This window comes from Callorhinchus milii, unplaced genomic scaffold (genome assembly GCF_018977255.1).
Source record: "Callorhinchus milii isolate IMCB2004 unplaced genomic scaffold, IMCB_Cmil_1.0 Scaffold247, whole genome shotgun sequence".
NCBI classification, from domain to species: Eukaryota; Metazoa; Chordata; class Chondrichthyes; order Chimaeriformes; family Callorhinchidae; genus Callorhinchus; species Callorhinchus milii.
Genome location: NW_024704988.1, coordinates 10,812 through 82,900, shown reverse-complemented (window position 1 = coordinate 82,900; position 72,089 = coordinate 10,812). Strand labels below are relative to the sequence as shown.

The 72,089-nt window shown below is 45.5% G+C and overlaps 2 protein-coding genes across 2 annotated transcripts; both read left to right on the top strand.

Moving 5' to 3' along the window:
• The first annotated feature begins 3,639 nt into the window (after positions 1 to 3,639).
• On the top strand, positions 3,640 to 12,994 carry LOC121851957 (amiloride-sensitive amine oxidase [copper-containing]-like). Its single transcript, XM_042346023.1, has 7 exons — positions 3,640 to 3,765; positions 4,175 to 4,392; positions 5,432 to 5,967; positions 8,069 to 8,345; positions 9,440 to 9,581; positions 12,409 to 12,539; positions 12,784 to 12,994. The coding sequence occupies exons 1-7, from the start codon at positions 3,640 to 3,642 to the stop codon at positions 12,992 to 12,994; spliced, it is 1,641 nt and encodes a 546-aa protein (XP_042201957.1).
• Positions 12,995 to 41,677: 28,683 nt separating this feature from the next.
• Positions 41,678 to 58,617, top strand: LOC121851956 (amiloride-sensitive amine oxidase [copper-containing]-like). Its single transcript, XM_042346022.1, is given in 11 exon segments — positions 41,678 to 43,292; positions 44,778 to 45,063; positions 46,907 to 46,980; positions 46,983 to 47,038; positions 48,342 to 48,375; positions 48,378 to 48,624; positions 55,559 to 55,685; positions 55,855 to 55,970; positions 56,440 to 56,611; positions 56,867 to 56,923; positions 58,438 to 58,617. Coding segments are annotated over 11 exon segments (2,964 nt in total).
• The last annotated feature ends 13,472 nt before the right edge of the window (positions 58,618 to 72,089 follow it).

Below are 72,089 nucleotides of genomic sequence, written 5' to 3'. Positions count from 1 at the left end.
GCAACATTGTTTAAACTTGTCTATATTTTTTTATTAAACAAGAGCCCAATTGTTTGTACTGATATATTTTATTGTCTACTTTATTAATCCCATGTTTGCCTTGCAAAATTTGTTTTTGTTTCAATGGGGGCTGCTACCTGGTTAAACTGTACACTGAAATTTTGTTAATGTTGGACGATATTTACGACAAAGTGCCCCTCTCCCTCCTCGCCTTCCACAACAGATGGGACTGACGAACGACCAGATGAAGATAACCCATAAACACTCTCAATCCCTTCGTTGGAAAGCATTAAAATATATGAAGTCGATTATGGATAAATCTAATATTATTATTAAGCCATTGGTGTATAAAAGCATGGTGAAATTTTTGGGTGTAATTGATTGTTATATTTACCAATCCTTTTTTGTTTGAATGGTCGCATGTTACTTTGTGCTTTCAATACGTCCAACTACCTGACCTCGAGTCACCTTCACTTTGCTCCTCAGGACCTGGTGGCCTGGGTGACGGTGGGCTTCGTGCACATCCCCCACTCCGAGGACGTCCCCAACACGGCCACGTCGGGAAATGCTGTGGGCTTCTTCTTCCGGCCGTTCAACTTCTACGACGAGGACCCATCTGTGGCCTCGCGGGACGTCGTGATCCTGCGGCCAGGGCCCCACAGCTCTGGAAAGCCTGTCGTGTCCTGGTGGACGGAGCAGAGCCCCACTGAGCCCAGCGTCTGCCTGCCCGACATTCAGCCACTAGCTTACAATGGGACGCGCACTCCCGTGTAAATGGCGCAAACACGGACACCACAAGTCTATCTTGCTCATCTAGAGAAACGAGGGTTGTTCTGGAGGAAAAAACTTTATAACCCACACGCATATATTCCAAACTAAATATAATGAATACTATTTTAAATGAAACACTTTACAACCTCTATAGTTCAGAAGGATATACTCTCACAAGATGATAGCTGGTGTTTCAATACGTGTAAACAAAAACCTTACATTCAAAGTTAAAATTCTTACAATGTCAGCATTTTCAAATGTACTGTATTAGTGTTACTGTAACCATGATGCATGTTCTATTCACACGTGTGGACCGGATTAAAAAAAACGTCACAAGACAACTAAAAGTTAACTAGAGTGCTTTTTGGCGTCATCTGGTCCAACCCATATGAGACTAGGCTCGAAGGAAAGCTGTCTCGGGTGTGGACCAATCAACTTCAGGGACAGTGCACATTATCATAGTTATGTTCTTTTGTTTGTATTATGACTGCAGGTATTGCGGTCTATGCAAACATGACTCCTTGCAAAAAGGTGTCAGTTTTGTTGCCAGATAGAAGGGTAAAGAACCAATTATCATATTTTACTGGCAAATGAGGTCCCCATAGTAGTAGAGTGCTTTCAGCTGTAAGAAAATTAAGCAGTATTCACATTAATATTTAACTAATATGTTCAACCTGTCCCGTGCACAAACCAAACGATTATATGTGTCAGATATGCATCGTGTTCAATAAATTGTGCTTTTAACTGCCATTTAACTGTTCTACACTACTAACCATGTGTTGAATGTAGAGTACTTCATTTGATTGCATGTACTTTATGGAATATTAATAAAAGCAAATGTTACCGAATGCTTTTCGTCTGATGTGGCATTGCTATTGTTTACATAAGTGTGTATGTACACAACGTCACACATTGCAGTCCCTTCACATCCAGTATAAGGTATTGTGTGCAACTCACTGCTTTTGGTCAATTAGACTTAAACTTTTTTTCCCACAATTTGTTTTAGTTTATATTTGAGCATGAATATGTCGACTATGTACTTTTTTATATATTCCTCCATTTTGATAAAAAAATATAGAATCTTAACAAGTTTGCATTAAATAATGTGATTATGTTTTGGGCATATTGTAAGTCAAGCTAGCTGTTGATGCCGACAAGTACTGTATTCAAACGTGATTTGATTATGAATATTCATTCCAAGTGGCAGATCTAGTAGGAGGGTTTGGGGTTTCAAGCCTTGCAAAAGTATAAACTAAACAAAAAATCCCACCCATTGATCAATTGGTGCTCCAACATCACAAGGTTATTTACCACCAGTGCCATGACCGCAATTACTGTATAAATGCCACCACAATCATCATCAGTGATTAATTGAATGACCAACCCCATAGACATGACAATATAGAGCAAACGCAGTGTTTCCGTGCTCAAGGTAGCGGCGATGAGGGTTACAATCCAGTGCATGAAATTTCACATTACTATACTGAGGGTGAGTCTTCCTCTCTCCTGCTAAAACCGACTATATTTCCATTTACATTGTTTAAACCTGACCAGATCAAACCAGAACTTAAAACCCATACACCGCAGGAGAGATTGTCGTGGATGATGGCTGATAATTATGAAGAATGCATCGCAAACACTGCGTTTGAGCTAGAAGAGGGTCAAAAAGTCAACAATTATATTCACATATTAATAATTAAATGTTCGATTAAAATATACGCAATACTATTGTAGTGGGTTCTATTCAGACAAACGTCAAGACTTGGAGGCAACACGTTTATGTCTTGAACAACACAACTTCCACTGGATAACTACTTAGGGTGTTGACCACCATGAGCTAACACATAACCACTCATATACGGCGGTAACCACCACAGGTAACTTCGTAACCACTGACGGGATAACTATATTCGGCGGGGACCACCACGGCTATTTCACAGCCACTCGATGGGACGTCTACCCGCTCGGATCCAGACAGCCACGTGCTGTCAGGTCCATGCTGAAGCCCAGAGATCGTAGACGTAGCCCGCTAAATCCATTCCCCGAGATGAGCCCTGAACATATGCGTGACTCGCCTTTTATCGGCCCTGGCGTAGACAGGCTCCCCCTTTGGCCACGCCCCCTTTCCAGATCTTTCTGGTAGAGTCGGGGCTCTGGTCACGCAGCCCGTCACATGCCCCCTGGCCCCCGTTATCCCTCGTCCGGTCACGTACCCTGCTCGAGTTCACCTGGAGTACCATGTCCTCACACGGCCTCTCCCCACTAGTACTCAGACCATGCCCCGAGGGTCCCAACCCCTCACTTATACACGCCAGTGCTCCGGAGTGGTCCCGCACCTGCAGTACCTCCTTTCCGCCAGTGCAACGCTGTAAACACACTATGTACACCACTACATCAACCCCCCCCCCCCCCCATTTGTAGAACTCAGCCATCCGAGCTGACAAAACACATGAGAACCAACGTGCGTGTGCCTCAACAGGAAAAAAAACAGAGAAAATATACAGTGCACGAGCAAGGCACCGCGATAAATACACAATTTCAATAATTTACAGATTTAACCGACATGAAGAGGAAGGTGAAGAGAGGAGAACAAAGAACAGTGAGAAATGTACAATGGCCGGCTCCCACTTTCCCTTCCATCAGCACCCTGAATATCCCGTGCTGTGTGTCACCATGCACGAGCACAAGATGGGCCAGGTTCAGCCAATAGCCCAACTGACCCCTGCGTGTGAGCACTTCACAGCCGGAGCAGGAAAAGGGAGCTGGATGAGGGCTATGTGAAATGCAAAGTCTTTGAACGAGTTCTCGTTGCCAGCCCTTCCAGAGCTTTGGGCTTTGACTCCATGAATAAACTGGGGGAATTAGAAGATGGCCAAAAGGGCGCCCCCCACCCTCCCCCCCTCCGAGGAACGGCAGCACCTGGAGCAGGGCGGGCAGGCGATGGCTGCCTCGCACCTCGCGATCCGCCTGGAGTCGGCGCGGCTGGTGACGCTGGTGATGTCAGGCGCTCCGGTCCTGTGGATGGCACGACGGAACTTCCCTGAGGCAGGACGTCATCGGATGTACACCCCGGCTTGCCGGCACACCTGACACTTAGCCCATAGGTGGTGGAGATGAGGGAACATCGTGAGGCAATATGCACGGCTTAATACACGATGGATGAACGAACCAACACTGGTGACCAAACTGAATTTGTACACACTGTGGTCAATTAGCTTGTACCAATTCGACCGGACCTCGCCACGGCTTGTGCAATTTGGGGGACGTGCCAACTGGAACCTGCGGGCAATGCAGCCAAGCTCTATTGCATGGTGCCCATTTCTTCCCCGACACCCGTTGGCCGACTGCCGCGCAGCCGAATTCTGTTTTGAAGCTTCTCTAAGCATCGAAGAACTAATCACAGATAAAGCTGAGTGAAAGCAGTAGAGAATCATCGGGATATAATCGTCACGGAGCCTTCAGAGCAGACACATCTTTGACAGGACCACGGCAGTACGAGCCCGTGGGCCACCGGTACCGGGTTTACGGGAACTTTGTGCAGTACATGCCCTGGACGTTCGCTTTCAGAATCTCTTACATGGGGTTTCAGATATTTGAGATCAATCTTGATTTGAAGCTTTCGTGACTGCAGGAATCCATACTTTTGGTTCTTTCAGTAAAGTCATGTAGGTATAAAATTAAATAAATCACGACGTTTTGTGCGCAACACAAGCATCCGTCATCAGGTGGGAAAGCATGGTCTGCTACTGAGGCAGACTGTTTATAAAGGTTTGAAATGGGTGTAGCCCAAGAGTCATAAAGAAGTGGCCGGGCTAGTGATGTTAATGTTAGAAATTAGCATGTACTGTAACTGTAAGATAGGAGAGCAGCCTCCTCGACAAGGGCACAGAAGTGGCTATGTTAATGTGAGAGATTAGCATGTTAATGTGAACTCGAAAAGTGGTGCAATCCAAATCAGCCTCCCAGACGAGGGCACGGAAGTGGCTATGTTAATGTGAGAGATTAACATGTTAATGTAAAATCGAAGAGTGGTGCAAACCAAAGGCATGAGTGCAACCCAATAGGTGCAATTCAAAGGGCATGTGAGTATGAGAGTGCAATCCAAAGGACATGTGAGCATGAGAGTGCAATCCAAAGGCATGAGAGTGCAAATGCAAAGGACATGTGAGCATGAGAGATCTAAGATAGAGGCATAGAGAGAGAGACACAGAGAGTCGGAAATAACAGCTGACATAGGCAGGTAAGATGGAATCAAAGTCAGCTAAGACTATACCTGGTTAATAACGTCCTTCCAATGATTGTCCCTATCCTCTCGGATGAAGTTGTGTCTGTGTTTATATATCTGGATGTCTTCATGAAAAATCTCTGAAAATAGCCGGTAGGTTTGCAGAGTACCTCCGTCTTGGAAAAATCTATTTCGTGAGCCCACAGCATTAAAACAATGATTGGCAACAGCAGAGGTATTGGTTCTACCGTGTTTCAGATCTGCCTTGTGTTCACGAACGCGGTCCGAGACATGTCGTTTCATTTGCCCAATGTAACTGCTGCCGCAACCAGAACTCAGTTTGTAGACACCAGGGTATTGCATGTCAGGATTCACATCCTTTACAGATGGAATTAAATCACGGATTTTGTGTACTGTGTTAAAATGAACCTGGAGAATTGTCTATGAGATGGGCCTCCAAGATGTCGTCTCATACTATACTGGCAACGATCCGATCAGGAGCATATTTATAGCCATGGACTCAGGTTGGCACTTTGGTGCCGACAATTTTGAGCTTGTGAAGGGGATCAACTGCCCGCACACTGCCACATACCTGGACACGTACCACTTTGTGAAATCGGAGAAGCCGCTGAAAAATCCGAACTCCATCTGCATTTTCCAGTACAACACAGGAGTGCCATTGCGTCGACACTTGGAGGATGAACACCGGAGAGGCTTCTCGTTCTGTGGTTGCTTGGTCAACTATGTACTCGTGATTAGGAGTGTCAACACAGTGTACAACTACAATTACGTCGTGAACTATATTTTCTACCAGAATGGATTAATTGAAGCAAAGATTCACTCCACTGGGTACCTCGTGGTGACGTATTTCCTTGGGGATGGACTCAAGTATGACAACAAAATATTTGACCACGTCCTTGGCAATGTGCACACGCACATGATCAACTACAAACTGGACATGGATATAGTGGGTGAGTTTATTTTCATCAATATTATCCATGCATGTATTTTTTTACAAAACTGCTCGCGAAGCTTTAATCCATGAATATGTTCATATGTTGAAAGTGATTAAAGGGAATTTACGATAGAACAGCATTGCATTGTATTGTCACTTGTTGTTCTGAACAAATATTCTATTTTCTATAGAGTACTTTAAAATGAGCGGACGCATAATGTAGATAGAGTAAATCTTATCTGCAACCCTCTTATCCGCAAATCCTATTATCAGCAGCCCAACATTAAATTCACACAAACTACTTTTGTACGTCGGTCAACTCTTTAATTTATCTGAACATTTGTACGGAAAATAGGATCTACCCATTAGAGGTTGTGATAAGAAATAATTTCATTATATTCCTGTATTTTCTTTTTTTCAATGGATAAGAGGAACGTGAAAGTGGTTGCTGGCAGGTGCTAAACACATCCTAATATCTACGATGTCCTATGGATGAGAGAATAATGATGATGATGTAAATGCCAACAATGATGACGATTATTTTCATGGTGTTCTAGATGATGATGGATAGTAGGGCATGAAACAAAGCAGTCCAAAATCAAAGTTTGCCAGCAGTTCATGATGTTGCCCATGCACTGTTATCCAACGTGTTTGAAGGCAGTGAAAATGTGTAGGTATTCGAGGAATGTCTGCAGTTGAGGAAGTAATGTGCATAATACAGGGGTTGTGATAAGGGGGTCAATTAATGTGTAATAAAGGACTTTGACGACACACAGCTTGGTCTCTGTCTCTGTCTTTATTCTTGTTATGCCGCTCACACTCCGCCGGTCCCGACCGTGGACCGGCTGTTCCACTGGCACGCCCCGCGCACTCTTTTCGTCAGTTGCACTCCCGCACACCGTTGGCTGACGGTGTGCTTGGAGCCGCCACGTGGCCGATGGCGCTGGAGACCTTCCACGGCTCGACGTGGTCCCACTTCGAGTCTATGCCAACTCCCTCGAGCCTCTTCCGGATCCCCCTTATATTCCCCTCTCTCGTCATCCCGTCTCCACCTTCCACCACGCCCTTTCCGAACCTTCCAGATCACGCCCTTCATTTAGCGCCCCCCCCCGGCTCCACCTAGGCTCCGCCCCTGATCATCCAGGCATCAGTTTGGACCGGAGGTGGGTGGCAGACTTCCCATACGCCCACCTTACTGGGCCCCGCCCCCAATACTCCGGGTCGTCCGATTGGCCCAGAGCTGAGCGGCGAAACCTCGCTTACGCTCGCATTACACGTGTTAACAGGGCAAATGGCAGTATTTATGTATTTTACAAAATTTCAGTATTTATGGATTTCACAAAGCACTTTGGGTGAGTAGTGAGCTTAATTTAATTTAATTATTGCAAGAAAGGTGCTTAAAGCAAAAGTAATGGCTTTTTTACGGTACAAGTCATAGAGATGGACTTCAACTAATTGCAAAACAAGTGATAGCATTAGCCATGGTGATCTCTCGCTCTCTTTCTTGATGTAGTTCGATCTTGTTTCCCCCCAAATGTTTCTAAATTTGCTTTCATATCATGAGATGAAGAATCCATTATCCAATTCTGCAGACGCAGTGGACCCGGTATATTAGAGAGTTGCTAAGAGATTTAGTTTTACAGGCCTTCTCCAAAAAATATATTTCAAGGGCCCTTGTTACCCTTTACGCAGTAGGGGTCGCACTTTCTCATAATCCTGCTATGCCTTTGTCGCCTCAAAGTTAAACTGATCATTTAAATTCTCAGAACTAGAAACGAACTAAATTTCAACTCAGGATCTCAGCAGTGTTGATTCAGTACTTAGTTTTCTGAGCCACCTCAAATGTTATTCTATCCTGAATGCATGTAGTATTTTTTTTAAATAAAAAATATATTTTACCTTTTACACTTACACCTAGTTTCCTCCCAATATATATTAGTCTTCTGTAAAAAACAAATATATTAAGTGGTGAATATTGAACAATAGCACCATGGGTATACATTAACTTAACTTCAGAGTACACGGTATCGCCTCTTCAAACTTAAAAAAGAGATCACCATCACACGTCACTGTTAATACAGTATACTGTATATAGAAGCTTACCGTTTGCACCACAGGCACAAGCAAAAGCTTTAAGACTGTGAACCTGCAGCTCGAAAACACGACCGTCGTTTGGAGCCCAGAGCACACCAAGGTCATGCCCAGCGTGAAGCACGACCTCAAGGAGACAGAGTCGGAGGCAGCCTTCAAGTTCGACGTCAGACTTCCATACCTGGTGTTCGTGAACGAGAACTCCAGAAACAAGTGGTGCGCCCAGCGTGTTTATCGCGTGCAGCTCACGAGCCACGAAAACCCCCTGATGCCAGTGGAGGAGAATCGCGTTGCGTGGAGCAGGTGTAGATATAATAAGTATAACCAGTACAAACAAAGTTTTTCACTATAAATCCTTTATATGCGTGGCGGCTAGAGTCCTCTCGTCCTCTGGCTTGAGATGGCTGCCACCTATGGGTCAGATGATTGTCTGCCAGTATTAAGCAATTTGTAATTAAATATTTAATTTGTTTTCCCTAAACAGTGTAAAATTTTGAAATTTTTTTCACAAGCATTAATTGTTTCGCACAACGAGTCTGTGTGCAAAATGTCAGCTCGATTGGATCATGGAAGTGGGTTAAAAACGACCGAAAGATTTGCACGGTCGTAAGCAAGCAAGCACGCAAGCAAGCAAGCGAACTTAATATAAAGGATTTAAAAAGCAAAGCACAGTTGAGTTATCGTGATCATCAGCCATGACCAATCGACCGCCGAGGTGAAACCCCTATACAGTTTTAGCACTGGTAGATTGCGCACTGCGCAGACAATAGCGGCACTACGGTAACGCCATTGCCTCCTGGCAACAAAGCCATTGGAAGTTTGCAACAAAGCTCATGGTCGCGACTGTATACCGGTAGTGCTCAGCCAATAGTAGCGGCTTAAGGGACTCAGCAATTATGATTCCGCTTCTGGTAGACGCTTGTTAAGGCCCTTCCCATTGTGCAATCCATAGCCTCAGCTGAAACTTTCGCACCTCCTTACAGCCACTGAAAGTATTACGGTAAACAAAGTGCTCCCACTTCAAACATTGTCGTTTCATTGTACTAAAATTCGAATAATTTAAAACGTGATAACATGTGCAATTTTAGTGTGAGTGGTTTATTTTGCAGTGCTTTAGTCAAAGGTAAGTGTTGCATAGTGGATAGTCCTACCATGAAAAAATTAAACGAGTTATGACATGTCACGTGTAAAATATTTTTGAGATAGCCCGCACCTCCATATACCCCGTAGGGTCTTGTTTTGTTTGTAAAAATGATATATGCGGGAAAATACGGTACTCAGATCCGGTGACAATGCATGCCTGTATGAAAATCGGCATCAATTAATCAATTAATTGCCTCCTTTCAAGCAATTACAATTTTTTATGGACGGCTTATTCATTTTATATTTTTGTGTAGGTCAGAAACGCCGAGGTCCCTAAACTGTGGAATCGGCTCACACAAAAAGCAGGCGCCGCGTGTCTCAGGCGCCATTGATGTACTTCTCGACCACGAGTTAAACGAAGTTATTAATAAACCGTTCATCTTCTTGTTTCTTTCGGTAAAGTCACGTAGAAGGGAAGTAATAAATAATAAAAATAAACATAATAAAACAATTCTCACGACGTTTCGGCTACAACGCAAGCAGCCGTCTTCAGGTTAAATCGAAATAAAACCGTTGTTTTAAAAAAAACTTATTTTAAGGAATTTATTTAAGAACAGTTGACTAGAAAGTGATGAAAAGTATACCAAAACCCATTATTAATTTCTCACCTTCTTATGGCAACTTCTATTCTTGGTGACAGTATATTAGTGGAATGGAAGATAAGTACATAAATGAAATTACATGTAATAGCGAGATATAGATAATAAAATATATGTTTGATTATCCCAAATATAATAAAAGCGTAGCAGATTTGTAAAACATGATTTCGAAGGTATTTGTCAAGTCTTTGTAATTGTACATATTTTCTGTATCATTTATGTTTTTATTTCCATATAATCAAGTGGACATGTGCGTTTCAATTGTTTCAAATACGTATTACTTATGTTGTTAAGTTTAAACTTTTGATAAATACAATTGGTCGTCAAGATTTTAAGATGAATGGTGAACTTTGTATTATAATTTCATACTAGGCTTTTTATTATTTATACGTGATATTCCATATCACGCATATTCTAGATTGCCTAGGACCTTACAGCTTACCTTGTTATTGTCAGATAGCACTCCCTTCAATATGTGAGACTTCAGTTGACAAAAGGAACGCCAGAAGCTTTTCATATTATATTTTGTTCCAAATCTTTACAACCTAAATACTAGAATTTTAGCATGTAATAGGTTAGATGATTCCAAACGTGCTACTAACACATGAAGACATCACAAGCAACTAAGTAGCATCATGCCATTCTAAACGCAAATAGAGAAAAATGCGCGCTATATTATTAGAAATGTTATAGTATTTTGTTATGCTATTGAGTAACATTTGTTGATAACTTTCTTTACCTATTCTTGGTCATCGATGAAGATATAAGTGATATTAAAGGAGCGCCCCATGGTTTTATGTTTTAGTTACATATGTTCAAACATATTCTGATCAGCTGGTGACGGCTTAAAGAAAATTATGTTACTTTTTAGTGCACTTTAACATAAAACCGTTGTCTTTAAAAAATAAGATTTTAAGGAGTTTATTTCAAAGTCAGTGATGTGATTGAACACTCTGGTTCCTGTACATAAGCTGATTTCATCACTCCATTTCTGCAGTGAATGTACTATTACAGTCCAGTATATTCGTGTAAGAAGAAATCCTTTTATCTACATCCTTATCTGCAACCGCAATTTTCTCACACATGGTTACCAGAACCTTCCGAGAATCCATGACAATCACGAATAAGGAGGGTCAAGAGCAGTCTAGAGAACAGATTTATAAATGTGTTGTGCCGTAGAACCACGCGGAGATGAGGAATACTATGAGGGCTGTTGCCGTTTATTAAAAACTGTTGCACTCAACACTTTAAACTCACACCAGAGGTAGGTACTCTCTATCTGGGTCCTTCACCCCGGACACTGAACAACATCTGGTCCTGCCCTCGGCTATCCGTTAGGGCTCTCTCACTCGTCTGCCCAGAGCGGGGGTTCATCCAACACCGTCCAGCGATGAGAGAAACCCTCTCTCGGCCGATCCTTATTGAATGCTCGGGACCCAACTCTCGGCGAATCCCTTGGCTCTCCCACTTGTCTGTCCTCTTCCAGCCGCTTCTCACTCTGGCTCCCTACAACTACCACGCCTTCGTCACGGGATCCCCTTAAGTACCCCATTTGGTAGCTCCTCCCTCTAGCTCGGACTCGCCTTTGTTCCAAAGGTACCTCTTACACCTCCCGTGACATTGTCATCCTTGACTGTGAACCCGCTCGCACCTCCTCTATTCACCCCTCACTGGTTACTCAATACTCCTCTACACATGTGTAGTGTGTTGTACGGAGGCACACACTGGAGTTTGAGGCAACATGTTTATTACAACACCCCAACAGGGTTGCTACATAAACGTATACTGGTTCCACATCGAGGTGATAACTAGACGGTTAACTAGACCATAACAAAGGGTAACTACATAACCGGGTCAGGCAGTGTGTTAGTGTTTTACTGACTGAGCCACGATGCCGAGCATAACATCGAAGACCGAAGACCAAGGACCGAGGATTGAAGAGACAGCACCGACGGTTCCATTTCAACAGAGTGCCAAAACCCTCTTGGGACTGCCCCTTTATGCTCCTGAGCGTGGCCTGGCTCCGCCCTCAGCCATGGCCCCTTCTAGATCCTACTAGATTCCTCTGGCCCATATCATGTCTCCCTCGAGCCCCCTTTCAGGCCCCCTTGCTACCCTGCCCGGTCACGTGCCCTATCGGGTTCACACAGAGTATCACGTCCTCACTTGCTCTCTCTCCAAACATCACCAGAACTATGCTCCCTAGGGCCCGCTTCCATGCCATATCCACTCTGGTGCCAGTCTCAAGACGTACAATTCCACTCTTGTGACAGTAGCTAGCGCTAAACACCATAGTGACTCCATATAAGTCACTACACATGCATCAGATGATGTGTTTAAGTATATGTTTAACACTCATATATTGTGTCATCAGCAAATCAGAGGTCTGGTTAATCTTATCACCATTTAAATGTATGCCTATGTTTCTCTGATGAAATAAGCTCATGTACAGGAGCTACAGTAGATGGGTTATCCCATCGCGAGAACATAAGAGAGTGGGTAGATGGGGGCTGATTATGGTAGTTGACGTGTAAGGTATGTCCGTAGAGGCTGTGACTACTGATGTTCCTTCAACGTTGCTCCTGTAATCACCATTGTTTGCATACCTCTCATTTCTGACAAAGGTATCAGGTAGCGGTGCAAAATGGAAGGAGACAGAGCTGCACTGCAGCAGTATCTACAATCAACATGACTCGTTGGATCCTGCCGTTTACTTTCAGGACTTCATAAATGCCAATGAGAACATTGTCAATCAGTTTGCTTCTATTAGATTTAGATTCTTATTTAAATTACCTTCACAAACACATCTCATTTTCATTGGCAGCTTGTACCCACCCACACTTTACACCACCACACGTGAACTGCTGCTGATCGATTGTGTTTTTCCCATTTATACGTCTGGGCGGACAGATTCGGGGTTTTAAGAAAGGTGAAACATGACCAAAAAATGTCACGTAAAACTGAAATGTAGCAATGCAATGGAGACTTTGTGCAATCAGCTCGGATTGGCTTTGTACAGCGCGAAAGAAGTTCAAGTCTATAGAGTTGTGCTATGGCTGTGGCTGTGCCGCTGGGCAGGACCTGGTGGCCTGGGTGACGGTGGGCTTCGTGCACATCCCCCACTCGGAGGACGTCCCCAACACAGCCACCGCCTGCAACGGCGCGGGCTTCTTCTTCCGACCATTCAACTTCTACGATGAGGACCCATGAGTGGCCTCGCGGGACGTCGTGATCCTGCGGCCAGGGCCCCCCGGCTCGGGAGAGACACGCGTGTCCTGGTGGACGGAGCAGAGCCCCATTGAGCCCAGCATCTGCTTGCCCGACATTCAGCCACTCGCCTACAACATGACGCTCGGTCCCGTGTAGAGCGCACAGCAACTCTGCGGTGATTCGCAGATGGTTTCTATAACAACAAAAACTGTTCATTAGAAAACATGAATCTGCAGTGTCGATGAAAGAGCAGATTATTGTGAAATAAAAACGAGGTATCTTCAAGCTCAAAAAAACTAAATGTTTCTGAGCAGCCATCGTATCCTTTGGCAGCCCTAGTGCCAGATGTGGAAATTGTGAACTGACATCGTTTGAGTTGAGTCCACTCACCACAGTGCCATCTACTGGGAAAAAGAGGTGTTGGTGATGAGTTAATTCATTTTAGAGATCTAATAGTACAGTTTTTGATGCCCACTCCGCCTGGATTCACGTTATGCTCGAGCGTGCAGACCCGGAAGACTCCTGCAAAGGTCGAGTCTATAAGTGTAATAAAAGACTTCCATGGCGATGCTCGTTCGAGTGATTCTTTTATTAACGGTAGTACAGCACGGCTTCGCTCCTTCCCCCTCCGGTATTTTTCCTCTTCCAACCCCGTAGACGAGGCGTCCCTCCCCAAGCTCCCACGAGGCTCACTCCACTCTCCCGACCTCGCCGCTGGCTGACGGCGCGCTGGGAGTGGAGGTGAGCTCCGAGGGAGGATCCGCCACGTGGCCCATGGCGAGGAGGAGATGGGCAGCGACGCGGTCCGGAATCCAGGCTCCCCACACCGACCTCGAGTTCTTCCCCGATTTCCCTTATATCCTACTCGGCGGAGCTAAGCCCCGTCTCTGGCCACGCCCCCTCGGGGAACCTCGATAGTTCTCAAACCTCTCTCAGCAACCCCGCCCGCTAAGACACCTATTAGCAACATCAGTAAAGATGAGCGCTTTGAGCTTTCTCAATGAAAAAAGAGAGATGACATCATCATCCTCTCAGCCAACAAGGGCAATGCCACAGTCATCATGGACAAAACCACATACAATAACACAATTCAGGACCTACTTAATGATGGTAGCTATACCAAAATTAAAAGAGATCCACCAACCGCCTCGTTACAAAAACCAACAATATCATCACTGATTCGACATCTTTGATTGAACAAACCAAGCGGTTTTCCTTAAAAACATCTGCTGCTAGACCACCCAGATTGAATGGCTTGCCAAAAATCCGTAAATAAGGGACACCCCTTCTTCCAATCGTCTCCACCATTGACTCACCCACCTACAAACTGGCCTGATTTCTGTCTGAGACCTCGTTAATTAAGGACATCTCACTATCTCCAGGTGATTTGCTCGTTAGTTTCGATGTGGTCTCATTGTTTATCAAAGTTCCTGTGATTGACACCATTGCAATTGTAGTGAGTCCAACTGAGTCGGAGACGTTATCTTGGGAGCAACACTATTTATTCCGCAACTGAACACAACGTTACAAAATGTACACTCGGGTCTCGAATGCCATTCTAACCCCGCTACGGCAGAACTAGACACGGTTCGCTATTCCGGCCCGGACCACAAGCTGGGTCCCAGACCACGTGGCTAGAGGCTTCTTCTCCCCGATGTGGATCTTCTTCACACCAGCACACGAAGAACCTCGAGCTACTCACGGGGCCCCCGTTATATGCCCCTGGGCTGGGGCTGGCTCCGCCCATCGCCCCGCCCACCTTCCAGATCTCTCGAGCTCTTTCTCGAAGGTTCCCGAAAGCTCTTTTAGACCACGTGACCACCCAGTGGCCCCCGTCCACCGGTGGCCCCTCCAATATCATCTGGTCACGTGTCAGCAGGTAAACCAGCATATCATGCCCCAACGTAACCCGGGCTGGCTGACGCTCCCTCTCGCTCTCTCACCGGGAGCCCACACCACACATTGCTCGTGGTGCCTCCGCGGTGACCAGTGCTCACACAAGCACCACTAGGGCTGGTACTACACCCCGTAACCGGGCTGCACATAATGACAACATATTATCCACCATGGCTTCGTAAGCCCGGCACCACACAGTGACAATCACAGTCACTACACAATCATTGAAGATTTGGTCCAACAAGGAATGCGTGCTGATGTACCGGCCCTGGTGAGACACTGCCTCACCAATACTTACTTCACCTGGAATGGAACATTCTACAAACAAGTTGAAGGTACCCCAATGGGTTCTCCCTTATCTAGAGTTGCAGCCAATGTTTTCATGTAAAATTTTGAGACATTCCATCCAGGCATCCACTCTACGTCCGTATTTGTGGAAGAGGTACGTAGATGACACATTCGTCATTTGGCCACATGGCTGGCCAGCTCTGAACCAATTCCTCAACCACATCAATTCTTCCATACACCCAGCCATCAAATTCACCATGAAGGTGGAAAAGGATGTTAAGTTACCATTCTTGGAAGTTTTAATTGAAAAGAGACCAGATGGCTCAATGGGACACTGTCTACAGGAAAGCCACCCGTACGGAAGCCTACCTAAAACCTGACTCCCACCACCGTACATCCCAGCAGAGTTCCTTCATAAAAACGCTACACCACAGAGCTCATTGTATCTCTGACCATGAACACCTAACCAGTGAACTCAAACATGTACACCAAGCTCTCAAGGCGAATAAATATTCTGACTACACAATCCGCAAAGCCATCACCACAACCGTGAGGAAGGAGCCATCTGAAGGTCCAATCAAAACATCACCTTGCCTTACATAGCAGGGATACCCAAAACGATTTCCCAAATCTTGAACAAACACAAGATCCAGGTCCGATTTAACACAACGCATAAAATTCGTGATATGATCCCATCTGTGAAGGACAAGATTCCTGACATGCAACATCCCGGTGTCTACAAACTAAACAGTATCTGCGGCAGCAGATCCATTGGGGAAACTAAACGACATATCTCGGACAGTGTTCGTGAACACAAGGCATTGCAAGCCGACTGGCTATCAACAAAGATTCGTTCACGAAGCCATCCATATATTCTTAGGTTTTTTCCGGCAAAGTCACGTAGGTAAAAAATAAAATTAATAAAAGTAAAATAAAAATAAAATAAAAATCACGACGTTTCAGAGGCAACACAAGCTTCCGTCTTCAGGTGGAACTGTCACAGCACGATAGCTGTATGAAGTGAGAGAAATTCCAAGAAAACAGTATTTGTATATATACTGGTTGAGGGTGGGAGGAGCCAATGTAGTAATCACCACAAATGCAACTCAATTTGTAGACTCCAGGATACTGTAAGTCAGGAACGACATCCTTCACAGATGGAATCAGATCACGAATTTTATGCACTGTACTGAATCGGACTTGGATCTTATGTTTGTTTAGAATTTTGGAGATCTTTTTGGTCACGCCTGCTATGTATGGTAACGTGATAGTTTTGGTCGGAGTTTCATGTGGCTGTTTCTGTGTGGTGGGAGAAACAGCTTGGCGGATAGTGCGGTCAGAGTATCCGTTCATCCTGAGGGACCGATGTACATGTTTTAATTCACCGGCCAGGTGGTGTTGGTCAGAAATGCCATGGGCTCTGTGGTATAGCGTTTTGATGAGAGAATTATTTTGAGATGGGTGGTGGTGGGAATCCGGTTTCAAGTAGGAATCTGTGTGGGTGGCTTTCCTGTATTGTGTTGCCTCCGAAACGTCGTGATTTTTATTTTATTTTACTTTTATTAATTTTAATGTTTTACCTACGTGACTTTACCGAAAAAACCTAAGAATATGAATCCTTGCAGTCACGAAGGCTTCAAATCTAGAATAAAGACAATGCAAACATGACTGGGTGTAGCCCAAGGGTCAGGTATAAAATAAAAGAAATCACGACGTTTCGGGCGCAACATAAGCGTCCACCCATTTCAAACCTTTTTAAACAGTCTGCCTCAGCAGCAGACCATGTTTTCTTCCCACCTGATGATGATTGCTTGTGTTGCGCCCGAAACGTCGTGACTTATTTTATTTTATACCTACGTGACTTTACCGAAAGAATCTAAGAGTATAAAATAAAAAATATTTTATTTAGTTTATGTTTCTACCTACGTGACTTTACCGAAAAATAATTACTTTATTTAATAATTACTTCAAAGTAATAACTTTTTCTTTTACTTTTTTATATAAAATTTTCTATCGACGTGACTTTTCCGAAAGAACCAAGAATAAGAAATCTTCACCTCGATGCGGGATGGGGGTGGTGTGACTGCGTTCTGACGTCACGCCGTGGATGTGAACATTTTGCTGAATGCGCGAACGCTCGGCGCACTGCGAGTGAGTTGGGGCAAGCGCGTGGACCAAAACAAAATCCGACTCGGGTGAGCAGCAATCGCTCGCACTCACACACACCGACCTGACAGTCACAGAGTGTAATAACTATAGATGATCGTCTCCAGGGAGAGTATAATAGCGTTTGATGTTTACGACGTGAATTATATGGTGGGGGGGGGGTTTGATTTGTTTTATCACCGTGTGTAAAATATGTTTATTTAATATTCCGTTCATTCCACGTGACGCGTCGCGAGATCATTGGGTGGAAGTCCGCGTGGATCGATGATGATGATGGTAACCACGTTTGCGTACCAGGTTTCCATATCAATTGTAGCAGCTAACATCTGAGGCAAGAGCTATTTAAATTGGTTCAACTTCCCCCCACCCAACCCCCTCGCCGCCAAACCCCTACTTTTATTCACCAACATGTACTGCGCCAGCATGGTGAAGTATGGTCAAACAACCCCGCATGACTGACGCGTCGTGCGGTTGGCCGTCACTCGGCAAATAATACAATTCAAAAGATTACTCGTGTGAGAGGATGTGCTTTGAATTAGTCGCAGTGGCGTTTCGAATGGAAGGGGCTTGTTTGTGTCGCTGTTGCTGCTGCAGGGAGCTAAACACACAAGTCGTGTGCTGTGTGGATGTATTTGTAAACAGAGCGGGGCATACTGGCCATGATTGTGTTTACAATTGCAGAGGTCTTATATGTCAAGTTGCTGTTCTATTGAAAGCGCTGCAGTAGCAGGGACTGAATGTTGAGTGATATGCAACGACTCAAATCTCTCTCTTCTCAGTGTGCTGAAAACTCAACAACCCGCACTGACTAGTGTGGTGAAGATTGGTCAGGTGACTCCCATCACCTCGGATCGGCAACGAAAATAACAAGAGCAGCCATTTTATTCGAATTCGTAAAAAATCCATAATATTTCAGGAGCCGCAATCTATCTGAATACGAGACGGTGGCCCTTAATTAATAAGGTCACGAAGCAGTCCTTAAAGAGCATCTTGCGGCTCCGGAGCCGCATATTTCCGACCCCTGCCCAAGGCCCTTCATCCATCAGTGTATGAGGGCACCCCAAAGTGTGTTGTCAAGATTGCATAGTACAGCACTGTTGAGGTGGGGTGGGGAGCAGTGGTCCGCACTTGGCGCTATGAACCAAAACGATGTGACACAAATGTTGATGCATGGACTCTGGTAAATACAATGGGAGAAATTCTGGAAAATAAAGCATCGAGAGATGCATTCTTTTTGAGAGTTTACTGAGACATCTTTCCTGACCTATCATTGCTTCGATTTCGACCGATACCTCCATTGCAATATAGTACGTAAAAATCCATAATCTGTTATAATGGTGATTCCAAGAGGCCGGCCAAGTGCCATGATTCCTTCATCACCTAACTGTAATAATACTATTGATTGGTTAATTGTATCTCGTGTGGTTCACGTAAATTGAATCTTCCAATTGTCGAGAAACCACAGACAAGCCGAAAGGCAGCCAAGCAGTGAGTCTGCACCAACAATTGTCCAGGCTCTGCGGTTTTCTCTAAATGAATACGTTTTCAACCTATTAGCGGTCATACGTAGTACAGCAGAATAGATCGTACATCAAAATCCCAGTAATCCTCGGTGATATGGGAGGGACCACATCGCGGATCTCATAATCTGGGGTGCACCACGATGATTAGTCCTGTGGAAATGGTGCGCCGGTGCGATATGCCACCAATTACGGCAGGAATTCGACACGAGATTCCATTAATCAATGTACAAATTCCCAGATTAGGGAGGAAACTACTGGAATTTAAAGTCTAAAAAAGCAAATAAGTATTTTTTCACACTGACCCAGTGTTTAAATAAATAGATATTCAAGGATCAGTGGCGGCGAGGGTTGGGTCATCTCAAAAAATGTTTGTGAAACGCCCTTAGCCGTGGGCATTATGAAGGAGTGGAGGCGAGATTTGGGGGATCTCAAAAAATTTGTGAAACGCCCTTAGCTGTGGGCATCAAGGCGGAATACCCTGGCTCGCCAGGATCAAGCAGTACAGCCAACATATGGACTCCACCTGTTGTCTGTATGGAATAAGAGTGCTTCCCACACGCACGCATGGGGTTTATCCACGTGCTCTAGTTTGCTCCCACATGTAAACACTCATTAATTGGCTAATAACGCCTTCATATATGGATGACCGCAGAGCTTGAGCTAATTTTCGTGTCAGATCTCCATGTGGCTGCCTTCTCGCGTGCCTGCGGTTCCTCGCGCCTCTTGATTCGATCTCTCTCTATGAAAGTGAGCGAATACCGTGCGCATCACAAGTCGAAATGAAGATTATTACACCAGGAAGACATATCTCCTCTGCTACCCTAACTCGCTCTTCTCCCCCAATACTCGTAAGTATGCACCGTTTCCTCTCCGCGATTAGGGCCGAGCTCTTCGCGACCATCCTATGAGCGAGATCCCCGAACCAGGTTCCCCCCGTCAGTCGTTATATTACATCTTCTCCTGTGTCCCCAAGGCTAAACATTTATCCATATATTTCCCGCCCTTCCTCCAATTAATCTACTTCATTCTCCATAAAACCCCACTTACATTACTCAACCATTCATGATCACGAGGCCATGTAAACGTGAGTGTCCGCGTAATGTGATGGGCATCAGTGCATTTTGAGTGTTCGATTACTGAGGTAATGGGCCAGTATTACACGTCATATCAGTCGGAAGATGCATTTGTCATCTTGCTAACATCTATCAATAAATACATATCCTACACGTCTCTAAAGCACTCGATCATTGGGCCATGTTCATATACTCTATCGAAAAATATTTGCGTACACGACCTGTGTTTTGGAAACATTTAAATAATGTAATTTTGTACATTTTACCACCATGAACGCAACCGATAAATTAATGCTACAAGTAAAATCACTATTCGTTGTTACAGGTTATATAGGTGCTACGTGTTGTGCATGATCGTGTACTGGGATTCACTGGCCAGTACTGCATGAACGGCTGTTTAAAAATATCAATTGCTTCTGCTACTGTGGTGATTAATTCTCCTGTCTGAGGAATTTATATCCATCAGTGTTGATTTGTTTATATGTAACTTATTACATTGTACAACACTGTAATGCTGATTGTCCAAATGTGTAGTTTTTTTCAAATAGATTGTTGTTATAAGGGGTTGGTCGATGCACTTCTCCTCTGTTATCCGGACTTATTGCTGCCCTTTCTCCTCGACACGGATGCCAGCGACACAGGAATTGGCGCCATACTGTCCCAAGTGGCAGCTTCCGATGAGTATCTGTCGCGCTGCCCTATGGCTTGGCCGTTACCGAACCAATCGGCGGAGGCCATAACTACCGCGTTCCTTCATGGCTATGTGCTGTGTGGGGGCCGTTGGCCCCGGGGTCCCCCCCGCCTGCATCCCCTATTCCGTTTACGTTACCCACCTCCCTAATACCCGCTAGGGTTTCGCCGGCCTTCGGACGCGACGCCCCTACCCATACGGCTTCACGCGGCGCTCCCACGCTGCAAGCATACGTGCGCACAGCATCATCAATCAAACGCCATACTCCCCCTCTTTACACCGCTACGTACAGCTCTCGTACGCTGCGAGCGTGTGCCCGTCTGTAGCCCTGTGCGGCACTCGCCTCCACGTCGAATAACCACGTTACCAATGCGCATCCGTATCCGACACATAGCGAACGTACGCGCACTCACGCACACAGCTCCCCGCGGCACTCACTCACCACTGAATACTCACGTTGTGATCGCGCACCTGTATCGTACACGTAGTGAACCCACGCGCACCCACACGCGCAGCCCCGCGCAGCGCTCACTCACGTGGCGAACCACTGTGTACACAGCACTACACGCGTTCACACTGCTCACGAGATCACACGAGGCCACGCTTCGCTATTAATGATTTATTATTTGCTACCTGCGAATTGATGCTATTCTACCACCCCTGAATCTATTCTCTATTTATCGGCTATGATCCTACTTCACCTTCTTACTCACTGTTAGGTGCCCACGGCGGTTCGTTGATCCCGTACTCGCAGCGTACCTCGATGCGTCTCACGGACGTTCGGGTCGCTGGACTGGAGAGCGTCCTGTCGCCTGGCGCTGGAGTGAGAGAGAGCCATCTCCCCTTTGCGCCCCTTTTTATCCTCCCTACATCAAAGGGATGCGGCTCCGAGCGGGATGGCGGCCCTCAGTTCTTCTTTAACAATGGGCTCGCGCCCGCACTCTGCTCATGTGCGGCGCATATGCTAATCAATGGTGCCTGCGCGCTCAAGCGTAATTATCCTAACCATCCGTGACTATGCGCAAGAGCCCCTGCGGTCCTGCTACTCATGCTGTCCCGTCCCTCCCCTGCTTGCCTCGTCGACCCGTGGGGGTGTGTGTGGGGGGATGCGTTTCAACCACGGTGGCCGAATGCCCTTCGCCGCGACCATACCATCTGAAGGCCGGTCGCAGCGCCGCGGTGCAAAGTAGCGTCGGGGGAGGTCGTCCAATTCCCTGGTCGCCGGAAACCGTGAAAGTCAATCCCGATAAGGGCTTCTTGGATAAAAACCGGTCGATCAGGTGACCTCCCCTTCCAGCTCTATGGGTCGGGGAAAATGCGTGCGGGTGTGTTCATGTGAGGTGAGGTGAGGGGGACGCGGGGTCGGCTCCGTCGCTTGGTGGTGGCGAGGTCGCAGATGGGGCGCCTGCCGAGCAGCTTCGTGGCAGCGGCATCACAGCTGGATAAAGGTGCACCGGAACATCTCTTGACGGATGAAGGGAAAAATGCATCCTCTAAACTGCTGCAGGTGTGCCATCACTTAGGTACCAGGAAGGTACGTACGTCGCCTTATCACCCCCAGACAGACAGCATGGTCGAGAGGTTACACAGAACCATTTCGTCCATGCTGTGCCATCGGGTTAACGAAACTCAGTCAGACAGGGATTTGCACATTTCGTGTGTCCTTGCGGCATAAAGTTCCGCTCCGCACGCTTCCACGGGGTTTTCTCCATTCTTTTTAATGTATGGGAGGGAGTGTGACCCGGCAATTGACGTACAATTGAAATCCCTGGGAAAATGTACCAGGATTTCTGATCCTATGAGGGGGGTCCTGCAGCGTTTGGAGGAGGCTATGGAGGCATCCCGGGGTAACTCCGCCTTACAACAGGTGGCCAACGAACGTCTGTGCAGGCCTCGCCGGCCCGCTACTGTATGGGCAAAGGGTGAGAGGGCGTGGCTCGATTGCCCTCATGTCCCACTGGGCACTTCGCCCAAACTGCATAAGCCATGGCAGGGTCCGGTAGAGATGGTGGAAGTGCGGAGTCCACAGTGTGTGCAGATCCAATATAATCGTCGTCGCTGGTTTGTTTACCTGTCACGCCTAAAACGTTTTGTTCCACCGCACGCGGATTCTTCATCCCCAATCCATGAGGGCCGGGGTCCGGTGAGTTCGATGAGCTAGGGCGCGTGTCACCTGACGTCCTTCCTCAGGACAGTTCTGCTATCTGCCTGCAGGGTCCGAGCGCCTAGAGGAACCGATGTCGCCTGTCAGTCCCGGACAAGGGGTGCAGGGGAACACGGAGCTGCCATTGCCTGACCCTGCTCCGCGGGGGGATCCTTTGCTTCGTGACATGCCGGGCCCATCGAGCCATCTTCCGACGGTGTCTGAAGCTCCAGGAGGATCCGCAACCCCTTTGTTGGACGGTCCAGCGATGAGAACTCGGGCAATGATGGCTCAATTTAAATAACCATCCGTCGCCGGGGTCCGCAACCCGAGCCAGATGAGCCATTGGCTGAACTGGGCACATCTCGCGCTCGGGTGCGGTATTATAGGACGAGGTGTAGGGGTGGCCGGTCCAGGGGGGTGGTTTGCCCAATGTACATATGTTCTGACAGGTTTTGTTCCCTTCTAAAAAGTTTTCTTCCTTTCCTCATTCTGTAAATAATGTACATATCGGTTTTCCTCGTCGGTTATATTGATTGGTGCTATTGCTTGTCTTGTTCATTCTGTTGGAGGCCCACTCTTGTGTTGATTTTATATTGGTCAGCTGGGACGGCTGAGCTTCACAAAGGGGGGTTGATTTAGGGACGTAAGTAGCGTCCCTACGGGTGTACGCGGGAAGCACCCACGATTTATATGAGTGAGGGCAGGTACCTCTGCACGGAGTCGACGGAGACGTTGCGGGAAGCGGGCCCTGCTTGGCGGGGCCCCGTCGCTGGACGAGAGAGGGGATGTGCCGGCTCAGGGGAGTTAAGGGGACCCGGATGTGAGGGCCCAGGGACATGTGACGCTGGCTCCTGTTCCTCTCTCGAGAGACCGAGCAGGAGGCGTGGCCGGGGGCGGCTTGGGGCGAGGCTCGGTGGAGGGGGCGGAGCGGAGGGCTCAGTCCAGCGTGGGAAGCGATTGGTGCGGCGGCGTGGGGAGCCGGGAGATCGGCTATAGGGGCTGAGGAATCGGAGGATCCCTTCCAAGGGGTCTCGTATAGATTCTCCTTCCCAAGTGTTGCATTCTAGTGTTGTGTTAAGCGTTGTGTTATCCCTAGGCTAGCTGTTAAGTGTGGTGCCTCCAGATTTCTGCGTGTGCCTTGTCCGACACACTACACATGCGACAGGCTGGGTAGGCTCTGCACCACTAAATATCCCGAATTTGAAAGGGTTGCCCAATAGCTTACTCTTGTGTAACTGTTTACATGCCAATTTAAAATGTAATTCTCATCAGGCCCCATGGTGTAAAGGACCGTATCCACACTTGTATCCACCCTATCTCTCTGGCTTCACTGTTTATGTGTGATGAAGAAGGGCCATTAGCCAAAATGTAATCTGTAATATATTTTTTTCCTTTTAAGGCCACAGTGTTATTGGTGCATGTGTTGAGTATTTTATTTGCACTAGTCCATCGTAATTGCAAACATTTTATAGTATTGAATACAGTAACATGTTTTTGTTCAGATAAATATGTACAAGGTGATGTTCCCATAGAATATGTAGTAATTTATTTGCTTCACTACATTATTTGAAATTTCTACTCAACTGCGAGAACAATACTTATTTCACGTTTGTACTGCTAGTTTTTCCTAATCTATAACAGACATTATTATACATTGTGTAAGTGCTGTTAAGAATATATACATATGATCAAAAACATACTGACAGTGGCTCTGCGGCATTTATAACAGTTGTAACAATATTCTAGATGTGGCCGAGTTTGGTCCCATATCTATAGAGTGAGTAGCATGTGGAGTCACTACTGCAGAATTTCTTCTTTAAAACTTGGCTGGAGTCAGGAGATAACATAAAAAGTTAAAGTGATTCCTGCTCAATTGGCATTTTAGCAGTGCTCATTTTTCATTTACAGCCCGCAGCCAGTGGTGGAAATTCCGCATTTTTATGACAGGAGCAGTCTATCCGATTTACAATCACTGTTGACTTCCCCGCAAGGTAGTACAGTACTTACTTTATCGGCCCTAAAGGTATGATGGACCAAAGTCACGAACCACAAACAGGATATGAACTCGCAACCTTCGGATTGCGAGCAGCAAAGCTACTGCTGTGTTATTGCCATTTCTTATTGTACCACTGTCATATAATTCAGACGAGGGCTGGCCCAGTAGATTGCATGCTGCACTATTAAGCTGGCAACTTGAATTTTACTCTGAACCGCATTGACTTGCAAAGCAAAGTATGATCAAACAACCCCCGTGACCGACACAGCGTGGTCAGTGTGGGGGGGGAGTTACATCTGTAATGCGAGCGTAAACGGCCTCGCGGATGTGACGTAACAGGTGGGAGGAGTTAGGGTCACGTGGGGAGAGGGAGAGCTTTTAAGGGCAGGAACCGGAAGGGCTGGAGGAGAGTGTGGGAATAAAGACAGGAGGAGGCCACGCAGGGCAGGAGGTGGGAAGTGGTGTGATCGCCACAGGTCGGGACTCGGCACCGTTGGCCAGCGGTGTCCTGGCACGGAGGAGATGGAGAGCCAGCAGCGGGGCTGCATAGAGAGCAGCCGTGGGGCTGCAGGTCGGAGGCAGAGAGGCTGAGTGAAGAGCCAGTAGCGGGGCTGCATAGTGAGCCAGCAGCAAGTCTACAGGAGCGACGGCAGCAGTGGGGCTGCCGAGCGGGAGACGGAGGAGACTCTGAACGAGACGCCGTGCGGGCAAGGTTGTACGAACCACAATAAAGGACAACGGAGACAGACCCAGTGCAAAAGTCCTTTATTACACATCCTACAGTGGATTGTAGAAGGTCTGGGAATTTTGAATGTAATCGTTATTATGAGTATTCATGGTAGCTGCCTGGACGTGCATTTCCGTGTGCACCGTACAAATCGTATTACATGGTCTTACTATGTTGCTCTTCATGACAAGTCCATCATCTCGAATTAGTGCACAGCTAAATGTAAATTACAGTGCACAAAGGCACCAACACAATGTGCAAGGGCTTCAGTAAGCCACGTAAAAGACTCGTGTCGTTAACTTGTGTTGTAAGATCTCAAATGTACATTGTGAGGCCCAGAGATTCGTAATTGGCCATTTATTATGTTGACATAAACGGGTAAAATATAAATGCGCTTATTGTATTAAACACGTTTATTTATTTCAAAAAATATTACAATCATGTGTACCGCATGAATATTGTTAAACTACCCTGAATCCCATCCCTCTAAAATGTTATGCCTCAGCATAGCTATATCACTTTAATAAAATACGTGTTAGTTTGTATAGATACAATACAACATGGAAATATTGAAATGTAATGTTCTCTCTTTGCCCACAGCATAAAAATGTTTTTATTATTGGTATCAATGGAATTAAAAACATATTTTACTCCTTGCTGTATGTCGAAGGGTTCACACACATCACAACCAATTTCATTTACAGATGCAGTTACACATGCATAATAATATGCATGATAATAGAGCAACGGTTGCTATGTGACACTCTTTAGCTAGCCCCTGCCGAAGACACTGTGTTCTGAAACACAGTGGATACCTGAAGGACTCTACAATGACCCGGTTAAGATGACCCTGTTAACGTAATCTACCCACTTCTGTGAAGTTGTCTCGGACATTTTAAATTACATCAACAGTGTGGGACCAGGTGTGCACAAACGTAACTCACGATCACTATTTAACGAATGCACACGATTCAACAAAAAAAAATCACGATAATGGAGGCACATTATAAGTGACTTTATTATTTATGCAGGGAGATGGAATAAATTCAAATGTTGTATAAACATTGCACGGATGTGTGTATTGGTACATGCCTGATTCACAAATACAAAAAGAGGCATCACAGCGATGTACTTTGATGCTATTATCTGGCTCAATCACCTTAATGTAAAGCTATAGTTGTTGCCCTATAGCCCACATCAACAACGGCCATACAAAAAAGTACATGGAAGGCATGCCGTATTGCGTGTGTGGTATACACATACTGTATTAGTAACACGGTTTTGAATGCTTCGTGTCTAGTACTGCCACTTAAATCGAAAGCTGCCTCCATATGTAAATATACACTAATAACTGAATCAGATGCTAAACATTTAACTCGGGTAAACATTTTACGTGATGCCAAAGTAGCTGCTCATCTTTAAAACAGAAGAGGATTAAATACATTTAAAAATGTGATAATTTGTGAACTATTTCATTATAAACTTCGAATTAGCATTAAAAAAAACTTAAGACAAAATGGACTTATAGGCACAGGATATGTTTACGGAAGATTACGTTTTTTTTTAACTAATCTGCTAATCTGTGTGTCAGAAATGAACATAACACCGTGGTCACTACGCAGCACTGGATTTGAGAGGGGCAAGTAAATCTCTAATTCACCGTTTCCTCCAAAGTTCTGGACGACAGGCATGCACCCACAAGTGACCCCTAAGTGAACAAACAGAACACGAATGGAATGCGCTGCAGTGAACGAGGAGAATGCACAACACCTGCTTGAGAAAGACTGAGGCTGCTTTCACAGCTGTAATTAATGAATGTAAAAAAACACTATTTTTTTTTCTGGGAAGAGGCAGAGTAATTTTGATTATATATGTGCCAGTGTAAATAATTTGAACCCCCCCCCTCCCCAAAAACAAAACAAAGCAAGGCCACAGGGCAAAGTTTAAGCATGAAAGAAGCTGCCGCAGTATTGAATCGTGGAAGTATTTTTCAAATTGATTTTGTTGAGTAAAATTTGACAAATAGGGTCACCCGTTGTTTGGAAGTGTCACTGTGTGCAAATACAGAGATAGAAAACACAATTTGGTAGAATGAATTAAACATTCGTTATATGTCACTTGTGTTTTTCTTAGTTTTTTTGTTTGTTAATTAATTATTGTCGTGTTTTCAGAGAAGCACAAGTCTGATTCCGGCCCGGTTTTATTATGGACTAGCGGGAAGTACACAGCCATCGGGCTCGCAGGCTTCTCTCCTTTTCGCCACGATCAGACTTTGGACAGTGGGAAAACGGTGATGGATTGTGTGATGATCAACTTCATCTTGGTGGAACGTGAGCAATGTCTCCATCAAACCGTCTTTGTGTTCACCAGGAGTTTGTGATCATATCATGCTGCCCTCATTACCACCCGAGAGAAATTAATGTGATTGTTTAATCGCTGTGTACGTCCCTCCGAGTGCCAACACCACGCCGGCTATGGACGTATCGCTATGCCTCGGCAAGATAAGGTAATTTACCCTTTTTACCGGGTAAAAGGGTAAAGGTAAAGGGTAAATATGTCGACATTCTAAGGGGTAAGGTAAAGGGTAGGGTAAAGGTAGCTCGGAAGAATTACCCGGTAGGGTAAAGGAAGCGCGAAGTATTACCCGGTAAATACAGTACCTAGTTTACCACTAAAAGCTCCGTGGCACAGTCCGTGGCCTCCATTTAATAAGTAATATTAAAACAAACTTTTTTAAAACACGCTTTTATTAAACGTACTAGTAATGGCAGAACTCCACGACTCCAGGAAGTGGCCCCGAGGCTTGCCATAACGTAAGGGACCGTGGTGATTTACAGCTGTCAGTTGAGCGTGGACAATTAGACCCAAGCCGAAACATAACATATAAAAAAGGATTTTATGATAGAATATAGTGTTGTCATCAGTATGACGTAAGTATACCAAGTTTGCAGTCGATACCACATTAGGAAGTGGGTAAAAATTTAGTTACAAGATTTGAGGATACAACGACAGCAAAGACAACCAACAACAATGACGATGACGACAAGCGTGTAAAATTGGAATCATCGAGAGTATTCTATATTAATAAAGCGCTCTACCCAGCATTTACCGTTATAAACCTTGTTCATGTGTAGTAGTTTCCTAGTAGTTACCCTGTAATTGGGTAATTTGTATGGGGTAAGGGTAAAAGGTAGGGTAAAGGTAGGCTCGTTGCGTTTTACATGTTACCTTACCTGCTAAAGGGTAAAAGGTAGGGTAGAGTGATTGTATTGTGGTAAGGTAAAAGGTAGGGTAAAATAGGCTCGTTGTTTTTTACCTTTTAACTTTTACCTTACCTTCCCGAGGCCTACGTATCGCACAAAACAATATCTGCACTGGAAACCAAACATCCAGACGCTGCTGCGATTGTAATTGGGGACTTTATCAGAGCGAAACTTAGGAGTGTACTCCCAAAGTGTTACCAACATGTGTAATGCAACTCCAGAGGAGACGCCATTTCGGATCACTGTTGTTCAATGCTGAAAGACGCCTACATGGCGTTCTCCCGCCCAGCGCTCGGGAAGTCCGGCCACAAAGTCATCGTGCAGCTGCGAAAATACCGCCCTCTCTTAAAGAGACAGGCTCCCACTACAAGAGTAGTCCAATGCTGGTCAGAAGAAGCAGAGGATAGACTCATGGATGGCCTGGAGGATACAGACTGGGATATGTTTAGGCATGCGGCCAACGACAGAGTGGAGGAATTTGTATCAACAGTGCTAAGTCATATCACGTTCTGCATGGACGTTGCTGTGCGAACCAAGACTGTCCGTTCTTACCCAAGTGACAACCCCTAGGTTAAAAACGCGTCAGTCAAAGCAGCACCGAAGGACTGACACAAAGCATGCAAATCCAGAGACCCCGCTAAAAACAGGAGGACCAAATACGCGATCCAAGAAGCCATCAAGGCGGGCAAGAGACAATACAGGGACAAGTTGTGGGTCCTGTACCGTGACTCCAACTCTAGGAGTCTGCGGTCCATCACAGACTACGGTGGCAGGAGACCCGCAGCGGAGCAAATAATGCATTCCCTGTGGAGAACACAAGATACACAGTTAATGCCAGTGAGTGGACTGCAGTCTGAAAGTCACCGTAAATGTGAACAACAATCAGTTAAGATCCGAAATGGTTTATTACGTCCTTCCAATGATTGCTGAGCCAGAATCCATCTTCTCGGTTGAAATTGTCTCTGTGTTTGTATATGTGGATCGCCTCATGAACGAATCTCTCAATTCCATACACCCAGCCATCAGATTCACCATGGAAGTCGAAAAAGATAGCAAGCTATCCTTTTTAGATGTCCTAATTAAAAGGAGACCTGATGGTTCAATGAGCCATTCTGTCTACAGGAAAGCCACCCATATGGATGCCTACCTAAAACCGGATTCCCACCACCATCCATCCCAGAAGAACTCCCTCATCAAGACTCTATACCATAGAGCCCAATGCATCTCCAACCAGGAACACATTGCCAGTGAACTCAAACACGTACGCCAAGCTCTTAAGGCTAATGGTTACTCCGACTACACAATCCGAAAAGCCATCACTCCAACCATCCCAGCTTAAATAGTCGCTCCAAGCCTGGGGTGTGTCATTCAGACTCTGTCTTCTCGACAGACCTGTTCTCCACCTGAGGACGGCTGCTTGCGTTGTGGCCGAAACGTCGTGGGAATTATTTTATTGTTTTATTTTTATTATTTTATTATTTCCATTCTACGTGACTTTACCGAAAGAACCAAGAAGATTTGAGAATGCTGTTTATCAATTACAGATCAGCATTCAAGACCATAGTGCCCTCCATCCTAACCTCCAGACTAGAGGCCTTGGGTGTGAACGCCACCCTCTGCAGTTGGGTGCTGGACTTTCTAACCGGAAGACCTCAGGCAGTAAAGGTGGGCAATAATATCTCGTCTTACCTGACCGTCAACATATGTGCCCCCCCCCCCCCCCTAGGATGTGTGCATAGCCGCTTCCTGTACTCCATCTACACTATCGACTGTACAACCAGGTACAGCTCGAATGCCATCAAATTCGCCGACGACATGACAGTGGTGGGCCTGATCACCAACAACACCAAAGCTTACATGGATGAGGTAACGGCACTCTCGACGTGGTGTCAAGGGAACAACCTTGAGATCAATGTCAGCAAAACTAAGGAGCTGATTCTGCACTTCAAGAAGAGGGGTAAAGCACGTGCCACTAACCATCAACGGGGCCTCAGTGCTCAGGTCAACAGCTTCAGGTTCCTCATAGTTCACATCTCAGAGGACCTGATATGGTCCCGGCACGTGGATACACTGGTGAAAAAGTCCCAGCAGCGCCTTTATTAACTAAGAAGGCTGAGGAAATTTGGCATGCCCGTACCTGTTCTCAGGAACTTTTACAGGTGCACCATTGAGAGCATCTTGACTGGCTGCATCACCACCTGGTATGGTAACTGCACCAAGAGGTGCATCGCAAAGGCCCAAAAGATTAATCGCTGATTCCAGCCACCCGGGCCATGGCCTTTTCATCAGGAAACAATCCAAAAGGAAGCCAGGCAGGATACATCAGCATTGCAGGCTACCATCAACCGCCTCAGGGGGACAGCTTCTATCCCAAGGCTATCTGGATGCTGAGCTGAGCAGAGCCCCGCGCAATCTCTGCCCAAGCCCCACGAACCCCTGATTTTGCTCCCCCTACCCCCATTCAACGCCCCCCCCCCACCGATTGCACTAGACATAAACCAAACGAGAACATTTTACAAAACAAGATAATGTATAAAGTTCACCCGCAGGGGACCCTATTTCTGCTATGTACATGTCACTTTTATCATCTGCACAGCGATTTTACTTAATTTTTTTAGAAATGTTAAAATGTATTAAAAATATATTGTTGTTGCGGTTTGAATTATTGTTAATTTGCACAAGCTGAGAAAGAGCGACACGGGAACAAAGAACCTCACTGCCATGTACCTCATGTATGCATGGGTATGTGATCAAGAAAGCTGACTGGACTTGACTTTAATAAGCTATAGTTTAAAGCAGCAAGTGTTGGACTCATTGCCTCCCTTAAAGTCTACTGCCTGAATTGAAGGTTTCCAATTCAGGCAGTAGACTTGAAATCTGGTCACCATGTAAAGCAAAGAGGCAGAAGGGTGAAAAAAGACTTTGAGAGTGGACATAAAGGAAATTCAATAGGGGTGTAGTGGGTTCAATTGAGGCGCACACTCAACTTAGAGGCAACACTTTATTAACGCGTAACCAACGTGAACATTATATACAGGGTGGTGACCACCGTTCCTAATCTCATTAACACTCGGGGAGTACTACACAGCGTGACCAGGGCAGGTGACGGGCTGCCTGGTCACGAACGACGATCGGAGACTCGAGGACCGCTGATAGTGTCTTCATCCCAGGGTTGAACAGTCCCGCTCTCTGTCCACGCCCCGCTTATAACCGCTGCGACATGGCCAGCTCTACCCCAGGCCACGCACCCCCTTCTCGATCCTTCGACAAGGTCCAAGACCCCCAAGCTCCCCCCTGGGGCCCCTAGCTCCCCTTTATCCGGTCACGTGTCCTGTTAGGTTCACGCAGAGTGTCACGGCCTGACACGACCCCCGTGACACCCGCTTACAGCACCCATACCGAGCCAACACAGTAGTGACGTCATATGTCACTCCAGGGGTGTAACAATTCATAGCGTCACACCAGCCATGGCGATTCGATGCATCAACATTAAGGGGTGCAGTTTGTGTTTATTAAACTGCAATTCTACACCCGTTTAATCAATTTCTTACCTCTAAATCATTGCCCATTGATTGGAATCTTAAAAATGTATTTAAAAAAACATTTGATCAAGTATGTAAAGACCTCTCAGGTATTAAATGCCGAACAATCTTGTTTTAGAGCTGGACGCTGTACCATCAAAATTACTAGTCTTAGACTGATGGGGCAAGTGCTGTTTGCGCGCACCTATGAAGGCCGGAGCGGTACACGAGGGGATGGGTTGGCCAGCATCACGTCCGACTGCCTTTGTCTTCCAAGTGGCGATGTTGTTACACACCGCACCAAGTGCTCATTTGAGGCTGAGTCGACCTAAGGGAGGCCCAGGACTGGTTCAGATAATCTTCAGTGATGTTGGCAGTGAATTTAACTCGGGTTGCCAGGTTCATAGCACAGCGCGCTAAATTATCGCTCCCCACACACACGAGCAGGCAGATACAATGCGTGGTTCTGTACAGAAAGCAGAAGAGAAAACACGCACCAGACTCCCCTTAAACCTTACTCGGAGACTCGTACATTAAACTACTGTTTATAATAAATGACAACTGTGCAGAATTCTTTGCCATGAAAAATACCCTGCATAAGCTCCGATTTGTTTGTCAATGTGTCATTTGTGCTGGCCGGAATTATAGCCTCCAGAGGTTCTCAGCACTGGGAGTCTTTACAAATATTGGACGACGGTATGAATCCTGTGGCCATGCAAAGTATGTGGTGAAGTGCAAAAGCACACTGTGAAACTGGGGATGTTTAACCCCTTTGACGACAGACATTCTCAACAGTGGACAATTGTGTGTGGCATCATAAACTAAAAACAGGGCTTAGTTTCTCACTCCATATTTTCTGGAATGATTCTAGTCTGGTTTGGAGTACGGATTATTCACGTTTAGAGTACAAGGTACACATATATTCCTAAAATGTAACACTATAGTTACAATATATATAGAATATATGAGATGCATGGACTCGCAATTGTTTTGAACACAATTAGTAAAAATGGTTTTGGTGTGGCAAAGTAATACCAGGAACAGTGTTTTGGACTATTCCAACTGATATTAAGCACTGATAAAAAAAAAAGCATATGTTGAAAATGAGTCACATACCAATACTGTGATGGTGCTTTGGTAACATTTCTCGACTTACAATTCGGACAGATGTGAGCTCAATAGCAGTCAGGAGATAACTCAGTCCACCATCCTTTCAGGGTTGACAAAAAGCACTGCCACTTGGTGGTAAGTCACTTGCTGTCATATGGAGAAAATATTGTCTGTCCGTGGGAAATGTGGAATTTCCAACCACACAGCTGAATACAGGAATGAGTACTGACTCGTTGCCTTTCAAGCAGGGGGACAATGACTTCACTTAACATGTTTTGAAATGTACTATACTCTACATTCATGGAATTTAATTGCTCCATAAAGAGATCTCGCATTGGGACGTCCTTTAATTTTCACGTCTTCTTTGGTCATAATTATGTTACACGTTCCCCTTTCTTGGCTGTCATTCCATGACTATTTTTATCCATCCTATGTTAGCTGTTCTAACAGTATCATGGCCAAATACATTTCATTCACAGTAATATCGAATCATTATTTGTTTCATCTGTTCCGTTTCTTGTTTCGTGTGATTTAATGATAATATTCCAAGGACGGCGTCTGCGATGCACTATTTTATTGTGCTCATTTCTTGGTCTCCCTTGACAACTGCTCCATGGTCTGTATATCATAGCAACAAAGGTGACTGTCAGAACATTTACATGGGAAAAAGACAAGCGTTGCATTTCATTTCCCAACAAGCGTTGCATTTCAGTGCAACGCTTGTTGGGAAATGGCAACTCCATGAAAGCAATCCGAGCCACATGTTTGGGGTGACAGAATGTGTATGCAAAAATAAGTAAATGTTTTGAAGCCGAGAAGACAGCCTATGCTAGAACCCGAAATACTGTATGCAGTACCGATAATCGCCATCAGCAACTACAACAATCATTTCCAATTCACTGCTGCATTGTGAGTGTCTCCAGCTGTCTGCAGTGGCAAAAAGCACAGCACAGTATTGTTTATATACTGCATTGTGTGTCCTCATCATTGTCCCTCTCCTGACTGTTTGGTGTAATCCCCCGCTTAAAACTAATGAGGTTGTTTTGAAATGTTATAAACAGCCTAACCAGGGATAATATCCAAAGTAGAAGTAGAAATAAGTTAAACATGGACTGTACTGGTGGTCAGTCATTGTATGCGGCTCAAGAGGGAGTTACACATGTTTGCAGTTACCACTGCAATGCATCACCGTTAATATTTTCAGAGACTAGTAACATTGCAACTCATGGGCAGTGAGAAGTTTTTTTAATACAACATATGCAAGTTTGCCAATACTAACAAGTGTACATGGTGATTTAAGTCCAACATGTATAGTATAGCCTCAGTTGCACTAAACATTTCCAAACACGGTCCTGGAGTAACGATGCAGTGACCCCGAGGTCACCCTAGCCATCTCATGGGGAATTACTTAACCTTTTTCAGTCATTGTTTTGTGGAACTGTCAATGTTCCAATGATTGCAATTCCATGGATTATTACATAACGTCTAATATTTAATTCAAGGAATCCTAGGGAATTCAAACGTCATAAAAAATGAAATTTTATGGATACTGTCCTCACATAATATACCAGAAACCCCCTTATTTTTCTGTAATATGCATTTGCATTCAGTGCATTCATCTGGATAAAGTGTAATTCACTAAAATATGGATATAACGCGGTAAAATCATTGCTGTAATAAAACGTCCAGTTGTTTGGTTGTCTTTAGATAATTAGTGTGGAGTGGAAGCTTGTTTCCTGTTCATAGCCCTCATCCAGTGGTCGAAGTTAAACTTACGGTGGGGGCCCATAGTCTCAATTAGATACGTTTGCTGACTTCCCGCTAAATGCTATTCATCTTACCCAGTGGAAAGTTATGTGCTGGGTTGCATTACCCCCATATGGAATAGATGTAAGTCAAGCCTCCTGCAAATGGGAAAAAAACGACACGCAAGTACTGTGAAATAATGACGAAAAATAGGGAACAAAAGCAGAAGAGTATGCAGAATGTTTCATGCCTGGAATTATACTCAGGAACAGGAAAATAATCACATGGGTTATACACAACTATACACAAGTTAGAGATATTGAAATGGGCAAGTGTGCATAAGAGATGGATTGTTGCATCTCAAGGCCATAAGATGGCCACGACTTGGGGAGGCCTTCATCCAACGCTGCACGTAATACAATCTTCTGTCATATGGCGGGAGGGAAAAGCAACAGTTTTTAAAATGTGTTATTGTTCAAGTCGAATATTTTTCAACCAACCAAAGAGGCAGTTGACGCTGTGTGAATTGCAGCGACACCGCCAGGATGTTGCAGAGGTGGCGCCTACGTCAGTGATGATTTAGATATTTGACTTTCACCACAGTGGCAGTTTGACGATTCTTTGATCTTCCATTTATGTTGTGTTCAAATTCAGTTTAGCATGGTCCTTAGTTGGCAGTGCTTCAATGTGGCTTTTATTTATCATGTCCATAGCCTGCCAGGATGTCATCCAACGAGTGCTGATGTCTTTATTTCCCACTGCTAAAGCAGCGGCGGTGTGTATGCAGAAAGGCATCGATCTCACTGGAGCGGCAGAGTGATGTCCATAATGTTGTGTTACTCCTATGTCTTCACGGCATCACATGGAATGCAATGCTCAGTTTACATCGCGTCGTTGATGAAAATTAGATCTCACAATCGCTGACAAACCACAGACAAGCTGGAAGGCAGCCAGGCGGTGAGCCACATGACTCACGCGGATTAGAAACACAAGCCACATGGCTCACTGCCTGGCTGGATAGATCACAAGTGATTATATATTTAAAATGCAAATTTAAGTCTTTAAAAGCTTAAACATTCTTGTCTGAAAAGTGATGGGATGGGTTACAGTTGTACTATCTGCAAAAATGATGCCACGTAGGGCATAGAGGTCACTTTCAAGGGGTGAGATTAATTAAACAAAAACATGGATGATGCAAAACATATATAGAATGGGGGTGAAAATAGTCGTCTGTTGTTAGAGCTGGTAGCTTAGGAGGCCTTCATTCAGCAGTGGATTGATCACAACTGAGGAGCACCTAATAAGTATACCACCATGCATGTAAGAAAATTCTGTATACTTTCTCAAAAACGATTAATCTGTAACTCTCCCATGAAAGGGATTTGAAAGTGAAGGGTTTTGTACATGAAAGCATGAAACAAGGTGAGGTAAAAAATGGGAAAAGCAGACACTTAATATTGAATTAATAGATAGGCTCTAATTCAGGGTAAAGTTATATTTAGAGAGGAAAGTATAAAGCCTGAACTTGAACAGCTAATGGTGCAGGTGACCGGGAGACGAAAATTCCAGATTAACAAGGCAACGGAGGAGTGGCCATCGAATTCGTGCAGGTTCCCTGGGATGTTGAAAGATAACTTTTATTTCTGCATCAAATAGGAATGAAATGAGAGTATCACATTGTATTTTATTTCTAGTTGTACCATGTTAATGCACGACTTTTCCATTTGTAACTTGACCACGTAAGAGTTGTTTTTGGATTTATTTTTTTGCTGTATAAACCAGGTTGCTATGGTGTAATCAGGTGCCCATTGAAAATGAGCTTGTATTGCCGAATGAGTGTTACCTCTGCCAAAATAAAACCTGAACCGTGACTTAAAGCTTTCGTGACTGCAGGAATTCATACTCTTTGGGTCTTTCGGTAAAGTCACGTAGATAGAAAAATAAAACATAAAAATCACGATGTTTCGATCGCAACACAAGCAATCGTCCTCAAGTGAAAAAATAAAAAAAATATATAAATATTTTTCATCTGAGGACAATTGCTTGTGTTGCGATCGAAACGTCGTGATTTTTTTTTTTACTATTTTTCGATCTACGCGACTTTACCGAAAGACCCAAAGAGTATAAAACCTGAACCTCAAATCATTAAAGTGCAATAATTACATGAACTAGCACACATTACTTGAAAGGGATAATGCCCAACATATAAGACTGGTGATGGATTGAGCGATAATGGAAGAGAATCCGCCCCCAAGTCGACAACTGTGGAAACGGAGCAACGAAAATTTAGATTTGTGGCATCGCAGGACAACGAGTGATGGAGATGGGGTCGGGAGGCATTCATCCAGCAGTGGAACGGCAACGCCTGAGGATGATGATGGCACTGTCAGAGTATAATATATGAGCTTTTGGAACACCATCCAGTCGCTAAGCTGATTTCCCACTAGCAGTTCAGCACACCCATGTGGAAATCATACGGTCACCCCACCCCGCAATTTCCACTAGGCCAACCCACATCTTGTATATATAAACATTTTATCCCCACCCTCTTTGTCTTAGACGTAACCTCTGATACATTACTGTATACATGCAGTGGCAGAGGCTGAAATATGTTTTAACAAAGAAAAGTAAACAGGAAATAAGTTACACGACGATGCCCCCATAAATGTACAAGACTGCTTTCGAATCACGGATTGTGTAAGCACTTGTTGTCGAAGGCATTTAGTCGTTGGATTCGACTTGATACACGTGTCCAGGGCTTGGTAGTCTCAGCACTGAGAGATCTGAAGAGTGGAAGGTAAGATTGCATGTTTACACACACACACGTTGAAGTAATTTACCAATGCTGTTAATGTGAACAACAATAACACACAATTTGTGACGCACTTATTTTATGAATCGGAGTATTGTTCGATCGAGAACTCGAAGGTGCGGAGCCGGAGCTTAAACACCCTTATTTGTCAGCTTGAACCAGTTGCTTGAAGGTGGATTCGTGCTTGGATACAGGGAATGTACTATCTCGATTTTAAGCTTTCGTGACTGCAGGAATTACTCTTTGGTTCTTTCGGAAAAGTCACGTAGAAATAAAATAAAATAAAATTTTGTTCTACCTTGATGACGATTGCTTGTGCTGAAATCGAAACGTCGTCTTCTATTATTTAATGTATTTTCTTTCTACGTGACTTTACCAAAATAACCAAAGAGAATTGCACTGTTAACGCGTGTACGTTGAACCACTATTGCACCGTACGTAGCCAATTGTGCTAATCAGAGGTGCTGGGGAAGGATGACAAAGTGGACAGAAAAAAAGCAGTTCTGAAGAAACGACTTTTCAATCTGGATGTAAAAGTGCATAAGGACCCAGTGGCTTCCTAACATCGGAACGAAGAGTGTTTCGGACAAACGCAGAGGAGATCATCAGCAAACGCAATGGGAAATAAAGAAGTGCAGTGGGGAGAGAGTTTCTGAAGGCTGCCGGTGCTGCTACGGAGAAACGCCGCTCAGCCAGAGCGGTCCTGTCTTGTTTTTATTATTTTATTTTCATTACACGCTTTTATTTAACTCACTCCGTCTGTTGTCGTATGCTCAAAAACATATTGTAACTCAATTTTTACCCACTTTCTAATGTGCTACTGACTGCAAACTTGGTATACTTATGTCATACTGATGACAAAACTATATTCTATCATGACAAATATATATTTTTAAACATTATTACACGCTTTTTTTACTCTGTCTGTTGTCGTATCCTCAAATCTTGTTGTCTCGGCCTTGCTGTGCGCTGCGTTGCACCGCTAGCTGAGTAGTTAACCTCGCGTCCAATAAACCCTCAGAGCCAGGGTGAACATCCGACTCCAAACGTCATTTATTGAATTGAACGAGGTAAAACTGGTAAGAAAACAGCACAGATACAGCATCTGTTAATACCCGGAAACATCAACACAATGAATGAACACCACAACATCATAACATTGTCTTAGATATCATGTTTCTCGACAATAGATCCTGGATAGACCAGGCACCTACATTACCACTGAATAGCTATACAAGAGCATAAGCTGCTGTGTTACATAAAAGCACATCGTGTATTCATCACACTGCACCCCAAATGTACCACACTACATATAACACTTAACTGAGGATGAGACATTTTGTCATCCTTGCTCTCAAGATCGCAATATAGTTACTTGGGTACAAGTTTGACTCGACTTATTAAATTACAAGTAACATTCAAAATAAGGAAAGTTGCAGGCTTCATTGTTAACTCGGCCTTGTATTTACCATAACAATTGAACAGCATTATAAAGGCATTTACAGCATTATAACGGTCATTTTAACATTATAACAGCATTCCCAGTATTATAAGAACATAAACGAACTTACAGACAATGCTGCTTAATGTCCCACAATGGACAATTACAGCTGGCTTCACTGGGACGCGATTTGTGCCACCATCTTGAATTCTGTGTCATGGCTGACTCCAGCCTCGTGGTTGAAACTGTTAAATCCTAACTTCCTGGTCACGTGACCAAACTCAGCATCAAAACAGGAAATTCCTGTGTACTCACACCCCCACTCCGCATGGAGAAAAACACCTGCCGTAAGGCAGAACACTTGTAACTCAATTTCAACCGTCTTCCCAATGTCGTATCGACTGCAAACTTGGTATAGGTATGTCATACTGATGACAAGACTATATTCTATCATTAAAAATATATATTTTTTAACATTTTACACGCTTTTATTTAACTCACTGTCTGTTGTCGTATCCTCAAATCTTATAACTCAATTTCAACCATCTTCCCAATGTCGTATCGACTGCAAACTTGGTATAGGTATGTCATACCGATGACAATACTATATTCTATCATTAAAAATAAAATATATATTTTTAAGCAATCTTTTTTACGGCTCTAATTGTCGACGCTCAACTCACGGCTGTAAATCGCCACGGTCCCTTACGTCAAGGCAAGCTACGGGGAGCCACGCCGAGGGGCGGGGGTTGTGGAAGGAGAGGAGGGGGTTGTGGAAGGAGGGGAGTGGGATGTGGAAGGAGGGGATGGGGATGTGGAAAGAGGGGAGGGGCGATGGGGGAAGGGAGCACAGGGGGAGGGGCAGCTCGGAGTTGGCCGGGGGTGACGCTCCTTTACGCTGTGGGCAAGCTGCGGGCCCACTTCCTGGAGTCGTGAAGTTATGCAATTACTAGTACGGTACATTTCATTAAAGCGTGTTTAAAATTTTTTTCTGGGAATTATGAGTAAATTGTTTGATGGGTTCCATCGTTCCCCGCGGTTTTGTTTGTTTGTTGTAGTACGGAGTAAGACTGATGACCTTAATCTAAGTTGTCTTGTTGTTGTTGTTTGACATGCATCCCACTGGGATTTTTCCACAGCGTTGGTGTACGGTGTTTTTCTGCAATATTTTGCTGTCTTTTCTTGGATTTTCTGTTTGCACTTAGTCACATATTCACTTTAAGATGTTTTCTTGTTCATGTTTTTGTTTTTTGTTTGTTGCGGTTGCACCCGATTCAAGAGCCGAATGGCTCACAGGGCTATACCTAATATATTAACTTGAACTTGAACTACTGTGGTCAATGGAGTGAGGAGTGTGGAGAGGTACGGCGGGAGACCTTGAGAGAGCGCTTTGTGGCACGGGATAGCAACATTAATTTGATAAATTACCAGCAAGGAAGATATACACGTTTACCATAGAATACTTTTGGGGAAAAAATATTTCGAGGAAGGCTAGTTGAGTTTAATCTCAGAGCACAAAGTTATACATATGACAAATACTATTTATTTAGCTGTACATTTAAATCTGCACTGTGCGTGAATAAAATGGGTTTTTTCTGGATTTGAGCATTTTTTCTTTTCTTTTAAATCTATGTATGGGTTCTGCTTGGTGTTTCTATATATACAACACCACATCGTTAGAATACAAATTCGTGTTTGAAAAAATTAATGTGTGCGTGTTTGTTGAATTTCGTCTGCACCGTACGTATCCATCCATGCTAAAATGCAATTGAATACATTAATGGGAAAAATTACAATCGCGCATGAAGAGGAAAAAAGGTGGTCATATTTAACTGTATTACATTTGAAAATTGATTAGTCAATATTGATATATAGACAGAAATGCGTTGACAATGGTGAAGGTGTCACGCCTCTGCTGGCAGAAGGACCTCCGCGAGAGTGAACGCTACTCTTTCACGTTGACTTGACGTGCGGATTGCTGGCAGATGAATGTAACTTCATCATCTTCATCAGCCATCATTATTTCACCACTGGATGAATACCTCTCTGCAAATCGTTGCCATTTCTCACGGTCCTGTGATGTAACGCATGAGTATGTAATGCAGTACAAGTGGACTACATGTTTCACTTTTATCCACCCTAAAATGTCCTCAAAATGGAACTCCTCTTTGTGCTTGCAATATACGTCTGTTGTATAGAAATTATTGTTGTACAATTTTAATAAATTTGTTCTTTAATTGCAGATATCTAAACAAGTGAAACGTCACCTGCATAACAAGGAACAATGAATAAAAATAAAACCGTTTCTAGGGTATGGACATACGTTGCTCTTTTATTTATCATCGTGAGCATTATTCTGGCATCAGTTTTGATTCACCAGCATGTAAATGCAAACTTTCCCAAGAAATGCCCCAATAAATTTGTTCTAAATGGCATTAAACCCGATTATAAGGCAATAGAGATCTTTTCCGACCTAACGCCAATAGAATTAACAACCGTCAAGGACTTCCTGGTGAACCATAAGGAGCTCAATATTGTTGCCTCAGAAGCTACCGTGAACAGCAACTACATCTACATGATAGAGCTCTACAACCCAGACAAAAAGGAAGCTTTGCATTACTTGGACCATGGAGGAGCCAAACCAGCTCGAGTTGCTAAGGCAGTGGTTTTCCGCGGAGCCGACGTTCAGCCGTCGGTCGTAGAATATCTGATAGGCCCGCTTCCGAATCCAACCTGGTACCGGCCACACAGTCCATCAACGAGGAAACGCGTTATTAATTTTAGCTCTCGGCCAACGACAACCCCGGAATATAAGGCATTACATGGAGAATTTATGCCCAGAGTTTTTGAAAAAGTCAACCACATCCTCAAAGAAAGTTATGGTTATTGGTATACAAACTGTACTAAAAACTGCATTAATGCAGGTGACATACCATTGAGAGGGCTTAAGTCTGGAGATAGGAGGTCTTGGGTCGTATTATTCAGACTTATGGAAGGGTATTTTTTGCAACCATTAAACTTTGAAGTTTTGGTTAACCATGAAAGCTCAAACGTAGAAGAGTGGGCAGTGCAGAAAGTGTTTTACAACGGGCAGTATTTTAATAGTCTGGAAGAACTCATTAGCCAGTATGACAATGGACTCATTGATAAGATCAAGCTAACCGGCACCGTTATAAATTCAGGATATGATCGTCGCGGAGCTTTCAGAGCAGACACGTCTCAGACGGGACCGCGGCAGTATGAGCCTGAGGGCCACCGCTACCAAGTTGACGGGAACTTTGTGCAGTATATGCCCTGGACGTTCGCTTTCAGAATTTCTTACATGGGGCTTCAGATATTTGACATCAAGTACAACGGTGAGAGAATTGTCTATGAGATGGGTCTCCAAGATGCAATCTCCTACTATTCTGGAAACAGTCCCACCGGCACGCAAGGAAAAGCCATTGACTCAGGTTGGCACTTTGGTGCCGACAATTTTGAGCTTGTGAAGGGGATCGACTGCCCGCACACTGCCACGTACCTGGACACGTACCACTTTGTGAACTCGGAGAAGCCGCTGAAATACCCAAACTCCGTCTGCATCTTCGAGTACAACTCTGGTGTGCCATTACGTCGACACTTTGACAGAGATAACCATCTTGGGTTCACCTTCTATGGTGGCTTGGTCAACTATGTACTTGTGATAAGGAGCATCCATAATGTATACAACTATGATTACGTGATGGACTACATATTCTACCAGAATGGAGTCGTCGAGGCAAAGGTTCACCCGACTGGATACCCCTTTACCACATTTTTTTTCGGTGAAGGCCTCAAGTATGGCAACAGAATATCTGATAACGTCCTAGGCAATCTTCACACTCATATGTTAAACTACAAACTGGATATGGATATAGCCGGTAAGTGTCTTTTATATATACAATCGTTCTATTAAAACAATATTGTCAACTATTCGAGCAGTATGTGTTGTGTTAGAATGTGACTTAGATACTGCTGTCAGAACTTTAAATACATGAAAGAAAACAATGATGAACACTTGATCGATGATACACCACACACAGTAATGCTGTGTCATTTATTTACACTCACAAGTAAATGTAACATCACGCCCGGTATTACACTGGAAGGTCTTTGCGTGATAACAAAATCCCCCGAGAAAAGCAGCGTTCCAGACCGGATAGATTTCATTTACACTCAGTTTTCTGGCCGACCAGTTTATTTCTGCTCCTGCATTTTTCAGGCTGTGAGTTTGAATTCCGTAAAAGCGCCCTCCCTCTCTCTCTCTCTCTACCTGTGAAGTAGAATTCTCCTGTGTCTGTGCCTACTTCCGTCAGGCTGTGCGACAGGCTTTTGGCCTGGCCTATTTTGGCCCTTCACGAACCCAACGAATTCTAGATTTGAAGCTTTCGTGACTGCAAGGATTCATATTCTTGGGTTTTTTCGGTAAAGTTACGTGACTTTACCGAAAAAAACCCGGTAAAGTTACGTGACTTTACCGAAAAAACCCAAGAATATGAACCCAACGAATTGAACAGTTTCACTCACATCCGTACAAGCGTTATGAAACCGTCTACTTTAAGCCAAATATGTTTTCAGATAAAAGTTTAAATGGAATTATTACGAAATATTACGTGAAAGTAACTGACGGCATATGTATGACTCTTAAGACAATATACAAACTATACTTTACTATGGTACATTGATGATTCAGCAATACATGAACTTGCATTAAATTCACTTTACAATAAAATATTTTGTACAGCATAAAGGAATGTTTAATATGAATACGTATATAAATGTAAATCGTGAAGAGTGGTGGCAGTAGTTTGCACTCTATGCAATGGACCTGAAAATCTGAGTTTGATTCCCATCAAAATCAAAAATAAGTAGCAAGTGATATTTGAACCTTTCCTAGCCACGAGCCTGAAGTATGATTATACCCGCAGCATTGGGTACCTGACAGTGCTATTAACGTCTGTGGAAGTATGCCTAATGCATAATGAAACAAAGTCATATAAACAGATCAAATAGAGTAGTAGATTCTTTTTATGATTTTTCATTACCAATATATTGCTCTGTTGATGTAGAAATTGTATAAAACACTGCATTACATACCACAAAGGTTAAGCTGAAATTAAACATCATGATATGTAATTTCAAACTGATTTTCAAGCTATAACGTGTTAAAATAAAGTTCACACTTAAATACCATTAAAATAGTGCCTTATTTATATTGGTTAAAGCAATTGCTTTGTACTCCATAAACAACTATATAACTCATGACAAGCTTACGAAATATTGTTTTGTTTATGCATTGCTTTATTTTGTTCAAGTGAATGTGTTTTCTAAATATTTGCATTTCACGATGTTTTTCTTGTCCACAGGCACAAGCAACAGCTTTAAGACCGTGAGCCTGCAGCTCGAGAACACGACCGTCATTTGGAGCCCAGAGCACACCAAGGTCATGCCCCGCGTGAAGCACGACCTCAAGAAGACAGAGTTGGAGGCAGCCTTCAAGTTCGACGTCAGACTTCCATACCTGGTGTTCATGAACGAGAACGCCAGAAACAAGTGGGGCGCCCAGCGTGGTTATCGCGTGCAGCTCACGAGCCACGGAAACCCCCTGTTGCCAGAGGATTACGAAGAGGAGAAAGCTGTCACTTGGAGCAGGTATCTGTGTTTCATCTGCTGGGATTTCCCATGCAGATTTAGGGACCTCACGAATGTTTGGCTGGAATTCACCGAGATGGTGGGTTGAATTATGGAAAACTGCATCCCTACATAATAAAATAGCTTATTGTTTTGTAGTGAACTGATAGTCACAGCCCAATTTCGGGCGGCAAAGTGGTGAGATGTGAATTACCTTGCCTGGTATAGAGTGTGTGGGTTCAATCTCGACCCTGACGCCTGTATATTTAGAGTTTGCGCATTCTCCACGTGGTCACTTGGATTTTTCTCCGGGTACTCCAGTTTTTCCCCTCTACATTTAGAAACGTGTTTAAGAGTATTTGGCTGCTATACATTTCCACATGATAAGCCACTGCAATGAGTTATAATTTGTGGCCAGGTCGCTTCTGAAAAAGAGCTATATTGCTCAGTGGGCATTACCTGGTAAAATAAAAAAAATAGTTTATAGTTTTCAATCAGGCAACCACCAATGACTACTCAAAACATCAAATCATACCAGATTATAAATACAAAACATTCTACTTGTCTGAACCGCAAGCATGAAAGTTAAATACAACTTACTGAAAATATAACACCTTTTGAAGTCTATACGTTACTGAAAATGAAGGAAAATTGACATTTTCAGGATCATTCCACAATGGAAGCTCTGATGTTACAATTAACTCCAGAAATAATTTTTATTGCCTTTGTAAATCAACTATAGTAATATATATGGAACATAATTGATGATTGTATCAATTAAACGTGACATATAACCTGCAAATAAATAGCTAAGGTCAGGGGAAAAAGTATTTGATCCCCTGCTGATTTTGTACGTTTGCCCATTGACAAAGAAATGATCAGTCTATGATTTTAATGGTAGGTTTATTTGAACAGTGAGAGACAGAATAACAACAAAAATCCAGAAAAACGCATGTCAAAAATGTTATAAATTGATTTGCATTTTAATGAGGGAAATAAGACGACCAAAACACATCATAACTACACCACAACTCTAAATGATACTACTGTTTCTCTCAATCACTATAATCTAATTTACAATTGTATAATTGCTGTAAAACATTGAATAAGGCACTATATACATCTACATGAGATAAATATTTCATTTAATCTAATTTGTGTGTTATTCAAGCATTCTTAAATTATACATACATACTGTATAACACCAACATTTCTCAGCATGATGTATATTATAAGTTGTAATTCCACATAAACTGGCACTATTTGAACACATATGTATAATCAACAATAGGGACATTGAAAGTGTGTTGTTTGGAAAGATGGAAAGGAACTAGAAATAGAGGAAGACCTCACAGAGAATGGCTTGACGACGACATAAGACATGAGTGCCAAAAAGATGTGAACTGAGCATTTTGGTACAAGACAGAGAAAAGTGGAAACTAATTACTAAATGGGCTATCTGGCCATGGATCGTGATGGTGATGAATTCCACGTAACCATTTAATGCAGCGGTCGGGAACCTATGGCTCGCGAGCCATATATGGCTCTTCGGTGACGGCATATGGCTCCCAGACAATTTTGAGTTGAAAAAAAAATCAGTTTGGAACTGATTTTAAATACTTGTGATATTGCTTAATAATAATGTGTCTTTTTAAAGTAAACAGACATTAGTTTTGAAGATAAATTTCACGGGTCACGGGTCCCGTGACCAGAAGTCGCATTAAAAGTAAGACATATTTAATTTATTATACGTTAAAAATACTATATGGCTCTCAATGAAAGATATTTAGAAATATTTGGCTTTTATGGCTCTCCCACTCAAAAGGTTCCCGACCCCTGATTTAATGTCTCCCTTCTACCCAAGGTACCAGGTGGCAGTGACGAAACTCAAAGAGACTGAGCGACATAGCTCCAGCATCTATCAGCAGAACGACCCTTGGACCCAGCGGTCTATTTCCAGGATTTCCTCAAAGACAATGAAAACATCGTGAATGAGGTGGCTTACAAATATGTCAACACGTATTTTGTGTTCTTGGATATTTTTGAATTAGCTCACTGAAAAATGCATTTACTGTTCATTTTATGTCAAACAGTGTTGTTATATAAAGGAGACTATATTCATTAAGAAATGCCAAAAATGAACTTTTTACATGGGGATGAAACTTTGTTAATGAGAAAAAGAAAATAGACTTTTGGCCATGCTACTTTACTGTATTGCACCAGAAGGGTAGTTCAAAAACTGCACTGGTGATGCACTAACTTGTAGCAAGGAGTTGAGATGTGAGGAGAGATATTTTCTTAACGAAAATATTCTTCATAACACCAATGGAACCTCATTTGCCAGTAAAAAATATGATAATTGGTTTTTTACCCTTCTATCTGGCAACAAAACTGACACCTTTTTTTACAAGGAGTCATGTTTGCATAGACCACAATACCTGCAGTCATAATGCAAACAAAAAACATAATTCTGTTAATGTGCACTGTCCTTGAAGTTGATTGGTCCACACCCGAGACAGCTTTCCTTAGAGCCTAGTCTCACATGGGTTGGACCAGATGACGCCAAAAGGACAGTGCACATTATCAGAGTTATGTTTTTTGTTTTCATTATGACTGCAGGTATTGTGGTCTATGCAAACATGACTCCTTGTAAAAAAGGTGTCAGTTTTGTTGCCAGATAGAAGGGTAAAAAACCAATTATCATATTCTTAATAAGTCAAGCAGATTTCAACTGCAACATCAAAATGTTTTGTTCATCTTCTTGGTTTTTTCGGTAAAGTCACGTAGAAGGGAAGTAATAAAATAATAAAAATAAAACATAATAAAATAATTCTCACGACGTTTCGGCTACAACGCAAGCAGCCGTCTTCAGGTGAAGAATGAGACACTGCCAAGTTAGGAGCTTTGTTCATGTAATAAGTCAACGTGATTTGTCAAAGTGATTTCTTACTCAAATGAACACTGAGGTGGTGCTTATCTCCCGTTTAAAACTTCGAGCCAGTGGTAAATAATACACATTTATATGACAGGGGCAAATGTGTCCATGGGACAACCCCTGCTGACTTCCTCATAAAGTGGTCCTTATTTTAGCCCACCCAAGAGGGATAATGAACTCAGTCGACAGCCATGCACGATTTCAATAAGCAATCTTCCCATTGAGCCGTTTGCACTACCGCTGAGCCACCTGGCTGGTTGATATTTGCTTTCCTTGATGTAAGATTAAAAAAATACTCGTAGCAGAACAATCGAGGCTTCACAATAGTGCTAACGCCATCGCCTGTGGCCGTGCCGCTGGGCAGGACTTGGTGGCCTGGGTGACGGTGGGCTTCGTGCACATCCCCACTCGGAGGACGTCCCCAACACGGCCACCGCCTGCAACGGCGCGGGCTTCTTCTTCCGGCCGTTCAACTTCTACGACGAGGACCCATCGGTGGCCTCGCGGGACGTCGTGATCCTGCGCCCTGGGTCTCACAGCTCTGGAAAGCCTGTCGTGTCCTGGTGGACGGAGCAGAGCCCCACTGATCCCAGCGTGTGCTTGCCCGACATTCAGCCACTAGCTTACAACGGCACACGCACTCCTGTGTAAGTGTAACGCACAAAGTATTGTTGAGATAGCTGTGATGTCATGTTAAATCAATTGTATTCTTGCATTTATTCAACACATTATGAATAATATATGGTGAAAAAAAGATGAAATAGTATGCAGGTTCATCCAAAAGTCTCTGTGCAGTGGGCGCAAATATTAACCAGAGCCTGGATGAAATGAGAATGGAAATTACCCACGTGCAAGGGACATATACAGACAAAATAATGTACCGTAATCATTTGTTTTCAAACATGTTAGGACATGTTCTGTAGTGTTTGGATGTAGATTGTTCCCAATTAAATTAATTACTGTGAATTGTAAAGACAGTTATTTTGTACAGAGACTCTCTGTCACCTTGTTTATATGTGGGTATTAAGCAAAAATGAATACAATTATTCTGCACGTAACTTTGTTCCATTCCACAGACGTTGCACAATCAGTACAAACCTCTTTATTTTTGGGCATAGCATTTGTATTTCGAATCACCAGTCAGTAATCTCAGTGTGTTGAGATTCCATTAATGGTGCTCCAACGCTTTAACTCCCTTCTTGCCTGGGTGGATCAGCCCAGGGAGCCTAGCAAGGGATGCAGGCAAGGTAAGGTGGCTGGCCTGCTTGGCCTATGAAGAGGTTTACCACCTGTCCATGTTTGACCGAGACAGATCAGGAATTGGAACCTGTGTTCAGGTTGCAAGACATTGTCCCTAGATCTGGTGGTATTATGCTGAACTTGATTACAGTGTACATGCTGCCCTGCTTTGGTAGACCTAAGCTGACAAAACTATGTCTGGGTTTTATCGATGAACAAGGAGGCAACACTTCCAATGAAAAACACAACTAGGCATGTTAGAAAAGTAATTAAGAAAAAAACCAAATATATTCGCGAAATATTTGAGGTGCTTTTTAATTTATTTAACCTCATAAAAATTAATAATTTTTATTATCAAGCATTTCGCCATCATAATTCTAAATTTTAGTCATGTTTGAATATCTCCATGATGACCACATGACCCCATCCAGCCAATCGGAGCACATTACCCTCTAACATCTGCACATTTTGAAAGCTGATTAAACATTGTTGAGTGTTGCCAGAGTGAAACTTTTCTTTGTGTTGCACCTTGTCACGGAGTAACAGGGGCAGCAACGTTGCTCACAACATTATATTACATGAAAATTGTACCATTTATCTTTGCCTTTTAACAATGTCATTAATCTCTGGATCAAAGCGATTAAATAGGCATTATCAATATTTTAATTTTCTCTATGGAAGCTTTCAAGTCCCATGCTGATACTGACAAATCGCACACATATCTAGACGTGTAAATGTTAATGTTGAATATTAATAGCACATCGACATTGCTGTATCCCCGAGTTTGAAATTAAGTTGGCAAGCTTCCCCTTCAGCTCACCTCCAACTTTAGAAATTCTCACGGATACTAACCAATCGCTCCTCTTCTTGGTGGCCTGCCACACATTGACTCTAGAAACTTTAAGAGCTCCGTTCTTCTCATCTTCTGTATTCTTGAAAACGGTTATGTTAGGTAAAGGGTGATTAGATGTAGGGTGGTGGCTCTGCATGTGGCCTGAAGTCCATCACTGGAAGCGAGGGTTGGTGGATCGCACAAATGTTGTGAAAATCCCTTCTAGTGGACGTTGAGGTGCCGTACACTGGCTTTCCAGGTGAATGCAGTACAGCAAGTGGACTAATCGACATCTGTTTCCATCTGTATGGGAATAGAGTATTGCTCCCCTCTGGGCATTTTTTGGGGTGCTTCAGTTTCCTCCCCCATTATAAACGCTCGTTATTTAGGTTGACTGCCGATATTGGGAAATTGTTGACACCGGACCACTGTCCGGTTGCTTCTCAGTTCAGAGATTGGGCGATGCATTTTGCATACGGCTACGCTATGTAAAACTGAACACATGCGCATATCGTAGTTACAATAGTGGTGAAATGTACTTTATCACGCCATGTTTTGTCGCCCTCTGTATAGTTTCGGACACGAATAAAGATTAACAATGTGTAGCACCCACTGACCTGTGTGTATCCTTTCACTCGGAATTGGGTTGGCAGTTCTCCAGCTCCGCCGCAGTTCTGGTAGCTTAGCCGCTCCAGGCTGGCTCCAGATCTGAGAGAAAAACTCATTGGAATGCCCATAGGCTAACGTGGAGACATAGAGAATGCCCATTGGCTAACATTGAGAAACAGATTGCCATAGGCTGACCATGGAGAATACGGAATGCCCATAAAAGTGGCTGACTTTGGCTCAATTTTTAGTTGTGAGGTCCTGGGGTAGTCGGGGCAGGGGTTGGTTTTTTCGGTAAAGTCATGTAGGTAAAAAATTTAAATAAATTAAATCACGACGTTTCGGGCGCAACACAAGCGTTCATCTTCAGTTGGGGACAACTTAGCGAAAGCACACAGCTTAAGTGTGTCTCAGAGGTGGCTGTGACGAGTAATTATACTGGTAGGAACGAAGTGGACCAGCCTACAATAGATTATATCGTCCATCCGTTTGTCCGTCCGTCCGTGTAGCAACATCGCCCCCTACTGCAAACACTTGGCATTACCCTACAAAAACCTTTAGACTCTGTGAGGCTTTCCTGGCTAAACAAGTGTAACATTCCCTTATAATTCCCTCAGATAGCTTTTAATTAAAACATTTAAATTAATGAGGCTTTCCTGGCTAAACACGTGTAACATTCCCTTATAATTCCCTGAGATAGCTTTTAATTAAAACTTTGAAATTAAATAAAAAACTCAAAGCGCCCTAAAGCCTACAGCTAGGCCTAAAGCCTAGAACTAGGCCTCAAAGTCTCCCTTCGTATTGTACCCCCACGTGTGTGCAAGGAAGTTAATGTTTAACAATGTTACATTCCCTGATGCTTTTAAATAGAAACATTTAAATTTAAAGCTTTTACATAAATAATAAAAACAGGTAAATTAAAAATTAACTCACGGCGGCCTAAAGCCTACAGCTAGGCCTAAAGCCTAGACCTAGGCCTCAAACTCTCCCTTCGTATCGTACCCCGCGTGTGTGAAAGGGAGTTAATGTTTAACAATGTTACATTCCCTGATGTTTTTTAATAGAAACATTTACATTTAAAGCTTTTACATTAAAAACAAAACCCTACCCCCTCCTCGTCGGCGGCTCTCCAGCCTAGAGCCAGGCCTGGGAATCTCTCCCCCGCTAGGGGTGTATTGGGCGGGGCTACAGCGGCAGGGGGCGGGGCTACGCGGGGCTGGGCGGGACAACGGCGGCAGGGGGCGTGGGCACGAGGTGGAGGGCGGGGCTATGCGGGGTTGGGGCGGGGTTACGGTGGTAAGGGGCAGGGCAACGAGCTGGGGGCGGGGACACCGAGATGGGGCAGGGCCACGGGTGGCCGGGGCGGGGTTACGCGAGTGGAGGGCGGGGCTACGGGGCATCCACTTATTGGCGGCCATGTTTTTGCCATTTCATTTTATTATAGCCACTAGCTGTATTACCCGGCTTCGCCCGGGACTTGTATCCACCACGGCCGGCCGCCTTTGTCTCCCCAGTGGCGATGTTAATACGCCACACCAGTTACTCGTTTTGCGGCTGAGTCCCTCCCTCACCACTCTCCCTCCCTCACCACTGTCCCTCCCTCACCACTCTCCCTCCCTCACCACTCACGCACGGCCGCCTTTGTCTCCCCAGTGGCGATGTTAATACGCCACACCAGTTACTCGTTTGAGGCTGAGTCGACCTAGGGGAGGTTCAAATAATCGTCACCGGTGGTGGCCGTGAGCGGGAATGGAACTCGGTTCGCCGGGTTTGTAGCGCAGCGTAGCGTTAACCACTACACCCACCGCTCCTCACACACCACACACGCACAGACACACACACAGACACAGACACACAGACACACACACACAGACACACACACACAGACACAGACAGCACGCTAAGCACTACACTACCGTTCCCCCTACACAACACACGCGCGCGCGTCCATAGGTACACATACACGCGCTTGCTGCAGACACACACGACTGTCAGGGTGCGTACGGCAGTAAACGACTGAAAAAGAAAGCGGCAATGCTGCGCGAGGAACGCCTTAGACCTGCAACACATTTGTGTAATGCGAGCGTAAACACACAAACACATACAAACACATACACACACATACATACAAAGACAAAGACCCCCCGTATAGCCTTAACAGACTGTAGGGCAAGTGTTGTTAGCGAGCACCTATGAAGGCCGGCACGGCACACGAGGGGGTGGGTGGCCAACACCACGCCCGACCGCCTTTGTCTCCCTAGTGGATGTTTACACACCGCACCAGGTACTCATTTGAGGCTGAGTCGACCTAGGGGAGGCCCAGACCGGTTCAGATAATCGTCACTGGTGTTGGCCGTGAGCGGGAATCGAACCCGGGTCGCCAGGTTCGTAGCGCAGCGCGCTAACCGCTACACCACCGCTCCCCCTACATACACACACATACACACAAACACATACACACACATACACACACATACATACACACAGACATACACATACACACAAACACACACATACATACACACAAAAACAGACAATACACACACACATACATGCAGACACACAGACAGACACATAACACACATACATACACACACATACATACACATAAACACATCCACAGACGTACATACACACATACATACAGACACGCAGACATACACATAAACACATACAAAAAAACCCACATACATACACACACACATACACACAAACACATACACACACATACATACACACATGCATACAGACACACAGACATACACAAACATATACACACATACACATGACCCGGCTTCGCCCGGGACTTGGATCCACCACGCCCGGCCGCCTTTGTCTCCCCAGTGCCGATGTTAATATGCCACACCAGTTACTCGTTTGAGGCTGAGTCGACCTAGGGGAGGTTCAAATAATCGTCACCGGTGGTGGCCGTGAGCGGGAATCGAACTCGGTTCGCCGGGTTGGTAGCGCAGCGTAGCGTTAAGCACTACACCCACCGCTCCTCACACACCACACACGCACAGACACACACAGACACACACACAGACACACGCACACACACACGCAGATAGACACACAGACACACACACACACAGACACACAGACAGCACGCTAAGTACTACACTACCGCTCCCCACACACCACACACAGACACACACACAGACACACACAGACACACACACACAGACACAGACAGCACGCTAAGCACTACACTACCGTTCCCCTACACAACACACGCGCGCGCGTCCATAGGTACACATACACGCGCTTGCTGCAGACACACACGACTTTCAGGGTGCGCACGGCAGTAAACGACTGCAATAATAAAGCGGCAATGCTGCGCGAGGAACGCCTTAGACCTGCAAGACATTTGTGTAATGCGAGCGAACCCAGTTCTTTTTATTGCGGGGCTGCCGCAAGTCAGCAGTAGGCGATAAGATCCAAGTGCCCACTTAAACAGGACTTCTCCACGCAGTTCCTACAGGTCTTGATCCATTCGAGATTCTTGGACTCAGTGTAAGGTAATCACAATTAGCACTCTGAACCTCTATTTAGGCTTTTAATACCTATTGCTACGAAAATTCTTATAGCTGAGTCAGTTCCTCTATCGTTAGCAATCCAGGAGAACAACAATACTTGATGGATGTTGGGCAGAGAGATGAACCCGACGCAAGCGATCATATCATTTAATTCCGCAGGAATCGGGTAGGGCCGCTTGGGCCTTGTGTTTCCCGACGTGTCTTATTAAGCCTGAAAATAGCAAATATGACTGTTAGTTTGAACGGGACGATCGCCACCGGGAAGGGTGATACATGAGTTGGCTACGCTTCAACGTATCCTGATAAGGCATCGTCATTACAGCCGAGATCATTCTGGCCGCGTGAATATGTGGCTAGTGGATGGATGCCACGCATCGTTGACCGCTGAATAAATACATGTACATATTGTCAACCTTTGGGGCCGCAGGATCGGTATACTATCCGCTGTGCCGAAGTTTCAAGAGCACCCACGGCACTCCATAACATACCGTGTTGGAAGAGCGTCATCAAAAGCAAATGAATTCGTGTCGATAGGCCTTACTTATCCGCAATATCTAGACAGCATATTACTCATTAGTATCTATGAGGGCTGGTAATCGACTCTTGGTATTAGCATGCCCAAATACGGTCCTAGATATACACTGCAAGTAGCTTCCGGTCAACTAGCACTAAATACTTTAACGCGTATTACTCGGCCTCTACCAGGTTTGCTAGATATCCAGCGTGAAACCCGCATTTCGCCCAATCCGTGGCGCTTGCCCTGCCTTAAATAAAGCGACCGTCCCGTCACGCTACAGGACGCCTAGCAGAGTAACAATTCTGTGGGTTGAAAATGATACCTATGAATTTGTGGGAATACTCCCTTGAGGAACCACCCGCTCAATGGGTCACGAGTTGACTAATAAGGTAACAAACTACGGAGCTTGGCAGGCATCCCCTTGACCCATTCTCGGGATTAGTTGGTGATCTGCCTCAGGTTGTAGACGATTTGCGCCACCGGAGTTGCCTGCATGCCTCAGCGAAGGGCCCGTAGTTCGACTACCAATTCCAATCACCAGCTCAATCGGGCACATTCCTTCGTATCCGTGGCCTTCACCTAATATATACAATTGCAAACCAGCCATACCGTAAGAGCTAATAGCGAGAAACTTGCATATGAGTCACACATTATTAATATTAAATGGAATAGTCGAGATTTCATCCCGCTGGAGCCGAGTGACGAGTCCTGCTATCCTTTCGACTTCGATGCAAGAAAGGGAACTCAGGACGGAATCTCCATCCGGTATCCACCTATTGAGGACGGGCTTATCAAAACAGGCCGGTGTGCTCGTCCAGTGCCGTCGAATCTATTTAAGCGCATTCTAGCTGTTCGGCACGGCTTTCGGGATCCGTGGAGAGAGTCAACTCTTTAAACAAGAATATTACTTTCAACACGATATACTATAAGGACGTAGTTATAGAGAGCCACCTCCGCAATGGGTTCCAGTGCCCGGTAAGTATGGCCCTGGTATCAACCCGCGCTACCGCAATAAAGAACCTCGCCAGAACGTAGTATTAGTTAGCAGCACGAGCTGATTCTGGCTAATGGCACCACAAGTGACAAGTGACGTCCAGCCGATCGGTCCGACGTGTTTAGTTATTTTAACCTTCCAAAATTTCAGTACTCCTTAGGTTACCCTGTGCAGGCCCATATCATGTTCCCGCAGGTGGTTCGACAGCGACGCAAGAGGAACGAAGCCCTGCGAGATCGGCTGAGCTGTTCAAGGCCCTTTGGAAGGTTGGTTACATGTGGTGTGCCCCGCCAGGCCATCTCATTAGCTTCCCCCTTACTGAGTTTGTCGGAAGAGGCCGCGAGAAATATGCTGTCCTCTTATTAGGCACGGCCGAGGTGGTAAAGTCGGTATCAGTAGTATCATCCCGGGACCGTGTAGATTTTCCTCGCGCTTGTTGATATTCGCTCGTGTATTCCACTCTTTTCATAGCTGGGTCCTGTCCGCCTTCTCCTATCTGCGAGAACAATGCTTCAATGCGAGGAGCTACGCAATGCGCTTCCGTTCGCTCGTACTCCCTCAGAGCTGTTCGAAATGCAGCTTATACCACCGAAAAGAGATCGCTCACAACTTCGGGATATTAAGTTAATCAATGGGGCCTACATTTCATTGTTACCAGCAGGCCCGGGAAAATAATTTTACATATGCATTGGTGAGATTCTCGGTATAGGTTAAGAACGTGTGCTAACACCTAAGATCAGCCGCTACCCACAAGAGTTTTAAGAAAGATGAAAACCGCGTAGTCGCAGTGGACAGACATGCATGTTTAGTGAGTACCAGCACTGTTCTGCGACGGTATGAATTGGTATATGGAATAACGTCTCCCGCTGTCGCGGTGCCGGGGGCTACTAGGGTTGTACCCTATCGAGTAAGCCTGGATGCTGACTGAGCAACGCTTTTTGGCATAAAGAGTGCCCACCATACCGTATCGCTCCTTCAACCAGCAAGATCATCCTCTATCGCCTGTTAGGCTGCGCCTTGCCCATGATAAGCCCCAGGTTTGTTATCTGGTGTACTATTCATAGTCTTATCACGTACCGCGAACGTCCCTGTTTAGTCACGGTTCCCCGCAAACTTTTATCCGGCCATGACCGATACCCATGACATTGCTTGTTCATACTAGCCCCATCCCCTGATTGGGACCCCGTTGGGCACCTGCACTCTCGATACTTTAGATCAGGTACCACCCGAGCCCTCATCTCGGATGGTCAGAGTACAAGGGATTAATTTTATAACTTAGGCGACAAGGCTAGGCCATGCCTCGATTGTTAGGGCACAGCTGCGATCTGAGATAACGTCTGGACATCGAACCGTGCTCTTAGGTTTATACCAACCTGACAGCGGGCGCCCGTCAACATTACAACGTCTGGCTAACGATGCATTCGAAAGAGTGTTTTGCTATTCGTACTACCGCCTCAAAACGCCTAGCCGGTCGCCCCTGCTGATGAATAGCCGTTGTTAGTCTGCCGATTGAGAGGCGGAAGGGCGAGTCTTCGTACCGAAATGTTTCGTTTTTCTCGTGCCACCAGAACGGGGTCTAGTTTCACTTAGTCAATTGTCATTATACAGTTTTCATCCTTATACGAAAGGCCTATTTACAGTTCTCGATTACCAGGTAAATCATCACGCACCGTATGTAATGATCGATTTTATATGAGATTGTCTTGGTGGAAACGCCAGTTGCTGTGTGAATGTGAATCAGATAGGCTAACCTATCGCCAATAGGGGCGGTTGCCCGACTGATGGTTTCAGCATCGATCCTGCTACAGGGCGGGTAGAAGAATCCTCGACACTACGAGGGAATTGGAGGTTATTGTTACTGGAAATCCCGATGCTTATTCGCTGGTGTTATCATACATTCTTGAGATGGGGCGAGTGCAGTATAAGAGTGTGATGTTTAGCAGTAACCCTGCAATAAACTTACGACCACCGATCTAGCATTGTAGGCAAAATGGACGTCCATAATTGTTTACACCTAATAAGCCGCCTCGTTAAAAATCAAAGCTAGAGGGGGATCTCCAATTACTTCCTTCATTTCTATTTCCCGGGACATATCCAGCTATTAAGCAGCGAAGGCTCTCTGTACCGGCGGTATGGTCCGGTCGAAAATTAGAACGGCGTTCAACCTTTTGCCAATCACTGTACAAGCCCACCTGCCTATCAGTGGTTCAACGCTTATAAGGATGTCTTTTAAGTAAAGCCCATAGTCGAGGATCCACGGTATTCAATACACACTGTATCTCCGACACACTCTTCGTCTATTAAGCGAATTGGATTATGCCATTCTCCAACTGGTTTGGACTTGATGTGTTAGTGGAGATGTATTCTTTGCTCGACACACGAACGTGCCGGAACCCATACAGCCCGTCTAGGTTTAATTGCTCTAATGAAGTTCACGCTTCGATTGAGTCACGGCTTAGTCCATGAAGGTGTACGTGTGCCACTCTCCCATAAATGCTCAGGCTACGCATTGGGATGTACCTCCATGTCGCAATCAATCCACGCGTTAGGGAGTATACAATAACCCCCCTGCACAATTGCAAGTTATATACTAGGTTCAGAGTGCCCGTACCCACCGGCCTCGAATGTATGCTAGTGCAGGAACGTCAAACACGAACCCCGTCAAGCCCACTCCAAGTGGAGCTGTCCAGTCCCTTGTGTCTACCAACCGCTTGAGTACTTTTGGTTCAATAGTCAATGGGCATCGGCGATTTCAGTACAGAGAACGCACGGGACCTTGCGGGCCTGTGTCCACGTTGTCAGAAGGTCAAACGGGTTACCGTCTGTTGGCATAGCGTGGTGGTACGGACTGTGCAAAAACACGCTCAACTGAATCGGTTCCCTTCTTTCTATCACACCAAGATTGTCTCATGACGACTTTCGCATTCGAGAAGCGGTATGCGGTGGGACTGCGGTCATAGGTAGCGTCTCGGCGATACGCCCGATGGACTCGGGAGTGAGCCCACGTGAGGCCTTTTTGGACTCGCTCTTAACACGGTGAGCGACCGTTTACGCAATATTGGACCGTCTCTTAATAATGCTGGAGATGTTCTAAATAATCCTTTAAGGGTACTATTGCGCCTGGAGTGGAGAGTCCGTATATCCATACCCTACCTTTCACGTCAATGACAGGTGACAGATATTTGATTTCGGAGGCCAACCGGGTTGTAGTTTCCTCTGGTTGTTGCCCGCAGATTTGCTGTAAACCCTTACGTGAGCTTCATGGCTAGGGTTGATATTTTTAATCTACGCGCGGACATAGATCTACATATTTCCTATACCCAGCGGAAGATTCAATGTCCATACTTTCAAGCTTATCGAAACCGATGGGGACAATCGTGAATGAAGAATTAGGAGCTGAAGCTGGGGATACTTCTCACAGATACGGTGTAAGTTACAGCATAGGAACTGCCGCTAACGCGATTCTCCTTTTGATACTATTCCTTACCCGACATTGGATGGTTAGAATTAGGTTATTGTGGTTTTGGTAGTGACTAAAGGGCGGGGGGGCGATTTTGAAAGGCCATTACTCGCGGTTTATTGCTCGTAGTCTCGCCGGGCCTCCTATGCTCCTAAGAAGTTTAAAACGTTTGTAAGAATGCCCTCCTCGTGCTAACTATTGTTTTCACCCAAACTTCCAACCGTGGCAATGATTATTCACACGGCAGTCCCTGAAACCTACGACGCCCTCAGCTGCACGCTAGCGAATGCCCGATGAACACGTGAGAACTGTTTAAGATACATGTCCAGGTACGAGATGTGGCGCCACGTTAGGGGGTAATTAGGAGTGGCGCTGATATATTGCCTGCGCCGCCTTACCCTCGTATACATGCGCCTACTTCCGTGCCTTGACCAAAGGTACATAGCCCGTGTGATACCTGCTCAGGTAAAGGTCGCGTTATTCCATTGAAGGTACTAAGGACCGCCGGGGCACTATCTGGACAACTTGGAACTCCGGGCAGTTTTGGCGGAGTGTACTGCATAACTAGTTATCTATAGTGTACGGGGAGTTGCCATAAGGCTTGCTCTTCGCTAAGCAGTGAAGATCGGCTGCGTGTGCTCCGGATCGGCTGTCTTAGCGGGGATTTAGGGAGTGTAGGCCAGGCTTTTGGCACTCTTTCCGGATCAAAGCGGTCGCAGGGCACGTGTTATTTGACGAGTCACGCGGTCACATACTTTCAGAGCAATACCGGGCACGTCTTTACGTGGCTGTAGCAGAATGATCGATGCAACGCAATGTAGATTGTACTGATTCGTTACTGAATCGAGCCAGTTCAAGTTTCTGAACTTAAGTGCGCTCCAATGTTGACCGTCTCTTAGTAAAAGGGTCTCCATGTGATCTTGCAAAAACAATTCACAGGGCCCTCCTCTGCGGGGCAGTTCATAATGAGGCGGCACATTAAGGATCATGGTTGTGCCGACGTAACTAGCAAGGCACCGAACGTTTGCCACTGGAATAATACCTATAAAGCCGTTGTGCTGCATCATGTAAGCCTACCGCGCATGCTGAAGCGTGCAAAGTCACGCGTATTGTCGTGTTCGAGAAATACGCTAAGTGTCGAGCGGCGGTGGGCTGTAGACTTGACCGCATGCAATGTCATACTCATTGGCTCAAAAGGGACGGTGTAGCCCGACCGGCACCCGCTTGGTTGTCATTTCTCTTCAAGGGCCCGCCGCTGCATCGTCTGGCACAGTATATAAAAACTGCTCTCGTCAATACAACGTGACTCGGATCACAAAAAGCGGTTGCAAGGATCTACGAAGACTTAGACATGTAGAGTGAATCTGCAGCCTCTATTGTAAGGTTTATTATAATAGAAACTCGGAAGGTTTCAAGCAAATTACCCTCGTGTGCGTGCCTGGGTCTCTATGCGTGATCTGAGCGCCCTGATTTCCGGTGCCACCGATCATGAAATCCGCAGTGTCGAGGCCGACATAACTTGAGGGGTGCAGGTACTGGTAGCTGGTGCGGCTGTAATCTCCATTTCAGCTCCTCGAAATGTAGTCACACCCGCTATGTAGTTGTTTCGTAGGTCTGTCGTGGGCTCTGTGGTGTGTAAAACTAAAAGCCTGCGTTATGCCAATCAATCTAGGGCCTCGGAAACAGACTCTTGCACGCAGTACCCACCTTTATTCTTAGGAAGTCAGTGGAGGTCTCTTTCCAAGGCTCTCGCTGTAACACTCTGGGCCAGGAAGACAACTGATAGAAACGGATCCATTGGGTCCCTCAGGGGATTCCTAGATTATTTGCGGGGGCACCTCAAAAGACGTTCCCGAACCCCAACAGGCTGCCACCGGGATCTGGACTTCATGTGAGTGAGGTGTAGTATGGCTTCGAATGGCTCAGGCGGTCGACTCACCGAACTAGACAATCGAGTTCCGCCTTGTGCAGCGACCGTGTTACGCGCTTTACCAAAATTCTTCATCACAAGACACAAGTACACCCATGTTGATGCAGATTAAGCACGTGGGTCACCCCCCGATCTTGCCCTAATGCATCCAATCTAAGAGTCCGAGAGATCGCTGACCACCGTTTCTGCCTTTCCATCTGGGTAGAGATTCAATTAACTGTATTATGCCCCACCCGGCAAGAGGCTGTCACTTAAGCGGTGTGGTTGTCGGGAGTCACCATGTCGATACCTTGGATGAACGTCCTGGCGCAATAGGAGCTTTATCACCAACGTGTGTATTACTCATACGTCAAGAAATACACTAGCTAGGAGACCCAAGGATTGCACCCATCCGAGTTCCGCGTATCCCTTAAAGCTAGTGCCCCCGTTGTACAAGCGAGTGTGCTGGCGAACATAACACAATGTAATCCTCAGGGGGCTAACATCCCACGATCCAACAAATCTATTAGCGTTAGGAGTCTAGCTTGACGTTACGGCCAGGTCCAGCATATTGGTATACCCTCCATACACCCGAGCTTTGTTTCTCATCGGGCAGTAAACTCGTCTGTTTGCAAATGTATCGGATCTGTGTCTAGGGAAGCGAATAGATATCATGTAGCCCGAGACTTGATGTGCCGTTTTAAGGTTGCCTTGGCCAAAATGCACGATTTTCCTTACCCTCTGTAGCTAGCGAGGTGGGTAAAAGTCGGGAACTAAACGGCTAGTTGTCTAAAAAATTGGCATTCAGCGTTAGATCTACGTGTATACTAAAGCGACCTTGTCATTGCTTGGGGCTCTCCCACGCTAGCATCAGTCCTAGGAACGAAAGTTTACCATCGCATTCGAAATTTGGTTATCTAATAAACTGCGGCTCTGTGGTCTATCAATTGATCCCTCCGGGTGGATTGCGAGGTCGATTCAGTTAGCCGTTATGCAAAAGTGCGATGCGCAAACCCCTACCGAAGCCCTTTGCGATGACGCCTTACCCCCACCTTACCCAATTCGAATCATCTAGACCCTTGAATTGCTGATCCGGCTGAGTACAGAGTGAAGGTTGAAATTGCGTGAAGCGGACAATCTACGCCCCAACCTGGCGATAGCGTCAGCATAACTTACATAACCGGTAACGTAATGTTTTGAATGCTTCGTCAGCCCGAAGACCTCCTTGGTTGAGAGCAGCCGAATGTCCCCTGTTTCCGTCTGAAGCATCTGTCAGCCCGACCCGTCACTCCGCGTGATCTGTGCCTACCAACGGCTTGGGCAGGATCACAGTTTTATGCCTTGTCGGCTATCACTCCACGTGATGCTCTTATTGCTCTCACGGTGGAAAGGCGCCTGCGATTGACTCTCGTCAGTCACGAAGTTAAACAAGCCCGGACTCTTTAAACCGACAAACTGGCCGTTCAAAAAACCCGAAGACACAATAGAAAGGACTAAGCTCCCACTCTCGGAGCGAACCTAGCAGTCCGCGCGCATTCTTAGAACCCAGGGATAAGCAATGCTGACGGGGACAGTTAGATGATAACAATAGCGCGGACGCCGCGCACCCCACGCCCTTACCGAGTGCTGAAATCTGGTACAACGTTTACTGGCTCTAGGCTACAGCAACCGCATCCAGTCTGTGCTAATTGTGATGCTTAGGTTCTGAACTACTTCGCCCGTTACTCTTCGAGCACTCGCCGGTAACCCATGAAGATCTGCACCCGGGTTTCACACAATCTTTCTCGTGGGGCGATAACTCGTACACTCGTAACCTCCCTGGCCCTCAGATCCATTGGGGGCGGGTACATTACAGTATGCAGTAGACGATTCCCTTCAAAACCTGTACCTCACGCCCTCCAATGTAGGCGGTGACAACTTCACGAGCTTCTCCACGTTAAGATGAACGGCATCTAGTCACAGTGGTACCGAGAAGTATGTTCGACGAGATCGTCAACAGCACTCTAACCTTATGGCCAGTCTCAGGCTTTAAGATCGAATCTACTCGTATTAAGTGCCTAGGTACTCGCGGCGTAGCGCAATGGCGGATTCGGATCCTTAGATGCATTCGCCCTGGTGCATATTCGAGCCAGAACCTTTCACTACTGATCCTGTTAGTTTAGTATGGTACTCTGCAATGAAGAGGGAACCAACTATGGATTCATTATGACCCAGGGAAGCCCATGCAAGTTGTGTCTAAGGCCTTTTTTCTCGCCAACGCCTCTTTACCGTTTTAATCAACTACCGGTATTAGAGAATAGAATTATGATGTTCTGAGACTCCAACGGAGGACACGTGCAAATCTATCTCGCTGAACGAGGAGTCAGGTTGTTTGGGCATAGTCTCGGACCCGGGAGGTAGTCAAAACGCCGTCCCTTTCGTGAAACGCCATGGAAATATAATCGTAGTCGGTTAGCCCATCTTGGTTTATTGTCGCTGCTAATATTCGGCGCAGTTCAGGTTCTGTAGCCAGCAGAATCCTTAATTTCAGCAACATTGATAGCTAGGGCGTAGAAGATACACCTGATGGCCTTGAACAGCGCAACGCGGAGTTCGGCGTTTGTTGCATTCCTCTCGTGGGCTCTTGTTCATGAGTTTGTGTCATTGGCTGCCTTAGCGACTCGCTACCCCCGTCGCGCGTACGAGCTATTGGTTATCCGTTTAACGACGCATCGGCGAAGAGGAGAGTCGGACGCGCCATATCGTGATGCACATATGTGGCCTATTATGCAGATACTGACCAAGACAGTTAGCTAATGTTACTGGAATCATTTCAGCCCCTCACTCGTTCAACCACCACGGCGCGGATACGAAGTCCCCGAAAGCATTCTAATATTAGAACTCATAGTGAAAAACGGAGAGACCAAGGCAAATCAACCTTAAAGTTTCGGGGAGCTGGATCTGCGACTCGCAATAATGTTTCATGGAGAGGGCTATAGCCACTATAAACTGAAAACGTAACCAGATGAATGGTCTTATCTGCCTGAGCACAACAATGACATGGCTGTAGCGACGGTTTGCACCATACTATAAGCGATAGACATGTCGAGCAAATCAGCGATTCGTGGCGTAAGCCGATGGTCTTTCAATCGTGTAATGTGCGCAGTAGTTAAGAAATCAAGCGAGCGACCAAAGAATCGTAATAACCCTTCTCCTACTCAACTGCTCCAGCGAACACTGCTCTAACTACGAGTTTAGTTCACGTATCACACTAGTACACATTGTTGAGAAATGGGTAGGAATATGTCCCACCGATCAAACACATTGACTAACATCTCTCACAACAGCGGAGGACTGTACGGTAGGGAATTAAAATGAGCCGACGGCTGACTGCGGCCCTCCACTAGCAGCGATACCCAGCCTTTCCAACTCGAAGTATGTGCTGCCTTTGCCGGCTTAGAACTGCCGCACTCCCTGGATTAAGTACTACGAATCATATCCCCTCACCCATTTGCTACGCGAATCTGCCGAGTGATCCCCTAATTCGGGGCGAAGAGGGACATGCTCCGATAGACCGTTTTGCAACGAAGCGAGCGAAATAGAGGTTTTAGCCTCAGGCTTTCAAACGGTATTCAAGCGTCACGAGGACTTGAGCTTCAGAAGGTTTGTACGCACGTTGGCGCTTTAGGCGTATGACCCGCTGTCCCGGCATACGTATAGGCTCGCTGCGTTCTCGCGTCAATGACAGGACATGCTACGAGTATCCATCGGCATCTGAATCCCCCGTTGACGGAATATGCTATACCGCCTGTTGCCCGAGTAACAGTGTGTCGCCCTAAGCGGGACGAAGGACATATATTTCGCGTGTGGAACAGCCGTCAATAAGGGATCGGGGTCACTCTCTCACTTTTGTAACCCTGTACGCTTTACTACCATGTTGATTTTCCGCCGACTTTAGCTCGAGCTACTTAATCGTCATGTATGGCTATGTCCCCGCTGAGAGCGGAGGCTCGTTAACCCCAAACACGGCGGAGATGTAGCACAATCGCCTTAGGCAGTTAAGCGGCCGCGGGGGGCAAGGCCAGAGGTACAGTGCAGCTAGACTTCTCGCCATCTCGTTGCGAGTTGAACTGAAAACCAATCTCCTCGCGCCCCATTAAGATTTGCTGATCCCAGTGATCCTTTCTATCAGGCACCTTTCCGCTCAAGTTGCCCTGCTTTGTACTACGAGATACAGGTGGGTCATAAAGACAAGTCTGTGTATCTCGCGGTTACGCCGAGAGACCTGTAGTTTTTCAGAGGAGTGGGCGATTGACGCAATAAACCCGAGATAAATGACACATACTAGGTTTTCGTAACAGATCCTTGTTCTGCGTTAACAGGCTTTAGTACGGGAGCCAGAGGTAGGACATCATGTTCACGCAGTTGGTGTCCTCTCACCTTCTTCATTAGCAGAGAACGAGTTGAGTGATACCTTCGAGTAGAATTCTGAGATAAGGTAGTTGTGGGGACAAGAGTCTAAGGCTTAACTAGTCTAGACTAGACACCCGCGGCGTAGTAGGTAGTCATGCGGTCGCGTGAAGCAAAAACTACGGGGACGTCCAAGTACCACACCAAAGAAGGTGATATCCATAACCCATCAGGTATAGGTAAGTGCAATGCCGAACTCTCCACAGGTTCACTTAACCATTTAGATCACCATATGGCACGTTCAGGGATGGCACGGGCAGACTCTACTAGAGGCTCGCTATGATACTGCGAATAACGAGAGGTTCGAAAATATCCTTTGGCCAACTTTTCTCTGGGCGCTATACGAACCGCCGTGTTTCTTACTTGGTAGAACCATGGCCGACACGCAGGAAGAGAAATTCCTGATCCCCTTTTTAGCATTGACTCTGTTATGCCCAGCTTTCCGATTAATTCTTGTGCGATAATGCGCCCTGTCTGCATTGAGGGAGAGTCCAACGGGGAAACAGCTCGCGCATGCTTGTATATCCCTATCAAAGCCGTGCGTCTACGTTCCGGAGACAGGATATCTTCCCCATAAAGCTTGGAATGCACTGGGGCTAATGTGGATGAGATGTGTACAGGACGAAAACCGTCCTAGAAAAAATAACCCGGTGGGGCGATTTAGGAATTCTGAGTGTTATAGATTGGGGCTGGCCATCAAAGGTCTTCTATGGTAACCAGCTTGTGGAAAAAGCATGCTCGTTGGGAAAGCCGTTGGTTAATTTTTTGAATGGCCCCAGGGAGACGTGGGGGTGTAACGCGTTGGGGGTTTTTCGTGCTATAACTACGGTGTTAAAGCCCGTCGACGCGTGTTCACGACGGAACGTCGGCGTACTGCGTATAGGCGCTTCATTGGGCGAAAAAGGCCGAAGAAAACGCCGACATGCGATAGTCCACAGAGAGAGAGCTAAGTCAGTCAAACTCGCGTTTTGCCTACGCCTGACTTGATCTATGACCCAGACCTAGTGGGCGGCCAAGTAATATCTGTGCTTAAAGGTGTAGTGTTCCGCCAAAGTCTATAGAATCCAGTCAGAGGGGCTTGATTAGCGTTAGACCTGCGGGGTTCGGTGCTAGGGCATAGACGACCCACCATTTGGTATAAACTTCAATCGGTGGTGCGACCCATGGGCTGTTACGCTCGGCGGCCCCTAGCTCGGACTGGCAACCTATCAGCGTGGCTGGCACTGTAGGTCCACAAATCGAAACAGAGCAGTTACTCTACCACAGACGAAAATTAGAAGTCGACGTATCTCAGAGCTCCCTAGGCTTTGAGTTTTGGTCTAACATAGATTGGCTGATTAGACTTGTTCCGTGCCTCGAAGCATTACTGGACCATCTATTGAGGAGTTAGCATGAAAGGATGCGTCGACAGCACACTCAGAGTTTTACGTTCTGCTGAAAGGCATCCTACACATTATTGTATTGTGCAAAGAAGGCCCGACCATCTGCCTTACCATTGATATCGATCTCATGGTCTCGTGGCATTGCTACACGGTGTCGACCCTTGTCGACAATCATCTTCAGAAACCTAAAGCCTCTCAAGGTAGAGGAGGAGGTTTGCGGTCCCTTGGCGACAAGGGAGGATTCGAAGACTACACCACGAAAGGACACTTCTTAACCTGGGGAACTGTTGATCCCCTCCTTGCATACGCGCGTAATTCTTTGGCAAATCTTAATCCCGCAGCACTCACTACACGCTTGCACTGAAGAAAGATACCGCAAGGCCGTTTGACGTCGGTGCTTGCGAATTTTGAGATTAAGTAACTTAGCCTTATGTCTGGCTATCCCACGGCTTACCATGCCAGTGTAGGTTAGATCTCCAATCACACTTGTTATACAGAACTCAGACGTGCCCCCCCTCCAACTATCAAGTACCACACTTGATACTATAGCGTCTTGTGTTATTGACGCACATCCAAAGGAGCGCTAACCCATCCATATAAGCGTTTTCTCTATTACGCCATCTTTCGCGTACTCTGCGTGGATTAACGTTTCGACACAATTCCATTGCCTGGTCGTTAGGAAAGTCCTAACAAATTGTTGTAACTTCGGTGATCAACCACGAATAGTGCGTATCGTCTAGGTAGCCGGGCCAGAAGCTCAGCTAAGATAATCTAAACTTGCATTCTTCCGCAGAGTTTAAAATGCAGGAAACTTGGTAGGTGAACCCGGTCGAAGTGTTCGTACACTCCTACCGATGCACGATTAATTTTGATCATGACATATTAAACTTACGTACCAGGAGCCACGATTACCCCTTATTTTCTAGCTAAGAACTAGAGAAGGGAAGACCCTCACCGGTCCGGGGCATCCTCATTAGCGCATTTTACTCAAACAAGTAGTGAGCACACAATAAACCCAATGCGCGTTCTCGGTTGCGTCGGTTTGTCGCGCCAATTTGTATGCACATGAGGATGAAAAGCGCACATGTCGACGCCGCAGATAATGGGAACAGGAATAGAGGTTGCACAGCGGTATCAGACGACTAGCTATCTTTGGTATAACAACGCTCTCCCTGTTTGACTCGGCTTCCACGCGGTTTCGCGGGATCTCTATACTGTATAGTACTCTTTAATTAAATGGTTATACCCTCGGATTGAGACTGCACACATGTGGTAATCGTGGACGACGCCCTTCAATGCAGAGATCAGTTAGGTATTCCCACGTTGCTTAAAAAAACGCACTGGCTTTAAAACCACGTTTCTGGACAGCTATGACTCATCCTGCACTGAATGTGTCCGGTTACGCAGGTTGAGGTAGGGACGCTTGCATTTAAATAACGTTCTGGCACAGGCACAAACGACGAAGAATTTCGCCTCGTTCGAACGAATTCGAGCGGCCAACGTTCTCCGTTTGAAATATAGACCCGGTGCGTGCCAAGAGGCACCCAAGTAATGGGGAATTCTAACGATTACCGGGATAACATCTGGACTCAATCCTTTCTCGGATCCGCAAGGACTGGAGCGAGAGGTTCATTTCCACGTCCGTGTGGGCACGGTAGACATGCTTCCCTTATCTTCCAGACGACAAAAATCTATGCCTAATCGGATATCGAGAGCCAGTTCCTAGGTCGATGTCTGCATTGACATTTCTTATCTGGAGGCTTTCAGTCATATCTGTGCCTATTTCGACTCAAGGTGACAGCTGATGGCGGCATTCCTCAACTGATACAACGTTCTAGACAGGTTTAGAGGTGATCCAAAGCGTGCCATACGTAGAGAAAGATGGGTGCTTGACGTGAAATCAAGTAAACTCCGCCAGTATGTGAAAGCACATACAACTCTAGTATATTGACGCCTACTTTTCAAGATGTAGAATTTGGTTTAGATGAACGGACAAGATGGGCTTTGAACATCCACGCAAATCATCCTGTTAGCTGCAGCGAGTGTTTAGGCGTACATGATAGTGGATACCAATTTTATAAGATTATTCAACGGCTGGCCCGGCAAACGCACCCAAGGCGCCGTCTGGTGGATAATACCTTTTTCACCGAGTTCTCCGTTAGTGGTAAAAGAGAACAAACCTGAAGAAAAAAACACTAAGAGACGCTAACGTACTCACGCTGTCGATGTCCTTCATCAGGGGCATACCGTACGCATAGCGCCAGAGGTGTTTTACATCTTGATCGCTTAGTTGATGGAGCAGCCGGAGCTCTACCCGACATATTTAGACTATAATAGACGTCCGTTATTCTCTGTCTACTTTGGGGGACTCGCGATTCACCGAGACAGCGGCGTCGGTGAACGTTAGCCGTTTTATTTGCTTGATCTCGAAGTACGCAGTGCGGGCCCCCGTTGTTCAGCCTCGGCAGCGCTATAGGAGTGAGGCATCGTTCTCATCCATCCCAGGCCACTCAAATGACCTGTGTTGTGTGAGCCGTTAGTACCGCCAAAACATATACTTTTCATTAAGCCCGCGCAATGCGTGCTCGCTTGTCGTTTTGGTGGTGGTCCTAGATAGACCGTCGAGTGGCTTGTCACATAGTGAGCTGCGTGCCGCCTATCGAGCCAGCACGCACTTTCCGACTTCTGTTGCCTCGGGCCAAGCTGTGATCCGGCGTTGCCAGATGGAGTTCGTCCAACAACGACAAGCATGTCTTAATCTCTTTGGTGTATCAAGGCTCTCAGTCACGTCTTTCGTCAATTCGTATTGGCTTCGCTATTAAAACTGGCATGTGTGGGACTCCTGCGTGTCACTGATTACTCGCCCCAGATACGATCTTTCTTGGTTACGGCCTCGGAATTCAACACTGTGGACGCGAGCACCTCGCACAAGAGGCACAACACTACTCTCGGATCGTCTCATGAATATACACCGCAAGCTGTTTAGTTATCTGAGCTGGTGTAACCCGCCTAACTTGTGGTATCAAATGTTACATTGTTGCAGAGACGATCTTAGTATCGTGCCGCCGATTCGAAAGCTGGCCCTAGCCACCGATGAATACGCGAAGACTAGTATGGCTGATGCCCCAATGTATGATCTGCAAGTGGATTAGCAGAAGTGGTTAATTGCCGGATCTCAGATAAGTCCAAACCCTACAGTAAAACTCGTGCCCCTTGCAGATGGGATCTCTGTGTACTACGCACTGAATGGGTTTCACTTACAAATGATTACGAGGCCGAGCCCGTCATTGCATTCTTCAATAGATCGCTCGGTCCTTTGCATGTGATCACCGTGGCGACCTACGGCAACCCCAGCGGAAAGAGCGTCGACCTGCGTCGGCTTCGCTCCGATAAACTAATACCTGGAATAATTGTGCGTGTCGAAACCTAGGTCCTCACGACTCGTTGCTGGATTCTAGGTCTGCGTACAGGGCATTATGAGGGAGCGATCGGCGACCAACGAAGGGTGTTTCATAATTAGCGGAATTGAGAGCGGCGGCAAATTACGTATCGTGGTTTGTCTTCCATCTGCCACTAGGCACGCTAAGCTTGTTTTCGCCGCTAGACGTGCCGCACCTATTCTTCATGTGTTCAGGTGCATACGCACTATATACCCTCGAAAAATATGAGTGATGCTTTGGTATCGGGCCGTTAAGTTGAAGCTCTCCACTTTTCCGATATGGATTACGGATAGGCTTGCATCTACTCATAGGCAGTCACCATGAATCACACGCTCGATCCCAACATAACCGAACGTTTTCTCCCAGTAATAACAACCGCACTCTGATGGAGATCCCCATATGTCGGTTTTCGCTCTCTACCGACTTCTAAACTGCAGGCATACCCACGCATTTGTCTCGTTCTGTTACTCGGAGTCTGGTGCCGTCCAACAACACTACTAGTGCCTCACGAAAGTGCATTTGAAAAGATTCCCTCTGAAAGTATAGGAGACTTGTTTGGGCCCCGACAGCGAGAGGTAGCGAATAGATACACATATCCCGCCACGCCTTATGCATCACTAATTGGTTGGGGGCGAATCAATCAACTGCATCCTGTTCTTCGGGACTGAGGGATCTCCTAGAGTTTTCTGCTAGACCCAGGCGTTTAGTGGCCTTTCCATACAGCTCAGCGGCGATGGGACGAACTAACGGTGTGTTCAACACCGACGTTAGATTTTCAGGATAATAGCGGAGGCCACGGAATCTTATTAACAACTCGCACATGGCGACCCCGTGAGACCTCAGGCTGTGGGTTCATCCCTGAGAGATGTTAGTTATGGCAGTGCATTAAAAGTTGACTCGGTGTTACAAAGTGGCCGTCGCCTCTCCTGGAAGATAATGGTCCTGTGCACGAAGATACAGCGCACGTTGTCGCGGGCAGGTTCTCCTCTGAATCAGGATTCCACCCTCATGTTACCGTCGATTTGTTCTTTGGTATGCCACTCGTCCTCTAAATGCAGAGGGGGCCTCTCATGCGAATAAGTCCATCACATACCCGTCCTGAATTAGACATTCGGATTAACAGGAATCGAGCCAGCCCCCATATAGCGAGGCACGCACCAGAGCTATATATGTGATATCCAACCTCTATTAGACCAGTCTTGAAGGTCCTGGTCCCAGTCGATAGTTAATATTCTTTTCGAATTCTGTCTTTGCACCTTGGCCACGCTGCGTTACGATGGCAGTCACCTGTCGTCAGCGCCTTATACATCCCGCCACATCCGATGTGTCAGGGGGTTGAAGTAGATATTATTTTCAGATAGGCTCTCGCGACAAAGGAAAATCAACGACGTCGAAGAGTTAGCACATTGAGCCTTTGTATTCGCGTACAGTCGCACACGATGGGGCTTAACCGTCTCCTGATAATCCGCATGCGACGTCCCGTGAAGTGGACTGGAAATGCGAGAGACAAAAGCACGTGTTAGTGGTCGGCTTGAGTGGACTAGAGCCGCAGGGGATAGGAGAGTAAAACCCCTACCATACCGTCCAGTCCAGTCCGCATCTGCTCGAAATCAACCACTTGGGTGGTTCGTTCCGATATTCAATTCAGCGGGAGCATATGTACGTGAGAGCTCTCACACCTCACGACTTGGTAGGCACTAACCGCAAACGGGAACGAGGGCATCCGGTACTCAGTCGGGTTCGTT

Coding starts and splice junctions, on each gene's coding strand:
- LOC121851957 (XM_042346023.1), top strand. CDS start 3,640: ATGGCCAAAAGGGCGCCCCCCACCCTCCCCCCCTCCGAGGAACGGCAG. Junction 4,393..5,431: donor AATCTTGATTTGAAGCTTTC/GTGACTGCAGGA, acceptor ATGAACCTGGAG/AATTGTCTATGAGATGGGCC. Junction 9,582..12,408: donor TCATCTTCTTGTTTCTTTCG/GTAAAGTCACGT, acceptor TTTCTGACAAAG/GTATCAGGTAGCGGTGCAAA.